The sequence below is a fragment of the Henckelia pumila genome, chromosome 2 (genome assembly GCF_033568475.1).
Source record: "Henckelia pumila isolate YLH828 chromosome 2, ASM3356847v2, whole genome shotgun sequence".
Taxonomy (NCBI): domain Eukaryota; kingdom Viridiplantae; phylum Streptophyta; class Magnoliopsida; order Lamiales; family Gesneriaceae; genus Henckelia; species Henckelia pumila.
This window is the reverse complement of record NC_133121.1, coordinates 122680322-122752410: the sequence shown is the minus strand read 5'-3', so window position 1 is coordinate 122752410 and position 72089 is coordinate 122680322. Positions and strand designations below refer to the sequence as shown.

The following is a 72089-nucleotide window of genomic DNA, read 5'->3' as shown; positions in this document are numbered from 1 at the left end:
CTTGATGTCCGCTCTAAGCCCATCGACAAACTGTCTCATCTTCTCCTGCGCACTATCAGCAATCAGGGGCACAAAATGACACCCCCTCTCGAACTGCTTGATGTACTCAACCACTGTCTTGTCCCCCCTGTCGGAGACTCATAAACTCCCGGATCATGAGACTGCGCACATCCTCCGTGAAATACTTGGCGTAGAAGATACGCCTAAACTCCGCCCAAGTCAATGTAGGAAGATGTACTCCCCTGGCAGCACCCTCCCACCAAAGAGCTGCATCTCCCCTCATCATATAAGTCGCACAGTTCACCCTGTCGGTGTCAGTAATCCCCATGTATGCAAAGATGGACTCCAAAGAACGAATCCACCCCTCAGCCACCAATGGATCGGTGGTACCAGTGAACTCCTTCGGCCCCTTCTTCTGGAACCGCTCAGCAACGTCCTCCTCGTGGGACAGTCTAGGACGTGCAGCCTGCTGCTCCAACAGAGCAGTAATCCCTGCCATCATATTAGCATTGGCCTGCTCCAATGCTGCAAGAGGGTTCTGCGGAGGTGGAGGTGGAGGTGGAGATTCCCCACGTCTGTTCATAGGTCTCGAAGGCATTCTGCACCACCACATATTTCTTTACGTAAATCGCCATGCATAACTAATATTTTTTTGACTTTAAGACTGTCGTAACTTTAAATTCTCATTTTCATAAATCATTAAAAATATAACTCCTGTGTCCCATGCATAAATCATAATTTTAAACACTTAAAACTTACAGACTGGCAGTGCGGCTTCTGAGCTCCGAGAAGCAGACTAGTCACCCTCCAAGGACCATGACTCTGATACCAAATGTAACATCTAGGACTTCTACTGGATTTTTTTTTTTTTTTTTAACTTTCTAACGATAAAATATAAAATAATAAATATAAATATATATATATGCCCATACATATATATATATAATACTTAAAAATAACTTTACTTAATTTAAAATAAAAATACACAAAAAATACAATAAAGATACACGCATGCAATTAAATACTTAAAATTAATTACTAAATAATAATTCATAAGAATTTCATAATAAAATTTTTAAATAATATTTCTTTCACAAAAATTCATGAAAACTTAGAAAATAAATACTTAAATCTAAAAATACATGCATATACTGAAAATCTATAATAATCAATCATATGCGGAAATAAATGTTCTAGTCTTAACATAAAATTCATCTTAGAGCAATGGTCACGGGTTCTAGCCGTCTGGAAACTCATACGCCCTCGCCGCCAGTCGAAAACACATTATCCTTATTGACATTTTGCTCACCTGCACCATTTAAATCTAGTGAGCCTAGAGGCTCAGCACGTTCTATCCTTACATAACAAAATGAAACCACACACAAGCACACATCATATAAAATATGTGGATGATAATTATACGTGCATGATCTTAAAATTATATGCATATAAACATAAATAAATAATCATACTGCTAAATCATCATGCTATAACATAATTCATCATACTTTATAAATCTCAAAAAAATAACTTATCATGATTTCTTAGTTCTCAACAGGTCGTATCCATGTCGGTGGCATCATACTAAGCGATTGATCAATCTATAAACCAACGTACGTGGCGGTGGGATTTCCACCTCTGTGCTGCCACTTCACCAGCCCTCTCAGCTGGATCCATAAGCTCATCATACATAAACATCATTAGGAAGGTCACCGGGCCCAGGTATCCCGGCCTCCAACCACATCACTTTCCACCTTCACTTCAAATTCCATAAAAATATATTTTTTTCTTAACATGCAATTAAGCTTATCATAAAAATTCTTAATGATGCATGAACATAAAAATTCTCATTATTTCTTTATTTCATGAAAATTTGTCCGTAAATATATATTTAATTTATTTTCTTAAAAACTCATACTTATATATCTAATAAAAATGCATGCATGAATTAAATATATATTTACGGACATTTATTTTTCCAAGGACTTGTTCGAGCTGCTGACCACTAGACTTAAACTCAAAAATTCCTAGACTGTCTCAAAACCCAAAAACCCAACCATTAAGCTTCATGGCCCCCCAGAACCATGAGAAACTAATGGGCTCACTTAAAAACATAATTTAAGTCCATTAACTAATTAACTTAAAATTAAATTAATAAAATTATTATTTAACCATTAATTATAAACTAGACCGATAAAATTATTAAACCCGACTCAACTTGGCCCAATAATTTTCATGGATCACACGACCCATGAAAAATTAGTGGGCTCACTTCAATAATTATTAAAGCCCATAAATTAGTTCAATTAATTAATTAACAAGCCCAACTCATTTATTAACTACTTAGATTCTTAATTAATTAAAATAAAATACCCAAGCCTAAATAATAAAAATCTAGACCCGGACTAAAGTTATTTGACCCATCATTTTAGACCCGACCCGGACCCAAAACCCGGGCTCGGCCCGCCTAAACCCAAAAACCCACACTGTACGTGGCTTTTCAAGCCCATGTACCTCACGCTGCCCCATCCTTTCTTGCTTCCTTTGCCCAGCTCCGGCCACCCCTGGCCGGAGCTCCGCCGGCAGGACCTCCCCAGGGTCCTGCCGGACCGACCAGACCAGCCCCTGGTCCAGCCAGCCCCCTAACCGAGCAACCTGATCCCATCTACCCCATGAACCTGCGCAACCCGCCACCTGCACCCACTCACGACCAGCCTTGGTTCCAGCCCTTACCAAGACCGAGCCACCCTACAGACCAGCCCCTAAGGACCCTAACTCGAACCCCCTAGCCCTTGGTTAGTCCCTGGTCCGACCATGAACCAGCAAGAATAACCCGAACCCCTACCCAAGCCGATGCGAGAATCTGCCGCGTCCCGGAAAAAGCCACGTCCAGCTTGAATGCAGCCCTTTTCCATGGCCGAGACACCACCCCAAGACACTCCTAAGGACCCTAGAACGACCCTAACACATGGATCAGCAACTTAGATCTGTCCAAAATAAAAAAAACAACCGAAAATCTGGATATATGCAGAAAAACGTGAAACACATGCATGATCTTGTAAGATTTTTCATTCACGCCACATTATACATGCATTAACTGATCAATCATGTAAAAATCAGTGTACTACGATTTAAACGGTGAGCAAAAAGGGATTCGAAACGTGCCTCGATGATTTCTTGATCCAAAAAGTGATAACAACACGTATCGGCGTACCGGGACGATCGAGAATAATTAATATATTAATTATATATTATTAATAAATTTTATTATATATATATATGATATTAGTAAATTTTCTTATACAAGAATAAAAAATTATTCTTCTGATAAAATGCTTAAAATATTTTAAATAAAATTTTTTAAATGAAATATTATATATAAAAATTTTATTAAAATATTTTTTTTCTAAATTTATCAAAATAAGTAGCAAAATACATATAGATTAATATTAATAGTTTATATGTTTACCTTACTTAAAAAAATTTGATACATAAAAAAATATATAAAATAAAATAGTAATAATTTTAATTTTAATATTTATAAAATTTAGATTTAATAAAATAAATGATGTATTTAACACACATATTATTATTGTTATTGATATTATTATTATTATTATTATTATTATTATTATTATTATTATTATTATTATTACCCGCCCCAATATGCTGCGATGATTTTTTAAAATCCCCTAACCCAAATCGATACCCAAAATATTCTCTCCTGAACCCGTCCCGTTTTGAGTTTTCTTCGCGGAAAAAATTGTCATCCCTAGTTATATTTAGATACAATTCACGAAAAAAACATTAATAAGCAATCACAAAACGTGTTTAATGTACCATTCATTGATTTGATCGGAATGTATAATACATATTCAATCCCTACCAATTTATCTGGCTATCCAAATATTTCCACAAAACGCACAAGCACTCACACTAAAATCAACCACGTATAAACTCTAAGCCCGATCTTCAATTTTCAAGAGAAACAGAAACTCATTAGTTTATCAATCAAGAAAGAGAAACCCTAAACCCACAGTAATTCCCTAGAGGCTTCTTACCAAGATAAAAAGAAACTTATCAATGAAAAACTGAAACCCCAAGGCCACATTATTAACAGAAATAGCACAAGTAGCTTCAAAGCGATAAACACGGCTTCAAACATTTACCAATCAGGAATGAAAACTTTAAAGGTTAAATGATCAAGCAAATACTACCACCAATACAACTTAAATATATCAATCAATCAAGCTCAAATAAATCGCAAGTGCGAGAGTCAATTAAGTAACAATATAGTGTATTAACTGAGATATCCAATTGAGTATACATTCGTATGTGTTACATTTTATCTACCATACACATGTATATTCTGTCATACGTCGCATAATAACATATCACGTTGAGTCGTATCTTCTTCGAGATAGTCATTTCTAGTAGGGTCGCTCAACCATAGTTGTGAATGTCGGGACTCGGGACACCATGAGTCATAGTACTAGCCGACGGGTCGAGAGGGTTGTAATGGTTCCAAGAAAATTGTAGATCCACGTCCAGATTGAGTATGCTAGTTATCAAGAGGGGTAGTTCCGCTTGATACTATGCACTCAAGCGCTCGTCTGCATCATGAAGTCATATCTAGGGATGACAATGGGCAGGGCGGGGATGGAGATTTCTTCCCCATCCATGTCTCCGAAATCAAACTTCGTCACCATTCCCGCCCGGCCGCCCCAATCTCCAAAATTTTTATCGGGGATTCACTATCCCATCCCCACGGGTACTAAATCCCCATCCGCTTCAACATGCCCGAGAATAATATATATATTAATTATATATTATTAATAAATTTTATTATAATATATATATATATATATATGATATTAGTAAATTTTCTTATATAAGAATAAAAAAATTATTATTATGAAAAAATACTTAAAATATTTTAAATAAATTTTTTTAAATGAAATATTATATATAAAAAATTCATTAAGATATATATTTTTTCTAAATTTATCAAAATAAGTAGAAAAATACACATAGATTAATATTAATAGTTTATATGTCTACCTTACATGAAAAAAAAATTTGATACATAAAAAATATATAAAATAAAAAATAGTAATAATTTTAATTTTAATATTTATAAATTTTAGATTTAATAAAATAAATGAAGTATTTAACACACTTATTATTATTATTATTATTATTATTATTATTATTATTATTATTATTATTATTATTACCCGCCCCAATATGCTACGAGGATTTTTTAAAATCCCCTAACCCAAATCGATACCCAAATATTCTCTTCTGAACCCGTCCCGTTTCGAGTTTTCTTCGCGGGAAAAATTGTATTCTCTGGTTATATCTAAATACAAGTCACGGAAAAGACATTAATAAACAATGGCAAAACGTGTTTAATGTACAATTCATTGATTTGATCGGAATGTATAATACAAATTCGATCCATCCCAATCTATCGGGCTATCCAAATATTTCCACAAAACGCACAAGTACTCACACCAAAATCAACCACGTATAAACTCTAAGTCCGATCTTCAATTTTCAAGAGAAACAGAAACTCATTAGTTTATCAATTAAGAAAGAGAAACCCTAAACCCACAGTAATTCCCTAGAGGCTTATTACCAAGATAAAGAGAAACTTATCAATGAAGAACCAAAACCCCAAAGCCACATTATTAACAGAAGAAATAGAACAAGTAGCTTCAAAGCAATAAACATGGTTTCATACATTTACCAATCAGGAATGAAAACCCTAAAGGCTAAATGATCAAGCAAATACTACCACGTATAATCAACTTAAATATATCAATCAATCAAGCTCGAATAAATCGCAAGTGCATGAGTCAATTAAGTAACAATATAGTGTACTAACTGAGATATCCAGATGAGTATACATTCGTACGTGTTACATTTTATCTACCATATGCATGTATATTTTGCCATACGTCGCATGATCACGTATCACGTTGAGTCGTATCTTCTTCGAGATAGTCATTTCTAGTAGGGTCGCTCAACCCTAGTTGTGGATGTCGGGACTCGGGACATCATGAGTCAAAGCACTAGCCGACGGGTCGAGAGGGTTGTAATGCTTCCAAGAACACTGTAGATCCACGTCCGGATTGAGTATGCTAGTTATCCAGAGGGGTAGATCCGTTTGATACTATGCACTCAAGCGCTCGTCTGAGCATGAGTTTCCTCGTTGATCCTGTTACTCAGTCCACGTCATATGCATGCACATATAAATTTATATACTCATATTTATGTAGTGGGCGTTAGCGCTCATGAAACGACTACTATTACTACTAATGATTTTTTTTATATTTAATCGAACTATATATAAATATATAATAATAAAAATAAAATAATACATAAATGTCCGTACATATATGGGCATAAACTTAAAATAATTTACAATAAGATATTCTACATAAAATTTATAATTTTTTATGCAAATAAAATATCATTAAAATAAATATAAATCCATACATAAAAATATCATAACTCAAACTCCCATAAAAATTTCAACACAATATCCATAACTTAATAAAATAAATAAAACATGTGCGAAAAATATATTTGTAATACCCTAAAAATCCATAAATCTATTCATGATTTATTAAATGAATTATAAATGGATTTTAAGTTACTTTATTTTATTATTTATTATTTAAATATTATTGTTATTTAAAAAGCTTTTATGTGTTGTATAAATGATTTAAAAATTGATATTTCATGTGCTTAAATATACATTTATGAATTGTGTAAATGATTTTTAATGATTTTATGCACTTTTAATCATAAAGTGAAAAATTGTGATTTAAATTATTTGATGTTAGGTATATACGTAATATTTTTTTTTTATGTCTTGCTAAACAATTTAAATGTTTTCACAATTGAATTGATTTTGGACTGAAAAAACGATACTAGCCTTGTCACGAGGTCGGAGAAAATAATCATACGAGTCTTTTGAGTATAATATTGTTATGATTTTATTTTAATCATCGGGACAAGAAAATCTTATTAGTCCAGCTTGAGGCGTGTTGGACAGACTACATTTGATGTAGCATTTCCAACCAACGCTCTCTTATCTCTTTCCTTCCTACCAAATCTCAATTATTTAGTTTGGATTGTGTCTCTTTTCTCTCTCCTTTCAAACGATTTTCCCCATTTTATTTCTTCCTTTTCTTCATCTCCAAAACTCTCCAACTCGCCACTCTATGAGAAGCTGCCATATTATGCTAATAACTTATTAATCCGGTGTTCAAACTTCAATCCGTTTGAAGGGGTATCTTTCTTAGGTTCGTAGCTTTGATTTAAATCATGAATCAATATTTTTTAGGGTCGTTTCTGCCTAGATCGAAGCCTATGTTTTTGCACATATTTTACATTCCATTTCTTCTTAGATTTTGCCTTTGATTCTCGATGTCTTCTCACCATGTAAAGTTTTATTTTGAGCTTAGGAACAGCTGAACCAATTCTTGGATTTCATATTCCTTCGGTTGCCTTTCGAGCATGTCTCGATTCCATTTTATTATGGCTATATATCAAGTTAATCTTGTTCTTCAAAGATCAAAGGCAAGTACAAAATTTAAAGGTTTTGAAACCACCATTCAAAATATATTTATTTTGATATGAAAATATGTGTGTTGAGATATGTATGTATGATTTTCAAGAGTTCAAGAGCATGAAGTATTGATTTTTTTAAGGGTTTGAAGAGCATGTTAAGTGATGATATGAAATCGTAAAACATAAGTCGTTCTTGTAAAGTTCTTGAGTTTGATTCACGAGATACATGTTTTTTAAAAGTTTTGATTTATTCCTAAGGTTCTAAGATATGTTTAATTCAAAATATATAGCAAGATTAGTATAAGATATCATGATTTTGAAATATTATGTTAGTTTGAGTTAAAGTTTTGAAATGTTGCATGTGATGGATTGTCCCGGATATGTGACACTCGTTACAATTTTGAAGAGAAAAAATTGTTTACTAATCAAAATGATATGTGGTCAATTTTATTTGAAAGCTAACTCAAATATCTACAATCTTCATGTTTTGAGTTTTGTTCAAATCATTTTTTAAGTTTGGCCAAAATCATCCCGAAGTGCATCGATTGTTTTGAATTTTCTTCACTGTCCAATCTCGGGAGAATGAGCATAACTTTAACTAAAAAATCCAATTTAAGTAAAAGCAGCGACATTTTAAAGCCAAGATCAAGGGCTACAACTTTTATGTTTATCACTTTTCCAAATTCTGGGTGCAAAAAGTCAAAACATCAGCGCCAATGCGCTGCAACTGTAATGCTCCAGCGCTAGGTCTGTATCTAGGCATATAATTAGTTGTATTTATTTATGGGACAACATGTAATTATGAGTTATTGAATATTGGGTTTTTGTCAGATTTGTAAGTCAAATAGTAAAGCTCTAAAAGCTATATTTACTTTTTCAATAAGAATTTAATTTTTTGTAATTATTTACCCAATATCATATATTTATGAATTCTTGAAGAGTGGGATTTGTCAGATATGTAAGGCAAATTGTTAGTGCATTTAATATAAGTCAAATAATATGCTTTATACGATGATATAGAAATGATATTTCTTTTTTTGGAACAATTTTTTGGCGGGAATTTCATATTTAGCAAAAACTGTGCTTTTATATATTAATAGATATTTCTTTTCAACCACAATCTTATTAACATTAACATTCATTATTTATAGATCTCACATTCTAATCAATGATAATTTGATTGCATATATTGTCCTAATTTATAAACAGTAGTCGCGTCTGCACACGCGTTGCGAGTGATTAAAATATAAATATTATTTATTGTGTATATATATATATATATTGTATTTTTATTTCAAATCAATTTAAATTTAAAAATAAAATCAAGGCACACAAATATAGAAAATCATGGACAAATGAAATTTAAAATATAGATTAAGATTGAGATTGAGATTGAGATTGAGATAGAGATTGACATAGAGATTGATATTGAGATTGAAATTGAAATTGAAATTGAGATGTAGATTTTGTTCTTTTCTAAGGGTATTTTAGATATTTTCTCTTGGGTTTCACCAAATTAATTTTAATTTGGTTGATAAGTGGTGCTCTTCTTTAATAAGATAGTAAGATAATAAAAAAAATTATTTAATACTAAATAAATATATATTTTAAAATATTTAAATTACAATTAATTTTTGAAATAATAATATTAATTGTTTACCTTTAATTTATTAATTTTAAAAAAATAAAATTATTTTAATGTATTATTTAATTCAAATATAAAAAAATTTAAATTACAATTAATATATAATAAATATTCAAAATCAATTGAAAAAAAAACTAGTACACATTTCATAAAATAATATTATTAAAACTTGTGCACATTTTATAAAATAATATTATATATATATATATAAAAAAAAGAAAACCAGAGCCCACGCCAAATAAAAAAATAGAGAGATGAACGTCCAGAAGTATGAACATCCACTTCTCTCTCTTCATTATTATTATTGGTTAGTCACAATGGTTAATAATGGAGAGAGGTTGTTAAATGAGCATTATTAACGTTCATTTAACAGCATTGCAGATGCCCTAAATTAAAGGTGTTTGGCCAAGCATATAAGTTGTTTTAGGAGTTTACAAGACATATTTTATTTTTAAAAAAAGTTGTAAAAGTGTTTGGATGAACTTATTTTAAACAATTTAAAAATATTGATGTGTTTCGTATTATAAGATCTTTTTATTGTCGAAATTACCAAAATGGGTAAAATAATATGAAAGTAATTTAAATAGTAATATACATATTTATCATAAATTTAAAAAAATAAACTATTTTTAATTTTAGTTTAGAAAAAAAATTGAGAAATTATATACAAAAATGAAAGAGGACGTGACGAAAATTTAATAAAATATATATGGATAATATGAAGAAATAAAATATCAAAATAAGATCTTTTTTAAAAAAAATCAAGGGTGACCTTACTTTTTAAAAACAACTTATGAGTTTATTTTGACAGCTTATAAGATGTTCGATAAAAAATTTGTCAAACAAATTTTAAGAGTTTATGGCCCCGTTTGGTATCAAAAGTCAGGCCAAAAAAACATATTTTTTAAAAAATATATATGTTTTTTGGCTATTAAGGTGTTTGGATGACCAAATAAGTTCTTAAAAAGCATTTTTTAAAGTCAAACAAAGAGTTTTTCAGAACCCAAAAATTATAGCTTAAAAAAACACTTATTTTAAAAAATCACTACAAAATCCAAACGGGCTCTATAAGCTCTTAAACAGCTTATAAGCTGTTTTAAAGAACTTATAAGCTCTCCCAAACACCTTATTTTTTTTAAAAAAATGCACGGGTGTATTTTCTTATTTGTCTTTTTATTTTTAAATATAAAAAAATATCATTAAGTTAATTAATTTTTTTTTCTCAGGTCGAATTTTTTATAAACTTAAATTTGGGTCAACCAAAATTGACGCAAAAAAATTATTTTGGGTCGACCGATCCAAAAGAATTTTTCTTGGTCGACCGAAATTATGGGTCGACTAAGAATAATTCTACTCCTTGGTCAACCCAAAACATAATTATTGGTAGACCCAAACCAAAAACTTGATAGACCATAAAGTTGGTAGACCCAAAATATAGTTTGGGTCAATCACCCAGGCTTGGGTCGACCCACTTGACAATTCCAAGCTTGGGTTTAGGGTGAAAGAAAATATCATTTTTTTGGTGTGCCGAAGTTATTGTATCGAAAAAAATATCGACTTTATCGAATTTTTCGATACGGCAGTAATACCAATATTTTCGATACGATAAGAGTATGAAATTTAAAATTTTAGATATATACGGGTATACCAATATACCAAAATATTATATAATATTTTTAAACAATAAATTTATAAATTATTAAAAATATGAGATTTTACTGTATATATCGATATCGTACCAAAATCTCGGTATACCGTAACGATTGTGTTATATGATTATACATATTGTAACATAGAAATACAATAATTTAATGATTATGTTATATGATTATATATGTTTTATTATACAAACTCACTAATTTAACGATTATGTTATATGACTATACATGTTTTAACATGAGAATCCACTGATTTCATGACTATATTATATGATTATGCATAATTTAAGATATGCATCAACTAATTTAACGATTATGTTATATGATAATACATGATGGTTTGATGTTGCCCAGGATGTTTTAGTGGGTGACTAACACGTGGCCCACAAATTGTGTCCCGTCTGCTGTTGACGTTATATGAATCAACTGATTTCACGATTATGTTATATGATGATACATATGAATCAACTGATTTCACGATTATGTAATATGATGATACGTATTTTAACATACTAATCCACTAATTTAACGATTATGTTATATAATGACACATGTTTTGATATAAGAATCCATTGATTTCACGATTATATTATATGATTATATATGTTTTAACATAAGAATCAACTGATTTGACGATTATGTTATATGAATATACATGTTTTGACATACGAATCTACTATATTTCACATTTATGTTATATGTTTATACATATTATAACATATGAATTAACTGATTGCACAATTATATTATATGATGATACATATTTTAACATATTAATCCACTAAATTCAATAATTATGTTATATAATGAAACATATTTTGACAAAAGAATCTACTAATTTCACGATTATGTTATATGATTATACATGTTTTTAAAAGAATCAATTGATTTCACGATTACGTTATGTGATTGTATATATTTTAAAATACAAATAAAATAATTTCACGATTATGTTATATGATGATACATATTTTAACATACGAATCCACTTATTATGAGAATAAGATAATTTTAATCAACAAAAAACAACAAGAGCTCTTAATGGTCTTTCATGGTGCTCATAAAATCTTCTAAACAATCTGTAATAGTCAGACCCACTATGAAATCCGAGTTCATAGCCCTTGATAAGTGTGCTAAAGAGGCTGGATGGTTGCGTATTTTCTTATGATATATTCCAGGTTGAGTGAAACCTATACCGGCTATATTCACACATTGTTATAGCCAATATGTGATCGAAATGACACAAAACAATATGTATAATAGTAAGTCTAGATATATACGTCGTAGACACAATACCACTAGACAACTACTCTCAATTGGAGTTATATCTATTGACTATGTAAAGTCAAAAGATAATATATTATAACGGATACGTTAACCGAAGGGTTAAACATAGAGTTGGTTGCAAAATCATCAAAAAGAATGATACTGAAGCATGTTTTTGTACGAAGAAAATCCAACCTACGTTGATTGGAGATTCCAAGAACTAGGTTCAGTGGGACAACCTAATCGCACTGGTTTGGTAGATCACTGTAGGGGTTATTCCCAGTCTATTCCTATTGCAAAGTGAATGTTGAGGATAAGTATGTGACTTTTAATGATTGTGATGGAATTCAACATAGAATCACCTAGGTGAGAGATAAGTTGGGCTGCTTTGAAGGAATTGCAAGTCTCGATTCTAAACCCTCTTGCAGAACCAATAGTGTGTTCATGGCCAAAACACACACATTCATGAGAACTGAATAGTATCAAGGAGATTCATGTGTGAAGTATATCTTAGCTTACACAAACTGTCAAGCCCTAGGCCCAGGCCTTGGCCTGCGCGACTACACACAATGGGTCCTCATAGCAACTACTTCGTATTGGTTCTCGCTTTATAAAAATGATTAACCCAAGTTGACGTAGAAGTTCATTGTAGTCCATTTTAAACTCATTTTAAACTTTTTTGTTTTTTTCACGTGGGACAAAGGTCTCAAAATCATCCCTTCTTCATAACGCGACATCCTCGTCGCGGCATGACCGATCGACCAACACCAGGAATTTAGAGATGGCTCATATAGGTTCAAAAGGTGGATCCCGTCATGTAGCACTTTGCTCCGTATGTTCAAGAAGCGGCTCTCATGCATGTAGCACTTTGCCCTGCATATAAATTATTTCCCAGGGTCATTCGGCTGGTGACCGTCTTTGATAGCATTCTATCACGTCTCGGGCCCAAGCTTGGGCCTGATCGAGTGCACACAATGGGCCCCTATAGTAAATACTTTGTATTCTTCCCCATTTTACAATCCATTATATCCCATTTTAAACTCATTTTAAACCTTTCGTTTTTTCCATGTGGGACATGGGTCTCACAAAAACGTCATAATAGTTCAAAGACATCGTGTCTATTGGTCGGCTAGTAAAAACAAATATATTTCACAATGGAAGGTTCAAAGGATAACACTCACCTAACCTATGCAGGATTCAACTGTAGAGCTTTATCACCAACATTTGTATCAATTTTCATTCATATGGGTTTTAAAAATTAAAATTTTGAATGAAAAATATAGTGTCTCTTGGCTCATCACATAATTGAGTTAATCCGAGACTTTTGGTGATTCACATTCTTGAGTTAATTCCAAGATTAATTGAGTAAATTAATCATGCATGACTCTTGGTGTGTCTTTTGGAACCTATAAATAGTGTGTTCATTTCTTCAATCCAAATACACAAAAAGATATTTAAGATCACATTCAAGTATTCTCTTGCATTTCATATTGTTAGCTTCTCATTTGACATTCGTTAAGTTTTTGGTGATAATATGAGGTACAATTCGAGTTCTCCGGAGTAGTGAATTTGTGTTTAGTTTGCTACTGTATGTGTTGATCCTCAAGCATCTTGTGGAGGCGACGAGTCTGTTTTAAGAAAACTGTACTTAGTTATATGTCTCGGTTTGCTTTACAATTTTTTATCATCTCTCATTCGCTTTATTGTTTACTCTCGTTGCATTGTTTCTATTATATTCACATTTTTCGAGTTTAACATCTTGAATAACACTTGAGAAGCAACTCAGTTTTTGGAGGTCAGATCTCAGGAGGAGGTAGCCCAGGCCAGATAACAAGAGTCAACCCTTCTCATGGATCTTCTAACATATATTTACTGTAATACAAAGCAGGATCGAATGAATCTTCATCACTAGGTCCCCTCCATGGACTCCCCATCGATGAATCACCATCCATTGAGTCGGTATCCATTGAATCTTCTTTGTTCATACCACTAGGTCCTTCCCCTGGATCTATTTCATTGCCTTTCGTGGAATGAGCATAGTAGCGACTCCCACTTCCAGTCTCATACTGGGAGTAGAGTTGGGGCTGGGGGAATGGTGTAAGAAGAATTGAGCTGAGAAAAGAATGGATTTTCGGAGTTACCACGTGCTGAAATTGAGTTCATGTTTGCATTTTCCTTGGGTTTGGTCAAAGGGTATACTGCTTCGGTTGGAGATGAAGTCATATCTAGGGATGGCAATGAGGCAGGGCGAGGACGGGGATTTTTTCCCCATCCATGTCTCCGAAATCAAACTTTGTCACCATCCCCGCCTCGATCTCCAAAATTTATTATCGGGGATTCACTATTCCCCAAGGCTGGAAAAAATCTCCAAAATCCCGACCCGATCCGAAAATGTCCCGAACCAAAATTTTGGGATTTGTCCCGTCCCAATAAAAATCGGGAAAGGGATCGGGTAATATATTTGTTCCCGATGGGAATCCCATCCCGACCCGATTATATTTTTATATTATTTTTATATATTAATAATATTATTTTAAGACTTAAGTAGGAAATTAAGTTTATCGTTTCCAGTTCCCGTATTCACTCTTCGCCGCATAGATGGGAGATTTCACACATTCCTCGGCTCGTAATCAAAGAAATCAAAATATCACTTCGAAGTTTGAAGTTCGATCGAGGTTTATATTTGCTTGTGCCTTGTGGTAGTGGCTTAGTGGGTTGCGATGGGATATAAACTAGAAAGTGCATGGGTAGATGAAGAGGTCTCGTTTTTTGGTTTGGGAAGAGCCGGTGCGATGGAAAGTATAAGGGCGAGAGGTGGTTCCACTGAGTATTCAGCGGCGAAGAGATTGCAAAAAGGTAATCAGATTTTATTTCGTGGGTTAGTTAGACATCTTTTTAATTTGAAGATGGTGTCCTCTTCGTTAATTTTGTTATGACTTGCTTATCTTATTTCCAGAATTGTTTGTGTTTACATAAAAGATTGTTTGATATGTGAAGAAGACATGTTTAATTAGACAAATTTGATTTCGTTCTAGATGATTGCCATCGTGCTCTTGAAGTTATTTTTTGTTTCTATATGCATTATTTCTAGGTGATGTGGAGAAGCTGGAAAGTATGGAAATCCACTACTTTGATGGTCATGACTTGTGGTCATTCGATGGCTAAAGTGTTTTGGGATATCATGAAGCATGAAGGATGGCAGAGGTTGTTTAGAGGCAATCTGGTTAATGTGATTCGGGTTGCACCAAGCAAAGATATAGGGTAGTTAAATATGTTCCATGTTTGTGTTTTAGTTTGAACTTTAAATTTAGTGTGACATTGTTTTATATTTGGGCAGGTGTGCATTAAAGAAATAGTGACATTCAAAATGTTATGTTGTTTGTGTTTACAATTGTTAATGGTGATATATTCTATGGATGTTAATTATTACTCAGAATCTGCATATGGATTGGCTTGCTGAAGGAAACTGGACTTGTTGAGTTTTGTGATTTGATGTTCATTCATATGCTAAAATTAGTGAAAGAAAGCACTTTCATTCATCTGTTTTAAAATGTGTTGTGAAATGCACAGATTTGTTGAATATTAATGGTAGAGATATTACACAGGGTACCAAATTAACTTCGAAATCTTTGGAATCTTTAAAAATATATATTTTGGGATTACCCTCTCCCGACCCGACGGGATCCAAAATGCTCGGGATCCAAAACCTTCGGGTCCCGACATTTTTCGGGTACGGGGTCGGGAGAAAAAATATCCCAATTTTTATCGGAACGAAAATCGGATAAGGGGGTTACGGGACGGATCCCGACCCGATCCTACCCCTACTATTCCCATCCACATCCACATCCCCACGGGGACTAAATCCCCATCCGGTTCAACATGCCCGATAATAATAAATATATTAATTATATATTATTAATAAATTTTATTATATATATATATGATATTAGTAAATTTTCTTATACAAGAATAAAAAATTATTCTTCTGATAAAATGCTTAAAATATTTTAAATAAAAATTTTTAAATGAAATATTATATATAAAAATTTTATTAAAATATTTTTTTCCCTAAATTTATCAAAATAAGTAGCAAAATACATATAGATTAATATTAATAGTTTATATGTTTACCTTACTTAAAAAAATTTGATACATAAAAAAATATATAAAATAAAATAGTAATAATTTTAATTTTAATATTTATAAAATTTAGATTTAATAAAATAAATGATGTATTTAACACACATATTATTATTGTTATTGATATTATTATTATTATTATTATTATTATTATTATTATTATTATTATTATTATTATTACCCACCCCAATATGCTGCGATGATTTTTTAAAATCCCCTAACCCAAATCGATACCCAAAATATTCTCTCCTGAACCCGTCCCGTTTTGAGTTTTCTTCGCGGAGAAAATTGTCGTCCCTAGTTATATTTAGATACAAGTCACGGAAAAAACATTAATAAGCAATCACAAAACGTGTTTAATGTACCATTCATTGATTTGATCGGAATGTATAATACATATTCAATCCCTACCAATTTATCTGGCTATCCAAATATTTCCACAAAACGCACAAGCACTCACACCAAAATCAACCACATATAAACTCTAAGCCCGATCTTCAATTTTCAAGAGAAACAGAAACTCATTAGTTTATCAATCAAGAAAGAGAAACCCTAAACCCACAGTAATTCCCTAGAGGCTTCTTACCAAGATAAAAAGAAACTTATCAATGAATAAACTGAAACCCCAAGGCCACATTATTAACAGAAATAGCACAAGTAGCTTCAAAGCGATAAACACGGCTTCAAACATTTACCAATCAGGAATGAAAACTTTAAAGGTTAAATGATCAAGCAAATACTACCACCAATACAACTTAAATATATCAATAAATCAAGCTCAAATAAATAGCAAGTGCGAGAGTCAATTAAGTAACAATATAGTGTATTAACTGAGATATCTAATTGAGTATACATTCGCATGTGTTACATTTTATCTACCATACACATGTATATTCTGTCATACGTCGCATTATAACATATCACGTTGAGTCGTATCTTCTTCGAGATAGTCATTTCTAGTAGGGTCGCTCAACCATAGTTGTGAATGTCGGGACTCGGGACACCATGAGTCATAGTACTAGCCGACGGGTCGAGAGGGTTGTAATGCTTCCAAGAAAATTGTAGATCCACGTCCAGATTGAGTATGCTAGTTATCCAGAGGGGTAGTTCCGCTTGATACTATGCACTCAAGCGCTCATCTGCATCATGAATTCATATCTAGGGATGACAATGGGCAGAGCGGGGATGGAGATTTCTTCCCCATCCATGTCTCCGAAATCAAACTTCGTCACCATTCCCGCCAGGCCGCCCCAATCTCCAAAATTTTTATCGGGGATTCACTATCCCCATCCCCACGGGTACTAAATCCCCATCCGCTTCAACATGCCCGAGAATAATATATTTATTAATTATATATTATTAATAAATTTTATTATAATATATATATGATATTAGTAAATTTTCTTATATAAGAATAAAAAAATTATTATTATGAAAAAATACTTAAAATATTTTAAATAAAATATTTTAAATGAAATATTATATATAAAAATTCATTAAGATATATTTTTTTTCTAAATTTATCAAAATAAGTAGCAAAATACACATAGATTAATATTAATAGTTTATATGTCTACCTTACATGAAAAAAAAATTTGATACATAAAAAATATATAAAATAAAAAATAGTAATAATTTTAATTTTAATATTTATAAATTTTAGATTTAATAAAATAAATGAAGTATTTAACACACTTATTATTATTATTATTATTATTATTATTATTATTATTATTATTATTATTATTATTATTACTCGCCCCAATATGCTACGAGGATTTTTTAAAATCCCCTAACCCAAATCGATACCCAAATATTCTCTTCTGAACCCGTCCCGTTTCGAGTTTTCTTCGCGGGAAAAATTGTCATATCTGGTTATATCTAAATACAAGTCACGGAAAAGACATTAATAAACAATGGCAAAACGTGTTTAATGTACAATTCATTGATTTGATCGGAATGTATAATACAAATTCGATCCATCCCAATCTATCGGGCTATCCAAATATTTCCACAAAACGCACAAGTACTCACACCAAAATCAACCACGTATAAACTTTAAGTCCGATCTTCAATTTTCAAGAGAAACAGAAACTCATTAGTTTATCAATTAAGAAAGAGAAACCCTAAACCCACGGTAATTCCCTAGAGGCTTATTACCAAGATAAAGAGAAACTTATCAATGAAGAACCAAAACCCCAAAGCCACATTATTAACAGAAGAAATAGCACAAGTAGCTTCAAAGCAATAAACATGGCTTCATACATTTACCAATCAGGAATGAAAACCCTAAAGGCTAAATGATCAAGCAAATACTACCACGTATAATCAACTTAAATATATCAATCAATCAAGCTCGAATAAATCGCAAGTGCATGAGTCAATTAAGTAACAATATAGTGTACTAACTGAGATATCCAGATGAGTATACATTCGTACGTGTTACATTTTATCTACCATATGCATGTATATTTTGTCATACGTCGCATGATCACGTATCACGTTGAGTCGTATCTTCTTCGAGATAGTCATTTCTAGTAGGGTCGCTCAACCCTAGTTGTGGATGTCAGGACTCGGGACATCATGAGTCAAAGCACTAGCCGACGGGTCGAGAGGGTTGTAATGCTTCCAAGAACACTGTAGATCCACGTCCGGATTGAGTATGCTAGTTATCCAGAGGGGTAGATCCGTTTGATACTATGCACTCAAGCGCTCGTCTGAGCATGAGTTTCCTCGTTGATCCTGTTACTCAGTCCACGTCATATGCATGCACATATAAATTTGTATACTCATATTTATGTACTGGGCGTTAGCGCTCATGAAACGACTACTATTACTACTAATGATTTTTTTTATATTTAATCGAACTATATATAAATATATAATAATAAAAATAAAATAATACATAAATGTCCGTACATATATGGGCATAAACTTAAAATAATTTACAATAAGATATTCTACATAAAATTTATAATTTTTTATGCAAATAAAATATCATTAAAATAAATATAAATCCATACATAAAAATATCATAACTCAAACTCCCATAAAAATTTCAACACAATATCCATAACTTAATAAAATAAATAAAACATGTGCGAAAAATATATTTGTAATATCCTAAAAATCCATAAATCTATTCATGATTTATTAAATGAATTATAAATGGATTTTAAGTTACTTTATTTTATTATTTATTATTTAAATATTATTGTTATTTAAAAAGCTTTTATGTGTTGTATAAATGATTTAAAAATTGATATTTCATGTGCTTAAATATACATTTATGAATTGTGTAAATGATTTTTAATGATTTTATGCACTTTTAATCATAAAGTGAAAAATTGTGATTTAAATTATTTGATGTTAGGTATATACGTAATATTTTTTTTTTATGTCTTGCTAAACAATTTAAATGTTTTCACAATTGAATTGATTTTGGACTGAAAAAACGATACTAGCCTTGGCACGAGGTCGGAGAAAATAATCATACGAGTCTTTTGAGTATAATATTGTTATGATTTTATTTTAATCATCGGGACAAGAAAATCTTATTAGTCCAGCTTGAGGCGTGTTGGACAGACTACATTTGATGTAGCATTTCCAACCAACGCTCTCTTATCTCTTTCCTTCCTACCAAATCTCAATTATTTAGTTTGGATTGTGTCTCTTTTCTCTCTCCTTTCAAACGATTTTCCCCATTTTATTTCTTCCTTTTCTTCATCTCCAAAACTCTCCAACTCGCCACTCTATGAGAAGCTGCCATATTATGCTAATAACTTATTAATCCGGTGTTCAAACTTCAATCCGTTTGAAGGGGTATCTTTCTTAGGTCCGTAGCTTTGATTTAAATCATGAATCACTATTTTTTAGGGTCGTTTCTGCCTAGATCGAAGCCTATGTTTTTGCACATATTTTACATTCCATTTCTTCTTAGATTTTGCCTTTGATTCTCGATGTCTTCTCACCATGTAAAGTTTTATTTTGAGCTTAGGAACAGCTGAACCAATTCTTGGATTTCATATTCCTTCGGTTGCCTTTCGAGCATGTCTCGATTCCATTTTATTATGGCTATATATCAAGTTAATCTTGTTCTTCAAAGATCAAAGGCAAGTACAAAATTTAAAGGTTTTGAAACCACCATTCAAAATATATTTATTTTGATATGAAAATATGTGTGTTGAGATATGTATGTATGATTTTCAAGAGTTCAAGAGCATGAAGTATTGATTTTTTTAAGGGTTTGAAGAGCATGTTAAGTGATGATATGAAATCGTAAAACATAAGTCGTTCTTGTAAAGTTCTTGAGTTTGATTCACGAGATACATGTTTTTTAAAAGTTTTGATTTATTCCTAAGGTTCTAAGATATGTTTAATTCAAAATATATAGCAAGATTAGTATAAGATATCATGATTTTGAAATATTATGTTAGTTTGAGTTAAAGTTTTGAAATGTTGCATGTGATGGATTGTCCCGGATATGTGACACTCGTTACAATTTTGATGAGAAAAATTTGTTTACTAATCAAAATGATATGTGGTCAATTTTATTTGAAAGCTAACTCAAATATCTACAATCTTCATGTTTTGAGTTTTGTTCAAATCATTTTTTAAGTTTGGCCAAAATCATCCCGAAGTGCATCGATTGTTTTGAATTTTCTTCACTGTCCAATCTCGGGAGAATGAGCATAACTTTAACTAAAAAATCCAATTTAAGTAAAAGCAGCGACATTTTAAAGCCAAGATCAAGGGCTACAACTTTTATGTTTATCACTTTTCCAAATTCTGGGTGCAAAAAGTCAAAACATCAGCGCCAATGCGCTGCAACTGTAATGCTCCAGCTGCCGAAAACTCATACGCCTTCACCGCCAGTCGAGGCTATATTTTCTACGTTAAAATTTTTCTCACATGCACCATTTAAGTCTAGTGAACCTAGAGGCTCAACACGTTCTATCTTATAATAACAACATGATAAAAATTCATGCAACGCGTAATGTATACTATTTACATATACTATATAACATATACATGCATGTCCTTAAAATCCATAACTCATGGTTGTAACATAAACATGTTATACATAATCATGTCATAACATTCACCATACATAATACACAAGGCATGTAATAACTTAAAATTTTCATGAGGTTGCATTCATGCTGTATGATCGTAACATGTGTGATTGATCAATCAAATAACCAACGTACGTGGCAGTGAGATCTTCACCTCTTATGCCACTTCACCAGGCTGACCTCGGATCCATAGGCGCATAATCATACATATGGAAAGACAATCGGGCCCCAATATCCAGACCTACAATCCTATAGCATATGGAAAAGGGCTCTGGACCTAAGTATCTCATCCTCAATCCCGTAGATTGTCACACACTCACTTTAACTTCCTTAAAAATATTTTTCATGTCCATCATCATATATATAACATACTTCATCATGCACATACATAAAAAAATTTCATGCTATATTTTCATAAAAATATGCCCGTAAATATATATTTAATTATTTTTCAAAAAAATAATACTTATGCATACTTAAAAAATATACATGCGGGAATTAAATATATATTTACGGACATTGCATTTTTCATGGACTGGTTCAGGTTGCTGACTCCTTAGACTTAGACCCATAAAATTCTAGACTGACCAATAACTCAATTTAAGCCCAAATAATTTATTTAAGCCCTTTAGTAATGTTTCTGGCCCATTAATGAATCCAAGCCCATCAAATTGTTTAAGCCCAAATAATTGAGCTCAATGGCCCAACTAATTAATTAAATTAAACTTAGGCACATGTAAACACTTAAAATAATAATTAACTAAAAATAAAAATGTAGTAGCACGGTTTCATTTTACAAGATTAAATAAGTAAAAATGGTTAAACATGAATTAGAGGCTTAATTTGGATATAATTGGACAATTTTGAAATTTTGGCCAAAAGAAAGTTCGGAGTGTCCGAACTTAAGATCAAAGGGTCCAAACCCTTTGGAGGCAAGAATGCAGGATCGGAGGCTACGGAGAATTTGGAGCGTCCGAACCAGGGTCGGAGCGTTCGATCTGTATTAGGCCATGTAAGTGTTGAGGTGTCAAGACTGAGTAGACACGCAACAGTTCGTAGCCTCCAAAGTGGGGATCGGAGTGTCCGAACTATGCATGCAACGACGTGTTGCACATGCATGGATCGGAGCATCCGATCTTCCAGATCAGAGCGTCCGATCTTTGCCTATAAATAGGCCATGTGAGGCTCTCATTTTTTCACACCAACTCAAAGTCTCTCTCTCAGCACTTAGTGTATTCTAGGCATTTTGGGGTGTTTCTAGTCTTCCTAAACTTGGTCCGAGATTTGGCGAGGCGCTCTGGGGTTGCGACAGGGAAGTGCCCAAGTTATGAAGCATTCGTTATCAGCGGGCTGACGACAGACGCAAGTATAACTATAGCTCTTTATAGTAAATAGAGAGTATGCTATAGACTAGTTAAGACTTTTAGAATAAGATTATAATGCATGAGTATTTTGCATTGTAGTGCGGACGATAGGCTTGAATTTAGAGATGGTCTAGCTTGCCTTAGTATTCGAGGTATGGAAGTTGATGTAACAAAAAATGATATTACCCGATTAGAGAAAATCGAGGTAACTTGTGGAAATCTGGATAGCTGGATTAATACTCAAACTGTTCCAAATTATTCGTGGGTTGAACCTGCATCACAAATCAAAGTGAGTGGCACCGGGGGTTGTCCGGCGAAGACACTCCGACGCTCAAGTCAGTATTTGCCCAATAAAAGTTATAGAGAACTAGAGCATGTGACTATAGAGAGTGTACCTTAATAATAAGAAGACTTGAGATATTTATACATAGACGGAGAATTTCATGGGCTTGAGCCTCTTATGGGCTTTTAGATATTTGTGGGCCTTGATAAAGTATCCAAATAAATAATATGAAACCCAAATAGATTGAGTCATTGGGCTTGGACCTGGAGAAAATTAAATTGGGTCATAAACCATCAGAAGTATTATTCGAGATATCCAGATTAAGTATACATATATAATATGTTTGTATGTATTATGCGATTGCATGTTTTATATGATTTATATCAGAATATCATGACATGATTGTATGTTGCATACATGAGCATATTGATCCATACCTTTGAGATATTCTGTAGTAAAGTGCTCACCCTACAAGTTGTAGATGATTGGATACGTAAGTATTGTGTCAGGTTACCGTTATAGTTGGACACTTGTACTAGTATCAGGTCACCATTATCCACTGGGTTAGGACTTAGGAGCCACCTCCTGATGCGACGATGCATCGTGCTATATACCTTGGGCCCGATCTATGAGCTTGTTTCTTGAACTGAGTATCTTGGTACTCAGTTCACTTGCATTCATGCACATATAATACCGTATATTCATACTTTCGTACTGAACGTTTTATGCTCACGTACCTGTTGCGTAATTTTGTGCCCGCAAGTGCACGATGTCAAGTTTTAATAAAGACTAAGTAGAATGTCGATCCCACGAGGGGTAATGGTGAAAATTATTCAGTCCTTGTAATTAGAATAATCTAAACTTTATCTAGAAAATTAAATAATTTTTTTTATTTTAAAACTGAAATAAATAATAAATTTTAGCAAAACAAAGAACAACTTCAGATATTAATTCAATGAGAGAAAATGGTCTAGAGGTTTTGATTTCACCTGGTTTCGACAACAACTCCTAATTAATTTAATGTCATGAATTCTATTCAATTAATAGACAAGAACACTCAATTGTATATTTCTCTTTCCTGAGCCACAGATAATATGTATCAACTAAGATTCAATTCTAATATCTCAATTAAAAATATAGTCTCTTAGTGATATGTGTAAAACAATGTTCTTATTAAGACTCCATTAAAGTTATATAATGTCTTGAGCTATATAAACAATTAACGATGTAATTTCTATTGGTACTATTCAAAATCCCCTATCTCGAGTGTCAGATTTCAAATAAATATAACAATTCAATTATTGATCAAATAATTTAAAAGACAATCAAATCTAGAAAAATAATTAATCTAGTAGAATTCAATCAAATAAAATTAAAAACTCATAGAAGAGTCTACACCAGGTTTTATCGTCCTTCTAGACTAAACAATTTAGTTCATACTCAAAATATTGTGAAAACAATTCATGTTCAAAAATCTAGACATTAATTCAATAATAATAAGCTCAAAAGTAATAAAACAAATCCGAATATTCGACGTCGTGTCCGGTCGATCGATCTTCGTATTTGATTATTGATGCTTCTTCGAAATCATGTTCAAGCTCTTTAGAATTTTTCTGAAGTTGTGCGGCTGCTTCTTCCAAATTGTGAATAAAATCCCTTATATATGTTTAGCAAAAAAAAAAATCATCACGATAATCCTACAATCTAGAGTTTTCAGATTTCCAAATTTTATTTTTCCCCCTAATTTATGGTAAGTAGCGCAGATGCGCTTGTCATGTCCCGCAGCTGCGCAAAAACATCTTTCTTTCACAATCTCACTCAGCACAGACGCGCTATCCTCTCTCACGCAGCTGCTCCTATGGTTACTTCTTCATCTTGCAGCTGCTTCAAATGTCGCGCATATGTGCTCTCTTCATCCTGCAGCTGCGCTTAAACATTCTTCAATCTTCTGCCTTTTCGTGCAGTTGTGCTTCTTCCCGTGCAGCTGCTCATTCGATTTCGAGCAGGTGCACTTCTTCAATCTTGCATGTTCTTGAACTAAGCGCAGATGCTCCTTTTTTCACGCATATTCGCCTCCTATTTTTCAATTTTTTTTTGGAATTATGCGCATATGCTCCATTTTTCCCGCAGATACGCTATGAAATTTTCCAACTGCGCGATATTTTTCAAAAAACCATATCTTACAATCTAACAGTCGGATTGAGCTGAAATTTTGACAGAAGCTTTAAAACATCCTAAAATTTATTATGAATGGTGGAGATTGGATTTAAATTTATCAAAAATTCCCAATAATTTTCTGAAGTTTGATGTTCGTAATTCGGCATTCCGCTTCTTCTTGCTGCTTTTCTTCCAATCCTTGCATTTCACAAAAAACAACAACAAATATTTATAAAATCCACTCGATACATCATAAAAGTCAAGTCAAATAATATATAAATTAAATGCATAAAATGCACTTATCAGTCCCCGTACTTTGTTGTTTCTGGACACCTTATTCCATGGGACATGTCTGAGTTTGGATGAGGCAAGGAATTCTATGAGGGCATAGGCTACGAAGGGCCAGCAGACAAGTCCAGACTTACTGTTTTGTTTTTCGTGTATATGAGATAATACATTTGATTTCGATATGGTTTTATAACAATATTTTTATATGTAGAATTTTAGTCGTTGTTAATATTTCTGTTGTTATGTCTGATTATTATTTTATTAAGTTAAATGCATGCTTAGCTTCTGACTAGTAGTTGATCACAAAAGCGGGTCACTAAATTTATTGTATCAGAGCATGCATAGTAATCTTGGTACTAGATTCGTGATTTGGGATTAATATTTCAATCATCTTGTAGATGGCAGATCATGGTGAAGAAACTAGCCACGGTAGTGTGGGTGGACGTTGGGTGATCGAAATGATCGTGAGCATCGTCGAGGCCATCGCCACCATCGTCATGATGATCGTAGACATTTCAGCATGCATTGGTTTATGTAGATAAGCCCTAAGCCATTGGTTGGAGGGGAATCCACGGGGGATGCTGAGAACTGGCTTGAATCTGGGGAACCCATACCGTTAAAACGTGGTTACTGACAACTTTATCCTGTAATAGAAGTCATCGAAAGTAAGACAGACATGACTTTTTCTTAGCCTTATAAAATATAAAAACTAGGGTTCTGTTGCCTTGCCAGATTCTCTTGTATTTTCAGTCTCTGAACCATTTTTCCCAGGGGTGTTCATATTTCGGATAAAATCGAAAAAACCAAAAATTCAAACCGAAAAGTCAAAGATCGAACCAAACCGAAAATCGAATTTTTTAATTCGGATATAAATATCAAAACCGAAGTTTATTTGGTTCGGTTTTGGATTATATATGTCAAAACCGAACCGACCGAAAAAATCGAAATTGAATTAAATTAATAATTTTATTTATATTTTTTATTTATATTATATATATTATGAGATGATATTTAGTGAATTAATAATCATTTTGAATAATTTTTAGTTGATTGTTATTTATTTAATTCATTGTTGTTGTTTATGTAATTTTTAGTTGATTCTTGTTTATGTAAGTTATTTAAACTTTATTTTTAAAGTTTTTACTAAGAAATCATGTAAAAAAACATATAATATTTTACAATGTATTTATATTATTAATTTAAACGTATCAAAATTTGTTTTGTTTTTTTGAAAATGTTATAAGATTGTGGTTGGATATTTATCTTTGTATTGTTTGATGTTTTTTTTTATTTTTTATTTTTTCACTATATGACTATAATTTTAAGTTGTGTATTGGGGTATTTAAATTACATGTTGGATGAAATTTATGTTTTTTTAATTGTGTTATGTATTATTAATGATAAAACCGATCAAACCGAACCGTATAAACCAGTCTGTTATAGTATAAAAACCGAACCGAACCGAAGTAAAACGGTTTGACTTCGGATTGTATTTTTCATAAATCGAAAACCGAAAAAACCGAACCGAAATTAAACGAATTCAAACCGAACCGACCGATGAACACCCCTAATTTTCCCTGAATGTCTGGCCTCTGTGTTTTTACCCGGGCTCTAGTGATCACCCATGTAGTGACCCAACCCGGATCTTGTGGGCCCATAACCCACAGGCCACAGGATTCGGGTTGGGTCACTTAGACGAAGTTCATTTGTGACTCGCTCATTTCCTCTCTTCTCTCTCAATTCCTAAGCCTTCTGACTCAGATCTAGGGAGATCTAGGCGTCCTACGGGAAATCCGGAAGTGGCTTAGTGATCTAGACGTCGTCGCGGAGCTGTGACCTAGTTTTGAGACTATCTACAGCAAAGGGCTAACGACGGACGCAAGTATAGCTTTGGCATCCTAAAAATATTTAGAAGTATGCATTAGCTTAGTTAAGACTTTTAGAGATTTATTGTTGATGCATGGATATTTGCATTGTAGTAGCAGTAGACTGGACTAGTAGGCTTGAAGTCTAGACCAGCAGTGTTAGAGGTACGTAAGTACTGACCGAGATAGCCGACATGATATATTTGCATGTATGTTGCATGAGTATGTGCTATATGTCTTATCATGTTTTAGCATGTTTTACCGCCTTAGCACATGCTCGATTTTACGTGTGACTGCATCATGAGAGATGTGAGTCATTGACAGTCTCCATAGGGAACAATAATCTCATTTTGGACTCGAGTCAGGTATGACAGTTTCCATATGAGACTTGTATCCTGTTTTGGATTCGGGTCAGGATGGGGTTGGCTCAGCCTTGATATGGAATATACGAGTATCCCGCGGAGTCGCTCTATAGCCAGTACTGTATATTTCCGGCGTCATGAGCAAGTGTTTTTACTTGAGTTTTAAATCATATTGCTTGCGCATATTTGTATTTATATCATTGCTTCGTATTGAGCGTTCTAGCTCACGCCTCTGTGTTTGGGTATTGTGGTGTACCTTGTGGCGGGGCAGGTTTGAGGTTGGATGGTTCAGGCGGCTCTCAGCAGGATTGAGCTTGGGAGAGTGCGAGGTTGTAGAGGGTAGAGATTTGTTTACCCTGAACCTTCGATTTGGTTGTATAATAATATTTATACACGATTGTTATCGTCGGTTGTATTCTGACGATGAGATTTGTTGTATTTTAATTATCCGCTCTTTACGCTTTAAGTTTTAATTGCATGCGCTTTTATCGTAACTCTGATTAGATAGTGGATTCGGGTTGGATCACTACAACCCAAATCCTCAAAATCACCCGGGTCTTCAAAAGCACGCGGGTTAGAACCCAAATTATTTTACCACGATGTCAATGCCCATAATAATATTGCTTCGGTTGTTGTCTGAAATAGATCACACACTATAGGGAAACAGAGTGAGAGAAAGATACAAGAGTCTAATGTTGATGGTCGGGGCAAGAGTCTCGCTGGGCAATTAAATCTGTTCTCTCGACATTTCGAGTTGGGGTTCTATGGGAACCTGACTTTTTTTGAAAAAAACCACCCAACACTAAATGGCCACACACATTTTTTGAAACAGCCAACAATCGATCAAAGAAAAATCACCCAGGACTATTGGGAAAAAAATGTCACAAATATATTACTGAATTATTTTTATCAGTCTCAATTACACGAAACTTCATTTCTGTATTTTCCATTGTTCCGGACACAAAATCGAGTTCACAAATTCAAAAAACATTTTTTTTCTTGTCTCTTTTACTAATTTCACGCCTAAATTAATTAGGTCTTCTAAAACGTCTAAACTAAACTCCATTAAAAGAACGAATGTAATAAGAATAAGTCCACGGGACATAGACGAGTTGGTAAGATTTGAGGTGACGTGAGAAGAGATTCTTCAGCGTTGCGGGTTCCATCCTCGTGTGGAGCATTGAAATATTGTGGGGTATGCTCTGGAGGTTGATCATATTGCTTCCTCCTTTAGTCCCTGTCACTCGCGCAGATCCCCCGATTTAACCTCCGTATGAAGCTATGAGCCAATGAGTCTCTAATGGGGAATGAGTATAAATAAAAATAAAATAAAAAATTTATTACCACAAATAACAAAACAGAAGACTTTTCAAAGCCTCGGACACGAAAAAAGATGCAGGCCAAATGACACGTATCCAGTATCTGGCGGCGTATATAATAATAATAATTACAATTATTAACTAAATATTCATCCGAATATTCAGATTCGTAGAGGCGAGACAATACTAACACGGCGCCTCGTTCGGCAACTGGCACTCCAGAAATGACTGCCACCAATTTTTTTATTATTCCTCAATCCATTAATAATAATAGTCATTTTAATAATAATAATTATAGGAAGGGACGCAGTTTTTCATCCGCCATTGTAAATTCCTCTTTTAGCAGCTCCGGTGAGTTTATTTCAATCTCTGTATTTCCATAGCTTTTCTGTGCGTTCTTATGTTTATGTGTGATTCGTGTCTACGTTGGTTTGGTTTTTGTGAAAGATTTTCAAGATATTCTTTATTTTTTGAGTTGGATGTGTTATTTCATTACTGTGTGTTGAGACATCGAATGTACTGTGCCTTTTATGTTTGATTATTATATACTCTTCTTTGCCTGCGTTTTGTTCTCTTGAGTTTTGGAACAAACCGGGATTTGCTTCTTTTGTTAACATGCCGTTATGAATACGGATTTGTTTTTTTGTTTTTTTTGTCAGTGAAATAGTTGCCAAGATATGTAGGGACAATTACACACACACACAGGCCGAGGTGTACTTGGTGTCGTTTCAACTTGTAAAAAACGGGGAGGAGAAAAAAAAAAGAATTATGTTCAATCCTGAGGCTGGGGAAATCAATAATCACAGAAAATTCTTTGGTACAAATGTATTTGGTGTGGTTCTAGCGGCACCCAATAACTTAAAAGTGTTGTGGACCAGTAGCTTGTTGGCGAGGGACAAATGGATTTAATAATTTGGACTCAGCTGTTCCAGGATGAGAAGCTGCTTCTTAAGCTTGTATCCTGGATTTTAGGAGCTACAAATATTGCCACTACAATTCATGTTTTGCTTCTCAATGATCTAGTGCACTTCTCGCATCGTTGATCTTTCTGTTCTATCTTCAGATTAGTATCCTATTATCTGTCATTCACAAAATTTTCAATGTTACGTAGCTTTCCCCACTTTTCCTTGAATACATTTTGTTCCAATACCAAAATATAATGGGCCTATGCCACATCAAGTCCATAGGCCTTGGAAGTATCTAGAAACGGTGAGGATAGAGTAGATTTGGTGCTCTGTTATTTTCCTTGAGTGTTTTTGCCAGCTTATGCTGGGGTCGGATTACTAATACAGAGGGTGAGAGGGTGCGTCCAAAAGAAAAACAAGAGGTATTATGCATATTTATCTTCTCCACTGATATGTGCTTTCTGTTAAATGTTGCAGATATGGATACTTCACCAGGACAAGGCTTGTACCCTTTAAACCGATGCAAAACTATTCATTTGGTTTGCATTTACCCCTCTCCTATTTTGTTTTAAATCTTGACACACTTCAATTGTATAATTTTAATTTGCATGTAATTTAGGTGAGACATGCTCAAGGATTCCACAATGTGGCTGGAGAAAAGGACCACAGCGCTTACATGTCTCCAGAGCTCTTTGATGCACAGCTCACGCCTCTTGGCTGGAAACAGGTGATCATAGCTTCCATCATCACCATAGATCTATGTTTTTGGTTAACCAACAAACGCTATGTCAAGAAAAAAAAAGGGATTGTCGACTGCTATATATGTTAAATGTAGTCAATATAGATCTTATGGTTAGCTTTTAGTTAGATTACAAACACTTCCATCTGTGCAGTGTTTCTAGAAATTTTCATTGATAGTCTATAAGTAACCTACTCTACCATATTCATAAGAAGAAAAGTAAAAGAATGACTTATCAACTGTTACAGGTTGATAATCTGCGAAAGCATGTTCACACATCAGGCCTTTCTGATAAAATCGAATTAGTTGTTGTGTCGCCATTGTTAAGGTGCGTACTTTGAGTTTCTGATCCTTCTTCTAATTTTTGTGCTGCAATGTATCTGAAATAGTATTCTCCTTTCTTTGGCCTCATTTCTTAATTGTCTATTACACCAGTTAAACTTATTTGAACCTGTGCTCTATATTCTAAAAATATTTTGTCCAGTTCATTTTTGTTTGAGAATGAAGGGAACTTGCATTTAATTTGTCAAACAATGAGATGAAAATTGAAAAAAATATTTTCATTTATGTAAGTATATTCCTAGTTTCCCTAGATTGGTGGTACTGTAACTATATAGTATGTCACTGACACTGAAACTGAAAAAGGTACCATAACTTGTAATGCACATGCACCTCATGTGCATCAGTTTGTATGTGTCTACAGAGAAGTTTAAATTATTTTTGGCAATTCTGGTACTCAAAATTTGAACTTATGGTGATCAGAATTCAGAGTGATGGTTACAACAAGTAGTTTCATTCCAGGACTATACAAACGGCTGTTGGAGTTTTTGGAGGGGAAGGCTATGTTAATGGAATTGATGTACCTCCACTGATGGTAGAAAATGCTGGAAACAGTAACCGTCCAGCAATTTCAAGTTTAAAATCGCCTCCATTTGTTGCAATGGAACTTTGTCGTGAACATATGGTACAAGATGTCTACTATAACATTGTAATGCATCAATTAAATATATTTTGAGTCTCGAGTATTTATTCTCAAGTAATAGTTCGAATAGCTCGCAAACATACTCATATCTTTCGAGCAGAACTCGAACTCTAGCTCTAATTCAAGCAAAAAAAATACAATTGTTTGAGTTTTGAATCGAGCACAAGCTCGAATATAGCTCATTCGAGTCAAATTCGAGCCTTCAAGATTTCTTCATATTCAACTCGATTTAGTTCTTTAACATCCCCAAGTTCTGGCAATCATGAAGGTTACTTACCCGTTTCAACACAATTGAAACTTTTGAGTTATCTAAGACGTTCGACAATTCCTGAAGCATGTACATGTTGATTACAATTGTTTCTTAACATATCTCAGGGAGTTCACTGGTGCGATAAGAGAAGAAGCATAAGAGATTACAAACCACTGTTTCCTTCAATTGATTTTTCACTGGCAAGTGGACCAATGTTCACTTTTTATTTGGTCTTCATACTGCCAATTTTTGTTGCTAGTCAATTCATTTATTCTTTCACCTTTGTGGTGCAGATAGAAAGTGATGATGATGTGCTGTGGAAAGTCGATGTTAGGGAGGCCAATGAAGAACTGGCAGCCAGGGGACTGAAATTTTTTAACTGGTAGCACTATTGTTTATATGTGAATTCCATTTTTCATTTGATGTGGTCAAAAATATTGTCTTCAACTGTTGAGAATGATGCAAATAAATATATGATATAACTATGTGCTTGGTGTTTTTAAATGGGTTGCAGGTTGTGGACACGGAAAGAGAAAGAGATAGCTGTGGTGACTCATAGTGGATTCTTGATTCATACTCTCAATGAGTTTGGCAATGATTGTGATATAACTGTGAAGAGTGAAATATGCAGACCGTAAGCGTTGATTTGTTCTTGGTTTATAGTCAGACACAATAACCAAGAAACAGCCCTGTTTTGCCAGTTGTGTGTTCCTTGTTGCATGTGTTTTATCCATTGACTGTCACATATCATGCGTTTAGGCCTGAGGTGTAATGCAACAGGCTTGCACAAGCAAACCCCTCTGTATAATTGATTTCAACAGCACCAAAGTCGAATTTGTTATTACTTTATAAAAATGATTAAACGTAGTTGCTAGAATATTTTATTAAGTAAGACCATTCACACATTTTCTGCAATCCAATGTGAGCCGGTGTAATCCATAGGGCACAATGGCACTTTGTCTCCGCATTTAGAAGCTAGCCAAGGTTAATCCCTTTAGTGAAGCGTGTGCCTTGGCCATTAATCACAAAATCATTCGCTTTAAAGGCTTGATGTACCATATATGCAAGTTAAATGTAGGTCCACTGAATTCAGGATTCACTAAACCGATGAATATTAGTTTTATTAACACTCAATATATTAGATAGACTCGAAGTATGTGACAATTGTTTTGTAGTACATGTCATTCTAAGAAAACAAGTGCTTTGTTTGCATCGAAATTCTACAATACCCATACGACTTAACATCTCTTCCCCCATTAATATTTCTGTTCCAGAGCTGTTATATTACTTGCACGTGGAAATTATCCTGAAAATTGCCTTCTCATAGTGCAGCCATGAGCCATGTATATTTGACTTTGTTCACGAATGAGTAACACTTGCAAGTTCTGTGTACAGATTCACCAATTGCGAACTTCGATCAGTGGTCATTGTTGACAGAAGGTACACGATCTTATCAAGTTCTGGAATCCTCCTGCATTGTCACATTCTCATCGTTCACTCATCTTCTTTTGCTGTCCATTCTGCAGAATGATCGGTTCACATTCTTCAACGACTGATTATCCTGGAAAAATTCCTCGTGGACCCGACGCCCCCAGTGATGATGCTGATGAGATATAGACTGATGCTCTTAACTTGTCATACCTTCTAGAGTTCTAGTAATTTGAATTTAGAAGAATGCAGCTGTAGAATGAGTGGGTGAAATCGTCTTGTCGATCATTGTTCTGGTTTCTATCAGGGTTGTATTTTTGTCGACAGATTAGCAAGCCATACATATAATGCGGGGGACGATCATTTCTTTTAAGAAATTTTGACTCGGCCTAAACAACGTTTGATTACTCTTCATTTTAGTGCATACTATGGTTAAACTTGATTGGTCTTGGTGCCCTGATGTTTTTTATGCCCAAGATTTTTTATTGTATGTACGTCTCGTGAAAAGATATTTGCCTATAATGTGTGACACATTCTTCCTCTTCTTCTCCCCCTTCATTTTTTCCTTTTTTTTTTCTTAAAAAAAAGTGTTATATGTATGACGAAATCTTGTGAATCTAATGTTGATTATATGAAATTGATTTAATTAAAATTCTTTAAATAAGAAATTAAACTTGAAAGACTGAATTTATTATATAAAATTTTTTTATATTTCAACATAATTATTAAATGATTAAATCTATTGTCAAATACTAGGTTTTGGAAGTTTAAAAAAGGCAATATTTACATCTTTTTCCAAAAAAAGGAAATATTTCTCCAAACCGTTGGACATTTCCATTTTATTATGTTATATATATATAATTAAATTTTAATAAATATCATTGGAAATTAACTGGCAAGTGCCACAGCACCCATGGATGACCTGTCCTTCGAATTCTCGCCACCCGAACGCTGCCACGACCTCCGCCGTCTTCCTCCTCATGCCTCAGAAGATCGAGTGATCATTAGGTGTTTTGGGATTTATTTGCCGGATTACAGTGCATGACGATGGGTTATTTCACAGATCAAATCACTGGAGTGCAGTGCAGTCAATGATGATGATCGGGAGTTTCGGAGATTTAGGTACTGGATCACCACAATGAAAGAGGAGTGGGGATTGGAAAAAATGGGCCGTCCCCGAAATTTCAGGAAATTACTGAACAAATTATGTGGATGTGTATTTGGGCAAACTACAGGTAGAGATTTTTCTCGCTTTACTTAACTTGTACGTTCATATACACTAGACTCTTTCGACTTTCGGATCTTTATTTTTCCTTTTCCCATATATTCATGTACATAACATAATTATTGCTTCTCTTCGGAGGTGAGAAAGTGATTTTAGAGCAAACTTATACGTGGAAGTTAATAATATTACATCTTTTATTTAATCGTAACTAGAAGGAAGTTTCAGATTGGTTGGGAGATTTTTTTTTTTTAAAGTAATTGGATCGACGGAAGTTTTCTTTTTTTATTGAATTTTCATCTCTTTAAATTGATGATGAACTTCAAATCCTTGGGGAAAAGCCTAAAATGCAAATATAACGTTAATGATTTCTTTTGGACTCTGGTAAAGAAAGGCAGAGAAGGGAAAATTTTGATGGCAGAAGCAATGAGCATTTTAATGAATATGTGATACAAATAAGAAAAAAATATTTGCTGAAAATAATATTCTTGAACGATACATATAGAAATTATTGTTAGTTTTAGCTCACAATTGTGTGACTTGTTGGATTGATCCTTAATTTCCCACTTTCACAGCTTAGTCTTTTGGTGTTTTAAAATTTTCATGTAATTAAAAGCGGCCATGCCATTATAATCTACCTAGAATTAGAAACCTTATCATGTATTCCAATTTGATGTCTTCGAAATCCACTCACATTACAGCCTTTCTTTTCAAGATATAACTAAAATGTGGCAAATTGCATCAATACATTATCATGAGAACTACGTTATGGGATATCACTTTTCATACCCATTATTTAGAGAGTGCAAATCCTTGGCTATTCTTTAAAGCTATATCCAAATTTCTCCAAAAATTAGTTGGCAAGATTGAGAAGGAAGGATATTACTAAAGTTAAAGTAATAAAAGTGTCGACATAGAGTGCTTTCTTTCTTGTTAAGGGAAAGCGAAGTCATGTGTATATATGGAGCCTGTTGATGTTAATATCACTTTCAGCTTAATCTTTCTATCTCCTCGGTATATTGTTCAGGCAAGGAATATGTGGACCAGCATATACGAGATTTGATAATGTTTTTCTGAAACCTAGGCATTGTTGTATTTCAGTCGTAATTCTGTTCTGCAGGTGTTGCGCAAAATAGTGGAATTGGAGCCATGTCACCTCCTTTAGGGGTTCATTTGTCTATTCAAGATCGTCATGTATATACAACCACTCTACAATTTTTACACCGATCATTGCTTATATTTTAACTGGAAAATGCTTTTGCAAATCTTATAATGATGGTACTGCTTTTGTGGCTTCCTCTAAGATAAATTGAAGCATTGGATATTCAAAGCAGATGAAATTGGCATACTTCTCATATGCAGTAATGTCTTTAAATCTGTGATCCCAGGAAGTACAAAGATGTCATTAAGAGGTTTAATAATCCATTGCAGAAGATATCCTTTGAAAATCTAAGCTGCTGTCCATTTATCGAGCGCCTGGTCTGAAATAGTCCTTTGCAGCTACAATCTGAACGCAGCATAACATATTTTGTCATTGGTTTGCAGGTGGTAGTGGACAATGGCATACTTCAGGTCACATTATCTAACCCAGAAGGAATTGTTACTGGAGTATGCTACAACGGTATTGACAATTTGCTAGAGGTTCTGAATGATGAGTCTAACAGAGGGTAATGGACTCAATGGCTTCCCTTGAACAACTTTTCAAAGAAAAATCACCATCCTTCGCTAATAATGAAAAATTTCATCCTTACAAATTCAACTTCTAAGATAAGATTAGAAGACTGAAATATTGATTCGATCCAACGTTGAAGGTTTTAAATTACCTGATTTTCAAGTCATTTTTAAATGAATTTGCAGGTACTGGGATGTTGTGTGGAATGCTCTAGATGGAAGTGGCAAAGCAGGAGTCTTTGAAGTGTAGGATCTCTTTTCTCTTTTCACGTGATGTGGTAAAGCAGTCGAACTTCTATGGTCCGGGAAAATCGAAGAATTTTTAGAAATTTTTGGTGTAATGTAGGATCAAGGCAACAAATTTTACAGTTATAAAGGAGAGTGAGGAACAAGTGGAGATTTCTTTTTCAAGACCATGGGATCCCTCTCTCGAAGGCAGGCTTGTTCCCTTAAATATAGACAAAAGGTTTGCTTCTTGACTATTTCTTGTTGAAATTAACATGAACAAAACCTTTTCAGTATTCATATCGGTGGTGTTGTAGGTTTATTTTGCTGCGAGGCTGCTCTGGATTCTACACTTATGCAATATATGAACACATTGGCTCAAAGGAATGGCCTGCTTTCAGCCTTGGTGAAACCAGGATTGCTTTTAAACTTCGGAAAGACAAGTGCGTAGCTTTTTTTGATTTCTCATTATGCCTAATTATACCCTAACCGTAACAAACAGCATTTTTTTTTCCTCATAGACGCATATTCAATGTATGAAATCAGGCAAATTTTTTCAGCTATGACTTCTTTATCGTATAGAAATCTTAATCACATGAGAAACAAATGGTTGTCTTCCAAATTTTTTCAATATCGCATTCCACTCAGTTAATGGCGTCAACTGGAAATCAAAGACTTGCCCATTTTCTCCTGTTGTCTTTATCAGGTTATTATGTGTTCATATGAATCATCATAAAAAAATGTGTAGGTTTCACTACATGGCACTGGCAGACAACAGACAGAGAAACATGCCACTACCCGATGATCGATTACCTGGAAGAGGCCAAGCCCTTGTCTATCCAGAGGCAGTCCTTCTTGTTAACCCTGTGGATCCTGAGCTAAAAGGAGAAGTGGGTTAAATTCACATTCCCTCTCTTTTTTCACGGCGCAAAAATTCGATCCTTGGTTAAAGTAGTAAGACCCGTGTTGGGTGAAACTGCTAGAAGAAGTTAAAATTTTTCATTCGATTCCTTTACTTGGATTTAAAGAACCTGGATCTGGTTAGTCTCAATCTAGTTCACATTGAACTAATCCATTGTTTTTCAAAAAGGTTGATGACAAGTACCAGTACTCCTGTGATAACAAAGACCTAAATGTCCATGGCTGGATATCGGTAGACCCTCCTGTGGGATTCTGGCAGATCACCCCAAGTGACGAGTTCCGTTCCGGCGGGCCTCTCAAACAGAATCTTACCTCCCATGTGGGACCCACTACGCTCGCTGTAAGTTTCAACCATATGATATATGCATAAAATTTTCTGGTGATATTCTCAAAAAACAAATATATAAATAAAATTTTTGGTGATTTTTTTTCTTTTCATGGATGGCTTTGTGATTATGTCCTTTTTCAGGTGTTTCTTAGTGCTCACTATGCTGGGGATGATCTGGTTCCGAAATTTGGTCAGGGCGAGCCGTGGAAGAAGGTTTTTGGCCCTGTTTTCGTCTATGTTAACTCTGTGATGGATGGAGAGAACCCTTTAAGCCTATGGGATGATGCAAAACAACAGGTTTGGTGTTACATACACTATCTCACATTCTATTCCAACATATTTTTATGTTGAAAACAAGTTAGTATATAGAACAAACATTTGGCTGAATCTTTTTCAGTTGTCAGTTGAGGTCCAAAGCTGGCCATACACTTTTCCAGCATCCGAGGACTTCCAATCATCTGACCATCGTGGTAATGTCAGAGGAAAATTATGGGTTTTAGACAGGTGATGTACCATTCATTACTTCTTGTCATTGGGATTGTTTCTTATACCAGGAGAATTTTGACAATTTGTGCATCTGTCTGTAGGTATGCTAGCGACGATAATATTCCAGCAAATGGTGCATATATTGGGTTGGCTGCTCCAGGAGAGGTGGGATCCTGGCAAAGAGAATGCAAGGTGGAGATTAGGTTTTGCTATCTTGTTCCTGAACCTCCTGCTGCTACAGTGTTCCCCAACCATATAACCAAACTTTCTAATTCTATTTCTGTTTCTGTTTAATGCCATTGATTTCTTTGTAAAATGTCTTTCCCACCCTATACTTTTATTTATCTGTTTTGCTCACTGGAAAATTGAAAAATAAATTACCACCTCTGAGTCTGTTAATGGATTCATTGTCAAATAAAAAAAAGGACCTCCACTCCTCCTCTACTGATTTCACCAATTAACTGTCAACAGGACTATCAATTTTGGACAAGAGCAGATGAGAATGGCTATTTAATACTGATTTCACCAATTAACTGTCAACAGGACTATCAATTTTGGACAAGAGCAGATGAGAATGGCTATTTTTCCATCAACAATATTCGCACTGGTGACTACAATCTCTATGCATGGGTCCCTGGTTTTATTGGAGATTATCGAAATGGAAGTTCCATTACCATTACCCCAGGTATTAGTTATTTAGTTCTGTTTCATATCATGTCATGTTTAAGGCTTTAATTATTTAAATAAATCATGAAATTTTTTAAGTCTTTGAAATTTATTTATCGATTTAAAATTTACACAGAATTTAATTAGAATTGAAAAGGTTAATAAGACAGAAATATCAATCCTGAAAAATGTGAAACGGGATAAAACTGTAAAACAATGGCTTTGGAGTATTATATTACCACTTCTTAACATATATGTTTTCGGTTTTCCTTGACTATCACTTGTTCATAAACAGAGCGCCTAATTCCTTCTCTCGAGAAATTTTTCTTCACTTTTCCCAAGATAAATTTATTTACACTTAAACAGTAAGTTAAACGTTTAAAACGGATACATATACAGGTTACGATCTTGACATGGGTGATATTGTTTATGAGCCTCCTAGAGATGGCCTGACGTTGTGGGAAATAGGCATTCCCGATCGTTCTGCTGCAGAGTTTTATGTTCCTGATCCTGACCCAAAATACATCAACAAACTTTATGCTAATCATCCAGACAGGTTATTTACTCTGCATCAAACAGACTACTTTGCTTTTCTTCGCTTGGTTCCTTTATTTTGTGCGCGGAAAGAATTGTGGATGTCAAAATGCATCATTCAATCAGACGAGTAAATGGATGCTACAGGTTTAGGCAGTATGGACTGTGGGATAGGTACTCCGAGTTATATCCCAGTCAAGACTTGGTGTACACAATTGGAAAAAGTGATTATGGAAAAGATTGGTTTTTTGCACATGTTAACAGGTCTGTTTTTACTTTCTATTTATTATTGTAGCACATTGTGACAACCGATTCTCTTATACGAGGAGTTGTATTTTCTGGTGTTTAAGTAAATTAGCAAGCTCACATTCTACATTTTTATATCTAAGAGCTATATTTCAGTTCTTTTCTTGCCCCTGTACCCCTCGTCACCTTCCTAAGTTCAAGTGCTTCAATACACCTTAGAAATACTTCATTTTTCTTGAGTGAAGGAAGAAAGAAGACAACACCTATCAAGGAACTACTTGGCAGATCAAGTTCACTCTTGAATCTGTTGTCGATAATGGAACATATAAACTTCGCGTGGCGCTGGCATCAGCTTCTCTCGCTGAACTCCAGGTACAACTGGTCTTGAATTTTCAGTCGATTGATTGGATCATGTAAAAAGAAGATTTTATCTTTCCTTTTTCTTGTTGTTTAGGTTCGAATCAACAATCCCGACACAAACCGTCCTTTATTTTCAAGCGGTCTGATTGGAAGGGACAATGCCATCGCGAGGCACGGGATTCATGGGCTCTACCGGCTGTACAATGTAGATATAAAGGGTGCCTCGCTTGTTGAAGGGGAGAATACCATATACTTGACCCAACCAAGGAGTGCGAGTCCCTTCCAGGGGCTTATGTATGATTACATTAGGCTTGAAGCTCCATCCTCCGACTATTGATTTGCATAGTAGTTTATTCATTGCCTCCAAACCATATAGCTTTGCAAATACTTGCGCTTCATCAAGTTTGATAATGTGACGTTAATATTATAAGTAAATGCAATAAAAATTTATTACACGAACTTATTCCAAATTTCCCATGTCGTGCCAAGAGATTTGCAAGAATTGGTTGGAGTCTCATTATTATCTCACATATGGTGGCACTTAAAACCTACAAATTATATTGTTTTTGCTTGAATATTCCTGCACATCGTAGGCAAATAAGCGACACCCCTGATCGTGGAGGAAATAACACAACACAAATTTACAGTTCAACATAAACACGAATTGCAGAGATTGTTAAAAATCAACACAGAGGACTCCTAGTATTGCTATTGAAGTGAAGAAAAAAGTAATAGAAGATCACAGAAGACACATTAATACATACATATTGTACATTTTATTGCCTTATTTTACATCTAAACAACACATCTGAATATAACATTGGCTTTTAGTCTTCAAACAAATGAAAGAAAGTAAAGGATCAGCTCCCCTAATGAATGGAAGCAAATTCTACAAGTCATGTTGATCAATTTTAGACCTCCAAGATGCAGAATCAGTTACACCAATCACAATTGATCAGTAACAGATCACTCTTCTCCAATTACTTCTCTCAACTCCTTTCAGAGTAGTGTCCCACCATACCATATGAGATGTGGTAAAAAGATAGACTGGTTGTCTTCTGATAATTGCTGGGTCAAGAAGATCAAACACCATGTCAATAGCTATGCTTCGTTTTTAAACTTTTACCACTTTGACACAGCAGGTAGGCCACCCTTTCGAATTTGTGGGCTTAACAACAGTAAATTGTACTCTGGAATAATCAACATCAATCAAACATTATTGCTGCATTCAAGGACAATTTCAACTTTTTAATTCTTTATGATGTAGTTGTCACAAAATGTGCACAAACCCTGGTGCATCAGCCCTAGGCCCTTCGAGAGATCGATACATGTAGAGTGTCTCCACGTACTCACTCGTCTCGTCCTTATCCTCATCCCTACTAATCATTTCCACTACTAGGCGGGGTAATTGCTGAGCAATTTGCTCACAAGCTTTGTGCGTAACTTTACAAGATGACATCCACAAGAATCTCATGTTGTAATAATGATGCAAACCAGCATTTAAAGCTAAATCTCCAAACGGACTATCCCTAATTTCAAGTTTCCGCAACATAGAGCACCCTTCCAGCACATATCTGAGACCCAGGTCGCTGTTCCCGGCAAAAGCAACAGATAATGTTCGCAATAATTTCCCATACTGTCCAATATAACTGAATGCTTTGTCAGTCAACAGACCAGATACAGCAAGCCGGGTGAGTTTTTTGCAATTCTTGACAATGGCTCCAAAACCTTCATCCATTGCCTCACCAGTAATGGGGTCGGGTCTATGTATTCCAATTATGCACAGACGGAATACTTCAAGATCGGGACAGTTATTTGACATGGCAATTACGGCTGCATTGGTCATTCGCTGGCAAAAATATAAGATAGACTGCAATTTCCTACAACCTACCGAAATTGCCAGGAGACCAACTTCAGACACGGGGCCATCTAAATCCTCCGCTGCATCAGTTGGGAAAACCCGAAGTTCTAAGAGGTCTTTGCACGTTGCAGCAACAGCCTGAAGCCCTTCATCAGTAACTGAATCAAGCACCTGCAGGAACACAAATAAATATTTGAAACAAACCGAAACTAATCTCGGATGTGCAGTTGGCATGCCAGGGAAAAAGCCACATACCCAGAGTGACTTAAGTTTGACGCATCGACATACAACCGACTTAAATTGTTCTGCATTGATGTTTGCATAGCTAAAATTTAAAGTAACTAGGTTAGCACAAACAGGAATCAGGGCGGCGATATAATCAGGAACAATTTCCTTGAAACCGGATAAACAGACAAGTGATTTACAAGCAGCAAAGGCAGATGCATAATCTGGTTCTTGTTCACCATGGGCAACAATCTCTGAGGGGCAAAAGGAGCCTGTTCCAAGATGGGTCAGCTGCGGAGCCCGAACCATCAAGCGATAAAGCTGTCCTATCGTAATATATTCATTTAAGCTGAGTTTCTTCAATGAAGGTGATCTGATTACTAGACGCTCCAATGCCTCAAAGTTAATGGGAGATGCAACGCAGTCAAAAGTCAAGGACTCAAGACTAGTTGAGTGGTCAGGAAAACATGAAATCCAATCTTCTTCATCATCCGAAACATCACAATCAATAAGATCAAGAACCCTAATGTTCCTGGGAGGGACAAAATAAAAGCCGTCACTTTTCTCACCCAAGAAAGAAACCCCATAAGAGTGTCCTAAAACAGACTTGACTTAAATTGAAACTCACAAAATTAGAGCAAAAATCACACATCTTCAGTAAACAACCAACATACTGAATCTAACATACTGAATCTTTTTAACAAGCCAGAATATAAACGACACATTAATTTCTAAGAAAAAAAAATGGTGACGATCTCCCATCGGATCTAAATGATGAACCCACTGACCTGCACTCAGTGGCAACAAACGCAAGCCCACTAGTTCCAAAACCTTCACAACAAACCAAGACGACGTCTTTCAGAGTAGGAAAATAATGAGCCAAAAACGCAAGATCATTATCCGTGACGCACATGCGCTTCAAGTACACCTTCTCAAGCCCACGGTAAACATCGACCATCGAAACCAGCCAAGGAGCAAAATTCGCACCCCAGTTCCGCGGTAACAAACTGAAGTCAGAGAATCTGGGCTTCCCTTTAACACTCACCGACTTAACCTGCCTGAAACGATGAGTGACTCTTTGTGGTGAAACCGAGTAGCAGTTGCCGATGAACAGCTCGGATCTGGTCAGAGCCTCCGCACGGTACCAAGATTTGCAGACGAGGGACGCGGCGTTGCGATCATGCCTGGAGGTCAAGAAGCAGAGTACGGTTTCCAGTACGATTTCAAGAACTTGATCTGGGCTAGGCGTCATTTGAATGGACAGATCCGGTGCCGTCTGCTCTTGATCTTCCGACATTTCACATAGATTACTGTGGCCCCAGCTTCCACTCATCACTCAGTGAGTGACTGAGCAGGCGGCGGCGTCCTCTTCCAATTCAGATGAATCAGTATGATCGAAGATAACCCGAGCTTCCATCATCAAACGCCCATTACAGATATACTTTACAATATAATGTATTTTAAACAAGTTTATTTATATATAATGACCTGGGATTATACTTGCTAATCCCACCCACTTGAAATTATTACTTAAAACAAAAGTAGGGACTTGGGGTTGGCTCATATTGCCGAACAGCAAGGTTCGATTTTTCAGTTTACGGTTTTGAAATTTCTTTTCAATTTATCATGTTTATCGATAGTTTTTATTCATAAAGTTTGTATGTTTCCGTGTGAAATATCTGTTTTTTTTTATACAACTAAGAGCTACATGATATAAGTTTGAAACAAAAAAAATTAGATCACTTGTTACATGGGCTCTAATGGTATTCTGACTTTGGAAATTGAATATCTCTTTGGAGTCTAACATTTTCGTTTCAATTTAACATATGAAAAGATCGACAAACATAGTCGCTTATTATTTAGCTCAATAAACTTTTAACTTGTCTTCATAGACTGATTTGGTGATAATTTGCCTTTTTGGCTTCAAAATATTGTAAATCATTATACTTATACAGTAATGTTATGGTTGATTTTCTCTTTAAAAAAAAATCATGATCTCTTGCGACGACTACACGAAATTAACTCTAATTTATGTTTTATAAAAATAGCAAGGATAATAATGATGTTAAAATGAAAATATGGCGATTTCTTTAAAAATTACATGAAATTAGTATTTCACACTTGCTGTGAAACGTATGTGTTATCACATTTATAAAATGTTTACTACCAACATGTTATACAAACAATGTGTATGCGTGATCACTAATATTTTATTATGTATAGTATGGTTTTTAAACATTTTACCAAGTGTCATAATTTTAAATATTTTATTATTTGATTTATTATTTTAATCGTTGAATTTACTTGTATTTACGCATGTTGTATGAAAGTTTCGGAATTTATGTTTTTTAAGAAATTTAATATATGCTGTCCAAAAAAAGAAAGAAAGAAAGAAATTTCATATATTAGATATTCCATAATATAACAATACCGGTGACGGAGAACCAAGACTACCCAAAATATGAAACATTGCAATAAATAAAAAGTGCAAGCATAATATGTTATATGGAGAATTACAACTTTGAATCTAAATTGTTAAACATGAAAAATACAATTTTATTTTAGTGGAATTCAGTTTTCGATAAGCCCCCTTTTTTCTTGAAAAAAAACGAAAAAAAAAAAAAAAAGAAAGAAGGAGAGAGAGACATGACTCCATGATTTGACCTAAAAATGTAGATGAAAGTTTAATTTAATTTTTTTTATAAAAAAATACTCAAAACCAAGTTAACACCATATTAAGATTTTTGATTAATTTATTAATTGAACGTGGCCTTTTAATACTTAATGACAACGATATTAATATTGCAATTTGTTATTATATTTGGTTAACATATTAGATTAATTATATATTTTATATGTTTATTTTTTTAATTTTTTAATAATATCTGTTTTACAATTTTTTTCGATTTTGTCAGCATATTATCAATTATATATTTTATATTAAGAATTATTTGTTTAACCTAAATAATAATAATAATAAAATACATTAAATTGAAAACATTAACATAGATGGACATGAATATTTCACAATTCAACTCATATATTTATACTAAAATAAATAAATAAAATAATGTATAATAATAATATAATACAATTTGCTCATAATATAACTATTATAATAGATATAGACTAGTAATTATATTTTCCCGGCATATATCATGTATGTATTGACTACGTATAACGTAGTTGCTAGCTAGCTACTACTAGTTACTAATTACTAATTGCTTCATTTTGTAAAAGTCAACGCTAGTCCATCCTCTGTGACCCACTTCTTTTTGCACGATTGGATAATCTCTCGAATTCGTACTCCAACATGATCGACGAAAGAAAACACGTAGAATTAACCCAATTATTATACGTGTAAACTTCTTCGCCACAGACTTGAAATTCACCAAAAAAAAAACCTCTCCATTTCCCATCTCTACTCAACACAACACAACACAACACAACACAGCACAAAACTTATCTTTCTGTAAATAATGAAGGGTACTACTCTTCTTCTTCTTCTTCTTCTTCACATGAAATTCATCTTATATCTATCAATGGCCATCGTCACCTCTGCATCTGCAGCTAAAGATAGCCTTCATCCAGTCATCTTGATTCCCGGCAGCGGCGGCAACCAACTGGAAGCAAGATTGACCGCAGAGTACAACCCCTCTGGCTTGTTTTGCAACAGATGCTTTCCTCTGAAGAAGGACTGCGACGGATGGTTCAGGATTTGGTTCGATCCCAGTGTTCTTTTGAAGCCTTTCGCCAAGTGCTACAACAAAAGAATGATGATATATTATGACCCGGAAATGGATGATTATCATAATGCTCCTGGCGTGGAGACTAGAGTCTCTGGTTTTGGCTCCACTCAGTCCCTTCTTTATCTCGATCCTCAAATCAAGTATGCTCTTTTGATCTTCACCTTCTAAATTAATTAGCTTGTTTTATAAATTAATATTAAATTTCCATTCTGACGCAGAAGAGAGCATCAAATTATCAAGAATTCTTCTAGAAGCTCGACTAAATGTTAGCTTCACACTCTGTACTCATAGCATGTTTCAAGCTAGCTGATATATGCGTAGAAAGTCATGAAAACTGCATAATATATATATTAGTTGAACGATGTATATTGTAAACCAAAGTTGAGACATTAATGTATAGGTCGCATTGTTGCAAAACGAATGAAAATTGTGATTGCTGGCTATATATGTTTTGGACTGTAGTCTGCTTGCATTAGTTCTAACTTCTAAGGTCATCGAATACAGATGTATAAAACACATTTTGAGACGATTTTTTACAATGGTTTTGAATCAAGCTTGATTGCAGGGTAGAAGGAGAGACCTTTTCCAACTTTTCATGTGAAATATTCACACGAATGCTTTGTGTTTCAGGCGCGCTACGTCATACATGGAGCCTCTCGTTGCGTCTTTAGAACAAGCAGGCTATGCGAGTGGGGAAAATCTGTTTGGTGCACCTTACGATTTTCGTTATGCATTAGCTGCAGAAGGGCATCCCTCAAAAGTTGGTTCGAAATTCTTAGAAGACCTTAGAAATCTTGTGGAATCGAGTAGCCGGTCCAATGGAGGGAAGCCGGTGATTCTTTTATCACATAGCTTAGGAGGACTCTTTGTTCTCCACTTTCTTAACCGGAACTCGGATTCTTGGTGCCAAAAGTACGTCAAACACTTCATTGCACTTTCAGCACCGTGGGGTGGCACCATCAACGAAATGCGCACTTTTGCCTCTGGAAATACATTTGGGGTGCCTTTGGTTGATCCACTGGTAGTAAGGGAACATCAGAGAAGTTCTGCTACTAACTTGTGGCTCATGCCCTCTCCTAAGGTGTTTAACGTGACTAAACTGCGCGTGATCACGCCAAACTCTTCCTACACCGTGCTTGATATCCCCCATTTTCTTCGAGACATTGGCTTTCCTGAAGGAGTTAAACCTTATGAAACGCGGGTTCTGCCTCTGGTTGAGAATTTAACCTCCCCCTTGGTGCCGGTCACGTGCATCACCGGCAGCGAGGTGAAGACTCCGGAGACGTTGATTTATAGGGATCATGGCTTTGACAAGCGTCCAGAGATCGAGTATGGAGATGGCGATGGGACGGTTAACATGGTTAGCTTGTTGGCGTTGCAATCGGCGTGGAACAGCTCGAATAAGCAGATCCTTAAGGTGATCAAGATTCCTGGGGTTACTCACACATCTATACTCAATGATGAGTCTTCACTTGATGAGATAATTGGAGAAATTTCTTCCATCAATTCTCATATTTCTGTTTCTGTTGTTTCAAGAACTGTTTCATAGTGATTCTATAGTACACATTATTCATTCATCAGGCTCTTTTTCGCATCAGAGGGGAAAAATAGAAACATTGGCTTAAACATTTACTTGCAAAATATTAAGGGTTTCCGAGTCAAACATTGTTGTAATAAATGTCCGGTGTCATCATTCGGCCTTTAGAGGATTATCTTCATACACTACCATGTTTATCGGGATTTTGTTCCAATTTTTTTTTGAAACAAGTTGTACTCAAAGACAATGTAATTGATGGTCAATAGTGAATGAAATATTTCTTCAAAAAAAAAAAAAAAATTATGTCAAGATTATCGATATTTTTAATCACCAAACAATTTTCGATGTTATATCAATGTTTTTTGATGTCATGTCAATTCGTCAGGGTTATAAGAAAAACACAAAATAGGTTTAGTAATAAATTGACATAATTGTTTTTCCTTTTTCTTTTTAAATGTACATTATTATTTAGAAATAAGAAATGTGATAAAGACATCTGCCAAGAAGAGGAAGAGAAATAAATAAGAAATTCAAGGATGGTAAATAAGAATTAATGAGACATTCTTTATAATAAAAAATGAAGTGAAAGCATTGCGACATCCCAACGACTTGTCAACTGGGCCATAAGACCTACCAGGCAAAGCGCTAATCATTTCACCCTCTCGCAATACATTTGGAATGGTGGTTGTGCTGCTGCCCAAGAGGAGGTGGCGGACGCTGTTGGTGCTGCGGCGGCTGCTAATCTGCGCCATAGGCACTATTGCCCTCATGGCACTCCTCTCAGCACACGTTGCCAGATTGCCTGCTCACACTTCACACAAGCTTCCAAAGGTGAATCCCTCGATTCCCTTTTGAGTACTCTCTTAGACTTGATTGTAACTTTTGCTTTTACCGGTATTTATGTCCGTAATGCAAGCGCTTGGAATTATCTGTCGTCATTATTATTGTTATTTTTTTTTTGGGGATCATGTCTTTCTAGATGTTTCCTTGTGTTTTATTTGGAGGTGCATTTGTTGGTTTTCTCAAAATCGTTTGGCATTTGAGATTTTGGTAGGGAATTGAATTTGGTTTCTGTTGTTTTTTTTGTTTTTTATTTTTTTAAAAAATGATAAAATTGGAATGGTGATTTGTTGTGGCCTGATCTAGGGTAAGTTTTAATTTTTGTAGCAGCATGAGAATGGGTTGCAAAACTTGAGGAGCGAGCGAAGCTGGATGCAGGAGCTTGCTCCACCGCAGTTGAAAAATCCCACCATTTCCCGTGAGGTTTGTCTTTTTCTTGAATATTCTTTATTGTTATTGTCTTTTTATGTGTCTTTTGTGTTGTCGACATATAATACGTCTGTAGAAAAGGTACAGTGGATGTTTCCACAACTGTATCCCATTGTTGTTCTTGTAATGAATGTGAGTATGTGAGTGCAATTTGGATGTCAGAATCGTGGTGTGCAGGTGGGCATTCGTTCATGAAAACTAGTTCTATCTGTCATGTTTTCACTCATTTAGATTTGACAGTGGGAAGCTGCTAGTGGAAGCTTGGTTTCAGGCAAGTTGTGGAAGCGGCCACCTAATAGAGACTATGTACCTTGTACTGAACCAAGTTCATTCTACACAAGTAATGTGCTCTACAGACGATCAATTGCCCATTCAGATTTCTATTGGTTACTCATGTTCTATAGTTTTACTCAATCTTCAGGTCCCCAAGGATCTCGAGGTTACCTCTTGGTGCATGCAAATGGCGGCCTTAATCAAATGAGAGCAGGGGTTTGTCTCTCTTGCACGCTCTTTATCTATCCATATATCTATATATATCCCCAGCTTATATGGACTAATTTACTATTCTTTTCTAGTTATTACTTCATCTATCTATATATCTATATATATCCCCAGCTTATATGGACTACTTTACTATTCTTTTCTATTTATTACCAACTTTTATCTTTAGTCATCGAATTTTTTTCTTTATTTTTTCTCCATTAAATATTTGCATAGAAAATAAAAAAAGAATGATAAGTAGGGTGAAATCATTGTAACAATATTATGTACCCCAATTCTTACATTCCAATCTCCTCCTTTTTAAGTAAAGAAATTACGCTGGGAAAATGTAGGACGGTTGCAACTGTTAATTTTCACACTTGATACTTCAATTTCTATGCAACACATTAAAAATGGAAAGGATGCACAAAAGCATTTGGGCTATTTATGAGAATTTATAGTATTTGGGTAAAGTGCAATACTTTAATTTGTGAGTAACCTGTGTGCCAGTATGGAATTTGATTCATCCTTGCAGATATGTGATATGGTTGCTGTTGCGCGACTGATAAATGCTACTCTCGTGATTCCTGAATTAGACAAGCAATCACTTTGGCAAGATTCTAGGTATCCGACTGACTTTAGAACTTCAGTCCTTTGTGTGTACTTGTCTGAAGAAGCTCGTTTTGGGTGATTCATTCTGTTTGATTAAAATTGCAGCAACTTCTCCGATGTCTTCGATGAAGATTATTTCATCGATTCTTTGGTTGATGATGTGAAAATTGTTAGAAAGCTCCCCAGGGAATTGGCTAGTGCATCTAGAGTAGTGAAGCATTTCAGAAGCTGGTCTGGCATAGATTACTATGTGAACGAGATATCAACCCTGTGGGAAGAACATCAGGTATATTCTTGGAACAAAATTTTGATTCATTTCTATGATGAATACTAAAGTTATCATGAAAAATTTTCAAGGTTATTAGAGCTGCTAAGTCTGATTCTCGATTGGCAAACAACAATCTCCCTCCAGACATTCAGAAGTTGAGATGTCGTGCTTGTTATCAATCCCTCCGTTTTGCACCTCTCATTGAAACCATGGGAAAGGTAATAAATTTATCCATACTACAACAGCAACAATCATACATGCCTTTATCCCTTTAAGTGGGGTCGGCTAGCAAGAACAAATCCAAACTATGAAGTGGAACCTTTTATTCACTGTGTCCTATCGGTAGTTTGTCACAGTAGATATTTTTTTCTGTAGTTGTTGGTGAATCGCATGAGGTCCTATGGTCGTTATATTGCATTGCACCTACGGTTTGAAAAGGACATGCTTGCCTTCAGTGGCTGCACCCACGGGCTGTCCCCTGAAGAAGTTGAGGAACTCAAGACAATGAGGTAGATAATAGGTATCTTGTAGAGATGACATATCGTCCATATGCCAATATTTGTCGCCCATATTGTCTCTTTTCTGTATTCTTTGTAGAGAAAATACCACGTGGTGGAAAGTAAAAGATATTGATCCTGTAGACCAAAGGGCCAAAGGTTATTGTCCTCTAACCCCTAAAGAAGTTGGCATGTTCCTTGCTTCTCTTGGATACCCATCGAACACTCCCATCTATATTGCGGCAGGAGAAATATATGGGGGTGATTCACACATGGCTTCCCTACGGAGTCACTATCCCATATTAATGAACAAGGTTTGAGTCTTTTAAGTTGGAGATATTTGCTGAAATATTGAAATTTAGATATATGGCTTGTGCCACCAAAGCTAATTCTATCCCAACTGTCTGTGTAGAACTTCATGGAAATCATGTCAAATAAAAATTTTCAGATTCCTCCTAATTTATTGGTTATTTAGACTTTTGAGTTGTGGTCCCACATTTAAAAAAAGTATTTACTCCAAAGTGGTGCCGTCTTATAAAAAGCCTCCCTCTGGCCTGAGAGTGCTAGCACATCAGGATTCAGGTATACCCAGACCATCCAACACCAAAAAGGTTTTCATGCACCTGTCTTGAGGAAGAAATATTATTTTATAGTTTTGGATGTTCATTCCTTCAGCACAATTTTGTGTTCTGTGTTCATTTCCCAGGAGAAGCTAGCGACAACTGAGGAACTTGAACCATTTATCCATCATGCAACTCAAATGGCAGCACTGGACTATATCGTGTCTGTTGAAAGTGATATTTTCATTCCAACATACTCTGGTAACATGGCAAGGGCAGTTGAAGGTCATCGTCGTTTTTTGGGACATAGGAAAACCATTTTGCCCGACAGGTAATTTTTTTTAAGTGTTTTATATTTCTAACAATTGATTTACTTCAGATTTGTGAATCACATATTTTCTCCTGTTTCCTATTTCATTAGGAAAGCCCTAGTACGTTTTTTTGATAAGATTGAGGGAGGGACAATGAAAGAAGGCAAAAATCTCTCAAATCGAATTATTGAAATTCACAAAAGAAGGTAAGCTAACATGTAAATTTCTCTTTCAAAGAATTTCAATTTGACTGTCCTTGCGTAGACAAATATTTTTATTTCACATCCCAAGTGAATATGGTCCTGATAAAGGAGTGAATCATTTGTGCCCGTCTTTGAAATCTTTTGGAAGGTTTGTTTTTTGGTAAATGTGTATTGGCTACAATGGTTTTTGCAGGATTAACAGTTTCATTTGAACTAGTTCATATCATAATCCTTTTCTGATCTTTTGACCAGTTGATTATCCTCATTTAGATTTACTTTTGTGACGCAAGTCTGATAATCTATTTGTTCAAACTTGATGATCCTTTTTAAAGCCATTTAAGAATTTGCTTCAAGTTACACATGCATCTCTGTTCATTCTTTTTTCTTCTCATGGGGCAAATCCACAATCGATTTCATTCAAACGATTCTAGCAAGTTGCTTTTCCTCTTATTTTTTCTTGCTCCTTTTCATTGTGGAAGCTTCGCGGTCCATGATTGATCTAATCGTAACTCGATTCCAACAGGTAAAAAGATTAATAACTTGGTCATCTACACATCCTGTTAGCAAGTTGTTTTATGTGTCTGAGCCCTATGTTCAGATATTAATTCATTTGTTTGTTCTTTTCTTTCTTGATCTCCATCATCTTTCCATTTCCTATTTGTTTCTCATGCAGAAGGGTGTCATCTTACTTGCTGGATGAATCATTTGTACTTTAGTTTGTACTTTGTATACAAAAATTCCAGTGCACCCACCACTCAGATTTTTGTTGCTTGATAGTTTGATAAAATCGAGACTCGATATTTGAGTTGTAATCATTTGTTGGTTGTCAGGCAAGGATCCCCAAGAAAGAGAAAAGGGCCCATCCCCGGGACGAAAGGAACAGACAGGTTTCGTTCAGAAGAGGCGTTCTATGTGAACCCTTTGCCAGATTGTTTATGTCACAAGGAATTGCCATACATTAACAGTTCTCAACATATCTGGTAGATGGTTGTGTTAGAAGAAAACACTTTTCTCAGTTTGGTGAACGATCCACAGGCCGTTCTCATCATGCTTGCCATTTTTGTATTCAAGCTTGATGAATTGGGGCCATGTATAGAACCCTTTCTAAGGCACGCATGATTCGTATAGTGTTTGTAGATTTTCATCGGAGTAGTAGTTAGTTGGAGGTGGTGTTGAAATCAGAGGAAACGCAGGATATGGAGTGAAAGAGAGGTAGATAATGTGTTTAAATATAGTGATGAAGTTCATTTTTTAGGGAGTTCTCTCATTAAGATTAATGTGTCCTTTGTAGCCATTGATTTATCAGGAAAGAATAAATGGGAAATCCAGAATTCATTTCCGCATTTTTTGTGTATTGATTAAGAATTGAAATATTTTTTTTTGAGAATTAAGAATTGAATTATTGACTGTAATAGGAGCGTGTGCAAGTACACCAACTCGCTTTGAGTTAAATTGGGTTCAAGTAATGAAAATCATGTTTAAATTTGTGACAATGTTTTAATAAAAATCTACGAGTGAGCTTGGTTGAATCAGAATGATATTTGTCGATTATCATCGAATTGAAGCTAATGGTAAATCTTGATATATTTTTTATTTATTTTTGTACTGATACGGTGATACCATATGTATCTGTAATCGTGTTGCCGGAACTCGGACTAAAATTCGAATAATTTTCCGAGTCCGAGTATTGAATTTAATATGTCCCACTTTATTGAAGTGAGACCATTTGATGCTGTCCGAGAAGTATATTCATCGGTCCAATTCTTTTTCATATCATATGAAAAAATATCAAGTCTTTGGCGTAGCACGCACATAGTGCTCATATGCTGGTATCGACTTACATAACCCAACGGCCGGGCCTCTTAGAAAAATTTATTCACTTTTAATCCATGATCGCCGATCGATCTCCATAGCGTTTGGAATATTTGGTTTCGTCATGGTCTTTTTGGCTTAATTCCGTGTGTATATTTTTTGGAGAAAAAAAGGGAAATAGAGGTTATAATTTATTTAGGCTGCGGTATTATGAAATTGGGTGACGAAAACAGTGGGTGGTAAACAAGAAATGAGTGACACAAGCAAAGCAAAGGGGTATCGTGGGAGTAAGAGAGGACTTTCAGTGTCTTTTCGAGAAAATATGCTAACAAATGTCCAAATTTCCTCAACGTTTTTGGGGCTTAGACGCTTGTTTTTAGGTGTTCGTGAACATTTCATGGGTGTATAAAAACAGATACTCTGGATATATATCTTAATTTTATATATTATTTATGTTCTATTCTATTGAAGTTAAGAGTATCATTTACTAACTAATTTACGATCAATTTAATGAATTCTTATTTAATTTTATAGAAATATTACTCTTAAATTCTTGTATGGATTTAAACTTTCCTCAAATTTATCATCAATAATATCACATCACTGATTACATTTACGGTGGTTTATAAATCACCGTACCATCAATGTCATCCAATTAATTTCTTAAATTTTCAAATATTTTTTTTGATCCAATTTTTTTTTTTTTTTTAAAAAAACATGCACCGTTACAATAGTATTTTATTCACCTTCAAAAATCTTTTTAAATTTATAAAAGTGTTTATTTATTTTTATCTATGTATTAAAATTTTAGATATTATTCCTAATAAAATATACAAAAATTAATGATAATTAATGTTTCAACTGTCACATGTAACGAAGCATTACTATATTTATTTATAATTATTAAAATATTTTTTTTGAAAATATAATTATTAAAATCTTGATAATAGAGACAAATCGTGCTTTGTTATTTTTTTGTTTTTTGTTTTTATTTCTCTAGCTTCGTCATTTTGATTTTTATAGACTCAAATTTCAAAACTCTGATTAATTTTTATAATTTTATTTTATCATTTTAAATAAACCCTCATTAATATTTATAATAATTATGATATTATCTATATTTAAATATAAATCAAATTAATTAAAATAAACTATACAATACAATCACATAACGATACACTAGTATATACAAAGTTTGCAGATTTCTCTCATGAATTTCCTAATTGCTAGCTGTACAATTTTGAACTTTTGTCTAAAATAATGAATTAAAAAGTAAAAAAAAATATGTGTCTCGTATTTTGTTAAATAATGATAACTTCGCATTTGCCAGCATAATTTTAATTCTCGGAGGATTTCTTCTGACCTATTGAACTCGGAAATTCGTTTAGCTGAGCTTATCTTAAATAAATGTAATAAATTGTAATTTTAATAATAAGTCGTCCATACCATCGAAGTATTATTAATTCAAAAGCTCATTAATTCTCAATCGATCAAATTATAATATATTAGAGAGAATGACGACATAGCATAGGCATGATAAGCTAGCATGCATACATATTAACATATATATATATATACAATTATATATATATATATATATGATACATACATATTTATCGGAAAAATTGCTTTTTTGATCCTGTATGTTTGTCATTTTGCGATTTCAGTCTTTTATATTTTCAGATTTCAGTTTTAGTCCACTAACTTTATTTTTTTGGCAATTTTATTCATTTTTTCGACGTGGCGCTGATGTGGCATCAATTCAGTGATGACGTGGAGCTGATGTGTACAGTGCCACGTAAGCATTTTTGAATAAAAAGAATCGAAATTGCCAAAAATCAAAACATACAGAATTAAAACTGAAATGTGCAAACATAGAGGACCAAAATCGCAAAATAACAAACATATAGAACTAAATTTGCAAGTTTCCCCATATTTATCTCTAGCGATGTATTATTTTGTGTATCCGATTCCAAAAGTGTGCGGTCCAATTAAATACTATTATGATTATATATTATACGACACTGTTTGACATAGATAATAAGAGATTGATTGAGCACACATTCTTGTTTTATGACCCAAACTTTACAAAAAAAATAATATATAATTAATATAAATACACTATTATCTTATCTAAAATATCGATTTATCATCTTTATATATTATACCTATTGCATGTTCAATCTCATGCATAGCTGAACGATGCCTATCGGTAATATTAAAAGGAAGAATATATTAGCTTTAGATGAGGGGATTGGATAATTCTGACTATTTTGTGGTTGGCAAGGTGTTTTGGACTCTATTAATTACTGACCCTGAAGGGGGTTGGCCAATTAATATCCTCCATTATTATACATATATGGCATTTGAGATTTTGTAGCTGAAGAAATCTGCTAGGGGAGGCCAAAAATTATTGATAAGTATAGAGCTACTTTTTTTTTTTTTTTTTTGAAACAAAACTACTTTATAAATTATTATAACGTGAAAAACCAATATGTATTATTCAAAATTTTATGGAATAAATTTTTTTTAAAATGTGATTTGAAAATGAACAGCTTAAATGACACTATTTTTTGAAGAAACAAAAAACATGCACCAAAAGATATTTAAAAATGGACAATGTACAATGCAGAATGACCTACATGGAGGCGATGCCACGTGTGAAAATAATCAAATAGCAACTTGACAACCCAAGAAGGAAGTTTGAGTTACACTGATTTCCATGAAAAATTATAATTTGGCGGAATTCAATTATATATAAAGAGCAAAACCCGTAACCCTCAAGTGGTGTTTTAATTAATGACATGCGAAGCTTTGCCCCATTTCTCTACGTGTCCGAATTCTCTTTCTTTGCCCTAACAAACTACACATACCCATATATAATAATATTAATACAAATTTTTTTTAATTATAATTTATTTTTGTTTTTCAAAGTAATCAGCAGAAGAAATGCACCGCCATGGAATATGACTAGAAATCTCTCTTTCTCTCGTCATCTTGTGTAAATGGCCTGACAATGCCAAAACATGTTGTTTTAAAGCTTTCTCCCTTATCGCTTCTTTCTTTCCTCAGTTCTTTTCAAGTTTATATTACCTCCTCAAATTCAGTGATTTCATATATATACATATTTTTTTAAAAAATAAATATAAATATATAGTAGTACTATAGATTATAGAAATTAAGAAGCCTTTAATTTCCCAGAAATAGATCGAATAATGGGGAGAGTGAAGCTTCAGATCAAGAAAATCGAGAACACGACGAACAGACAAGTCACTTTCTCCAAGAGAAGAAATGGGCTGATCAAGAAAGCTTACGAGCTTTCTGTTCTTTGTGATGTCGACGTGGCTCTCATCATGTTTTCTCCTTCCGGAAGAGTTAGCATTTTCTCAGGAAATCGAAGGTGAATGAATGAATATTCATAATCATATTAATTTCTTTACTCTCTTTATAATATATAGTATAATTTCTAAATATTAATGTTAGAGAACATTAATTTGTATCCTTTTGAACTGAAAGTTGTGGATTTTGTCACTTTTGTGATTTATAGTAGATTTTTTTGACATTTAAAAGAAAATAAAGGGTTTTAGTATAATATTTTATTTTATTTTTATTATTTTTTTTTGTCTTTTTGAAGCATCGAAGAGATCATATCACGATATGTGAATCTCCCCGAGCATGAGCGAGGAAGGTAATTTGCTGTTTTTTTTTTGTTTTTTTTTTTTTGGGAACAATTTGATTTCAATTGATGTGGACACTTATAATTATTCTTTTTTGTTCTTTTTCTTCCCTGATTCGATTTGGTCGCATGTTTAATTGTCTTCATGCAACGATGCGACAGGCTACAGAACCAAGAGGTAACTATTCCCAATTACTGCAATTCGAACATAAACAGTACTAGGACTGGATTCACGACTCGATATTAATATTGAAATTGTTAAATTCAATTTTTTTTTAAAAACAATTTATGGTTAAAATTTTAGAGCTATATATATATACGATGTATTAATGAAAATTTATTAAAACTAAGAACAAATATATATTTGCAGCATCTTCAAAGGGCTCTTGGCAAGTTGAAATCTGATGCAGATCGAAATTTTCAAGCAGCCAGCAGGTAGCTAGCGCAAATTTATTATATATTATTTTTCCAATTTAGTTAGATCCATTAAATCTATTTTATGTATTTGTTTAATTTTCTTTTCATGCAGCAGCCCTGCTAGCGTGATTGATTCTCAAGTTGAGGTATACTGAATACACATATTGAGGAATTTGAAGTTTTGTTGTATATGCGGATATATATGTTAGCGTACCTGCATCTTAGTTAGCCAAACATTTCTGGATAATATTGCTATATGTATAATGAGGGTTACAAATTGAGTTACAAATTGCATTTGAAATTACAAAATTATCCCTACACTTGATTTTGAAAAAATCTTTCAAAAATGCATTTAAGATAGTTTTGTAATTTTAAATGCATTTTGTAACTCAATGTGTAAGCCTCATTGTACACGTAGCATGATTCAACATTCCTTAGAGTTATATATATGAACGTAAGGTAATGAATATGGACAACGATCGTATTCCATGCATATTTCTATATTATGTGTGAAAATAATCGAAAATATATGACACTTGAACCGCTATAATTTGGAGTTGCATGAACATGAAAACCTAAAATAAACTAGTTAACGGGTCGGGGCATGCAACTCATAAGTGTTTTTTCAAGGAATTGTCCATATATATAAGGGAAAACTGCAACTTTCGTCTTTTATGTTTGTCACTTTGTGATTTTGATCCTTTATGTTTTTGTATTTCAGTTTTAGTTCTGTATGTTTCGATTTTTGGCAATTTTAGTTCGAAAATGCTTACGTGACACTATACACGTCAGCTCCACATCAGCATTGCATTGATTCCACATCAGCGCCACATCGAAAAAAAGACTAAAAATGCCAAAAAAAAATAAAGATAACGGACTAAAACTGAAATCTGAAAATATAGAGGACCAAAATCGCAAAGTGACAAAGATACGGGACCGACTAAAAAAGAAAATTTCCCATATATATAAGTTTCTTGGCTCTGATTTCGACATCAACTGCTGTTTTGTTTATCGATTTTGCAAATGATTAGAGAGTTGAGCTGATGCAGGAAATTCAGCAAGAAATTCTGAAATGTAGGTGCCAACTTGAGGATATGGAGAAAAGATTAAGGTACATATCATATACCATACACTTCTTGCATCAATTAGTTGTTCGATTGCGAAACGCGTGTAAATGCATGCTTCACATGCAGGATTTATGAAGGAGATACTTCTGATATCACCACGTTGTGTGAGGCGGAGTATAGAGAACAAATTCTTGAAGAAAATTTGAAGCATGTCCGAGTTCGGAAGGCAAGCTTTCATGACCATTATGCATGACTTAGTTTTTCTTACATGAGTCGATCGATCGAGCTAATATTAATGCAATATACTTTCATGTACAGCAAGTTCTGCAGGACCAGTATATCCCTTGTAGTGCACAAACGTCGTCGCAGGTCTCCTTATTTCTAGAAGTAAAAAATGACTCAGAATTATTTAACACGAAATGACATGCATGAACCAACTGATTTTGTATACTTAATTTTGCTATTGCCCCTCAGGTGAATTTCCCACATGAAACGTTGAACATAAATGCTTTGGCCGCAAGAAATCCGAGTGGATTGGATTGGCTTCCACAAAGAGATCCTCAAGTTCAAATCCTCAACTTTTTGGATTCGAATGGCTTGCTTCCCATAAGGTTCGTATCTGTTACTACATACATTATGTATAATATATTATCCGACCTAATGGATCGGAGCCATGTATATAAGTTGAAGATCAGGCTCCTTCCGCACATAATAGACTACTGCTTTGTATTTGTGGTCTAGTACTAATACTAATTAACAAAGAATTGGAACGATCTAGCACTAGCTAGCTAGCAGGACAAGCACATTTGACTCAACCTCGATTTATTCGCAGCGATCAGTCTCAACACATGGACAACATGCTGCCATCATCCTTAACTCTTGTTCACGCCCCAAGCGTGCACGTCCATAATCATTTGAACCCGAGTAGGAGAATCGGCGAAGATGATACACAACAGCCCGAATTCGGGCTCGATGTCAATCTTTCACCATGGACAGAACTATATCCTGCTGGTGTGTTCTTAACACCCTTACTTTATTTCTCAGTAACTAAAGATTAAATTGTGGCAAACATATACATAGGAAACTAACATGGAGGCTCTGGGTTACTGCGATTTTGCGCAGGAAATGATCCTTTTCCAAGTGCGCAACCCCGAGAGCGAGCCATTCTTGAATTGTATCTGTCTCAGCTTACGCCGGTGAATCAGGATCCTGTTTGATGTTTCTACATTTTTTCTGTGATGCTAAGATTATTTAGTTCGATGATAAAGATCTTTGGGGCATTATATTCTTAATTATACTCCATGTTTTTAGCGCTCGTACGTACATTAAAATTAGTGTTATATGCGGTCGTCCTTGGGCTATATTATATTCTAAGCTAGTTAGTTGCACCTGCAATATTTTTTGAATGGACGTTAGATTCTCGTTGAATTAAACAAAAATTATTGTTTGCAATTTTTGTAGGATCTCAACACTAATTAAAGAAACTTTATAAAAAAAAAAACACTGAACTAGAAATACAAAATATAGTTCTAGCTACATATCATTTCTTTATGGGGGAGGCTTAATTCGTAAGGTACGTATTTCATTTTTGTGTTTGTGTGTGTGTGTGAACAATGACAACAACAACGTCGTATTACAGTATTGTTTCTTCTCTCTATTTCAACATTTATAATTTTCAAAATTTTGCGTCATTTTAGAAATATGACACTGTTTTTCGAGTATAAAACTGTTTGATTTAATTAAATATTTAGATATATGCGATACGAAAACAAGTAGTATATACGCGTACGTATGCTTTTACTGGCTTCCCCTCCCTTCACTAAATAATTATATTTGACTTAATTTAGCAATCTTTTTTTTTTGGGTACTTTTTGGCATGCAAAACCAACCTTGTATATATGTTTATAATTAGATTAGTATTGATATTATAATAAAAGCAATCAAATAAGTGTTAGGATTGTCGGTAAGCCGATCTCAGGATATTGGATATTGTGAGAGGCGGATTGAACGATTTATATATAGAGTAAAAATATAATATTTTGATATAAAAAAAATCATAAATCAAGTTGATCAGAAGAAGATATGTTTCACAAAAGTAACATGTCTTATAACATATTTTGCGTAAATATTAAATGATCATCACAAGACTGTTTATGATATAATTAATGAGTTTAACAACAATTTTAGAAATCAAGTATATATTACCATACATATGATCACTAAGTGAGGGTGACTTAGATGACGTAGTTCAAAATCATTTGATTGGTTGTATAAATTTAATACACATATGTGGATGCAATTAATGATGGATCTGAAATCTAGTACTTAAATCCCTTTCTCAAATAATTAAAATCCTTCCTTCCAAATTAAATCATTAATATCCAAATATAACTTAAATGATTAGTATGACTAATTCGTTCGTGCAATATTTGACCATTTAATGTAAAGCAAGAACTAGTGCTTAGTTTGAGTTCGAATTAATGGACCCATATAGGGGTACTGCAAACGAGTCGATCCGAGTTAAGTATCGTACTATTAATTCGAGCTCGAGCTAGCTTGACTTATTTACTCGAGTTCGAGCTTGAGCTCGATCGAGTAACTAATTTCATACTATGTCACGCCCTGAAATCGAGGTTGGTCGACATTGGCTTTGTTTAATAATTTAACATTGAAACAACAAGCCTCATAGTACAAGTCTTGCCAAAAACCAGTCTATTTCATAAACCATAACTGTTTTTACAGAGAAAAAAACACAAGTGCAACAATACGGAAGCGAAACTGAAATTTAAAGTAAAAATATTTCTTCAACTTGAACTGATCCATCCTCACCAACCTCAGAACTTATTCTGTTCTTCGTCATCTAACTCATATTCATTCTTATCTGGAGCAAAGTAAGGGGGTGAGTGTTTTGGGAAACACTCAGCAAGTGGGGGCCGATCGAGCACGATGAACACCAAAATATATTTACATGTACTCATGTATATTTTATAATCTCGAAACAAAATAAGCATGCCGAATTCGAACAAATACGAAGCAAATATTGCACTGTTAATTATCTCATTTTTCGTGGTTCTACTGATCAGTCCCCTATATGTTACTCGTCTAAGGGGCGAGGCCAAAGGAACGGTTATTATAACCCACTGCATCAGGGCCATATCAAATCAAATCAAATCGTCGGAAATTCCTTAACCATTTCTAAATCGACTCTTAACAGTGCATCTCAAATATTTCCAAATAATTCTAACATGCTTCAAATAATATCACGAATAGCCAACACATAATATATATATCAAAGTGAAACGAATATTATCATGTCGATCGAATTTTTAAAAGTATAAGTATTTATGTTATAAAACTTAACTCACACGCAAAAATAAATATAAGTGAAAAACTTATATCACACAAAAGAAAGGTAGAAGCCCACTTACACGAAAAATTTTGTTGAATCGATAACTGATATAAAATTCTTATAAAAGCTTCATCTACTCTTTGCCAAGCCCAACTCTTTGATGCCACAAGAACTTAACTCTTAGAAGAAATATGCATGTCTTCCATATAATTTATCTCTCTTAATTTCTTTTTATGAATATTATGGATGGAAATGAGAATGTGACTAGTGTAGTATATTTATACTAAACTTTCAAGCAACTCAAAGGGTCACATTAAATGTAAGGAATTGAATTTGGTTTAGTGGGTAGTAAATTGAGAGGGAAAACATGGGTTAGTGGGTAGGAATTTGATAAGTCATGGTGGTTTATGACAAATAGTAAGTATGGTATAATGGTTGATTTAAAAACTAGTCAATAATTTTTAACACATGACAAATAAATTATCTATATTGACATGGTTGAGAATTTTAAAAGACAATCAATTGAGGCATTAAGCCTAATTAATAATCAAACAATAATTATATAAAATAATTAGATATAATGTCACTCTTAAAATTTTAAACATTAATAATTTCACCTCAACATGACAATTAAGATAAATCATTATTTTGAAAATAATACTAGTCAATAAAAATAATAAGTTTCTTTAAATATAAAATTCATTTAAAAATTCTAACTATATGTTAAGACGATAACTGAAATTTAGAATAAAACTAAAATTAAAAATCTTAATTTTATTTCGCTAGTAGATAAACTAAATTTACAAAGATATTTTTATTACAAAGATATTTTTATTTATTATATCGTAGATTTGGTCACGGATATCACATTCTACCCTCTTTAAAAAAAAGTTTCGTCCTCGAAACTTGAATTTTGTATTTTGACTGTTATAAACAAGCAAAATTTTAATATAAAAAATATCATATAATATTATAAAATATCTTTAGGTCTTTCTTGGGATTGATTGTGGAAAATTATCTCAACATAAAAAAAATCAAATGATCTAAAAAAATATTATCGGAGAGCCGAGAAGGGAATTAAAAATTTATATTCTAGAGAAAAGTTTTAACGGAAAAAAAATGTTTTCTATATCTAATGAAAAAAAAACATTTTTAAAAGCATAATAACTAGGAACATAAATAGTATTTTTCTGAAATCAGCTTAACAAAATTTCTTAACAAAAGTTTAGGAATCAAAATTAAGCATGTAATAAAAATTCAATAACTTGATAGATTTAATTTGAGGAAGTGAAGACATTTTTATTTTAAAAATAGAAATGAGGATTGATGATCCAAATAGACCTAATACATGACTCATCAAAATATACGAGAGAGAATATTTTTTTTTCTCTAATTATTTGTAGGGATGTATGATCCTTATGGAAAAAAAATTTATTCTTATTAACTAGATTTTTTTTCCCAAGTATTTAACACTAATAAAAATCTTCGAGTCAAACTATAACCCAATCACATCCATATATATATAACCCAATATTGTCAAGCAAACTTAAACTTCGACAATCATGACTTAAAATTTTTATCTATAATGTGACAAACATTAGCTCCCAAATAATTCTTTATAAATCCAAAATCAGAATTAACTTAAATATTTTTATCGACTAGGTAACCTAAAGAATAGTCCCAAAATGATTCGAACATAAATTTAAGTAATAATTCTCATTTCTACTAACCTTAAAAATAATATTAGTTTCCAAGTGGTTCTTTTCTATTCTCAATCTTACTTACTTGTCTCCAAGAGATTTGTTCTCATTCTAAATCTTACTTACTAGAACCCAAATGATTCATTCTTATTTTTCATCTTAATTTCCCATCAAGATCATGAACCTGGTTTGGCTCTGATACCACTTCTGTCACGCCCTGAAACCGGGGTTGGTCGACATCGGCGTTGTTTAACAATTTAACATTGAAACAACAAGCCTCATAGTACAAGTCTTGCCAAAAACCAGTCTATTTCATAAACCATAACTGTTTTTACAGAGAAAAAAAACACAAGTGCAACAATGCGGAAGCGAAACTGAAATTTAAAGTAAAAATATTTCTTCAACTTGAACTGATCCATCCTCACCAACCTCAGAACTTATTATGTTCTTCGTCATCTAACTCATCTTCATTCTTATCTGGAGCAAAGTAAGGGGGTAAGTATTTTGGGAAATACTCAGCAAGTAGGGGCCGATCGAGCACGATAAACACCAAAATATATTTACATGTACTCATGTATATTTTATAATCTCGAAACAAAATAAGCATGCTGAATTCGAACAAATACGAAGCAAATATTGCATTGTTAATTATCTCATTTTCCGTGGTTCTACTGATCAGTCCCCTATATGTTATTCCTCTAAGGGGCGAGGCCAAAAGAACGGTTATTATAACCCACCGCATCAGGCCATATCAAATCAAATCAAATCAAATCAAATCGTCGGAAATTCCTTAACCATTTCTAAATCGACTCTTAACAGTGCATCTCAAATATTTCCAAATAATTCTAACATGCTTCAAATAATATCACGAATAGCCAACAAATAATATATATATCAAAGTGAAACGAATATTGTAGTGACCCTTACCCGGATCACCTACTAAACAGAACTTATGCATGCAATTAACTTAATTAAACAGATATCAGAATAAACTGCGAAAACATTACAAATACTACAATCCCAAAGCAAGGAATCTGTAAAAACCCAAATAGATTATACAACCATATTGAAAAACTGTATCAATCCGATAACAACAGAAATAAAAATCTAAGCGAAGCTCCAGCTGACCAACCGCTGCCTAGCCCCTCCTGGAACCACCCGCCTCGTCCAATCGCAAACCTGCCCCATGGAATAAGGTGTCCAGAAATACAAAGTACGAGACGTGAGCATAAAACGCTCAGTACGAGAGTATGAGCATACTTGCATGCAAAGTGAACTCCCTATAACTCGAGGTCAAAGATCAGATAACAGAGACAGACCGGGCCCTGGTATGTAGCAAGTTGTGCCGTCGCTGCAGGAGGTGGCTCCCATACCAATATACTAGTGGATATGCCGGACCCAAATCGATGGAAGTCCATCCACTAACAGGATATGGTACAACCCTACTAATATACATCTCGAAGGAGATAGCTCAATATGCAGATGAATGCAGCATAAATCAATGACATATAAATCATGCAGTCACATACATGTATACTCAGTCAGGATATCTCGAACAGTGCTATCGTACCTAACACCGAAGTCTGAACTAAGCTGGAAGAAGACAACCCCTAGCTGCCTTAGGTCCAAGTCCCGACCCGACCTGGTCTTGATAAGTGTATTTTATACACTTAATTTATATATGATTTTAATTATTAATTATTGGTTTCGAGCAGATTTATGCTGTGTTTTGTTGTTTTTGTGTTCGTAGGAAATTATGAAGAAATTAATTGAAAAGTAAAAATTAGTGGAAGAAGAATAAAAAGTTGGAGAAAAGAGAAAAGAAAATAATAAAAGAAAGAAGAAAGGAACGTACAGAGATTGAGAAATAGTGTTGGGCTTTCTTTAATGGGCCAATCTTTAGCGCTTGTTGTTAGCGTCTATTCAAGAGCAATCGCGCTAAGTTACTGAAGACTTGAGAATTGAGATTTCGAGACAGGCGCGCCCGCGCCTTCACTTGAGCGCCCGCCCCGTCGCTGTGTTTTGGAAATTCTATTAAATCGGGAAATTTTTATGGGCTTGATTTTGTGGGCTTTTGTGCACGCTATAAAAGGATTTTTGAAGACTTGAGAAAGGGAGGAGAGCCGCCACACACATCCACTACAGATCAGAGATTGATCGTGATAGTGAAGATTTCTGAGGATTTTCTGGAGCTTTAACTTGAAGAACAAAGATGGAGATCGATAGACCGGACACGGCGTCGACAACGGATTTGTTTCTTTTATCTTTTATTTATTTTATTCTGAATATGTTTGGATTTTTGAACATGTTTTATTTTATTCAGAATTTTATTATGAACTAATTTTTTAGAGTCTACAGATCAGATGGAACCTGGTGTAGACACTTTCAATAATTTTTTATTTTACTGAATTGAATTTCTTCTAGATTAATTGTTTTTTCTAGAATTGATTGTCTTTTCAATTATCTGATCAATAATTGATTGGTTAATTTATTTGAAATCATTGCTCGGGAGAGGGGATTTTGAATAGGACAGTAGAAACTACACTGTTAATTATTTATACAGCTCGGGAGAGTGTATGATTTTAACAGAGCTTTTAAAAAGAACATTGTTTTGTGATAGATCACTGCAATAAATTCTTAATAGGAATATTAGAATTGAATTGTAGTTGATAAACATTATTTGTTGCTCGGGAGAGGGAAATAATAAACTTAAGTGTTCTTGGCTATTAATTGACTGAAATTCATGAAGATTAATTATTTAGGATTGACTGTTGTTGAAATCAGGTGAAATCTATACCTCTAGACCATTTTTCTCTGATTGATTATTCCTGAAAGTTGTGTGCGTGCTATCTAAAATCATCTGATTATTTATTTTATTGCAAAATTCTCAAAGTTTGATTTTCTAGATAAAGTTTAGACTATTCTAATTACAAGTACTAAATATTTTCATTTTACTCCCTGAGGGATCGCTATCTGATTTAATTACTATATTAAAACTTGACACGCGTACGCTTGCGAGGAAATTTCACAACAAGTTTTTGGCGTCGTTGCCGGGGAGTAAATTTTGATTATTTTTTAGTCTTGTTATCAATTAGTCTAGATTTTAATTTAAAGTTTTTTTATTTTTGAAGTTACTAATTAAATTCTTCTTAATTTTTATTGCAGTCTATGCGACGATCTCAAAGTTTTAATTCTCTACTTTTTGATCCGGAGATCGAGCGCACTGCACGTGCTCTGAGAAGAGAGAGAAGAGAAGAAATTAATAACATGGCTTAAGAGAATGTGAATCAAGCTCCCTTGGTGCCAATTAGAGATCACTTCAGGCCGACGATCCAGGCTCATTACTCTGGAATAGCTCGAGGAACAATCAATGCCAATAATTTTGAGCTAAAGCCGGCCTTGATCAATATGGTTCAATCGAACCAATTTAATGGGAGTGTCACAGCTGATCCCCACTTGCATCTCAGGACTTTTTTAGAAATTACTGATACGGTAAAATTTAACGGTGTTCCTGAGGATATTATTCATTTACGCTTGTTTCCGTTTTCTCTCAGGGATCAAGCCAGAAGTTGGTTGCAATCACTGCCGCTTGGAAGCATCACTACTTGGGAGGGGATGGCAGAAAAATTTCTTGCTAAATATTTTCCACCTGCCAAGTCCACCCAGTTGAAGATCGAGATCAGCACTTTCAGGCAGATGGATTCTGAACAACTCTACGAGGCGTGGAAAAGGTACAAACTACTTAGACGTTGTCCTAACCACAATTTTGCAGATTGGGAACAGATCGAGTGGTTTTACAACGGACTGAATGCGCCTACGAGAATGAACGTGGATTCTGCTTCTGGAGGAACTATTTTTGCAAAGGACCCCGCTCAAGCTTATGATATGCTGGAACAGATGACGATAAACAGTTTTCAATGGCCATCTGAGCGTATGGGAGTCAATAAGCCAGCTGGAGTGTATGCAGTGGATCCTCTCACATCTATCACGGCCCAATTATCTGCACTAACTACACAGATAGCTTCTTTGAATAAGATCACTGTTGCAGATTCAACTCGAGTTGAAGGATCATCTGCCATAGAGGAAGTCAATTATATCAATCCTAATGGCTACCGAGGTTATGGAGCTTACAGAGGTAATCCTATCCCTAATACTTTTCATCCTAATTTGCGGAATAATGAAAATTTTTCATATGCTAACAATACAAATAAGGGTGATGGTAAGTTGTCTTTGGAGGATGTGGTTAGTACCTTTGTGCAAGAATCAGGTAAGAGGATGGCGAGAACTGAGTCTCGCCTTGACAGTTTGGAGACGCACATGGCCAACATGGGCGCGGTGTTGCAATCCATGGAGACTAGCATTGGACAGTTGGCGAACGCACTAAAGGATAACAACCGCGGCCAGTTCCCTAGCAACACTGAGGTAAATCCCAAAGAGCAGTGCAATTTCATAGAGTTGCGGAGTGGAAAAGAAGTTGAAGTCCAAGAACCTGCGGTTGAAGAGAAGGAAGTCGAGAAGAAGGAGCCTGAACTAGAGCCGAAACCGATGTACAAGCCTCCACTTCCCTACTCGCAAAGGTTCAAGAAGAAGGCGTTAGATGAGCAGTTCTCCAAGTTCTTGGAGATTTTCAAGAAAATTCACATCAACATCCCCTTTGTTGATGCATTGGAACAAATTCCAAACTATGCAAAGTTCATTAAAGAGGTGATGTCCAAGAAGAGGAGGCTGCTAGAGAACGAGGTGGTCAATCTGACGGAAGAGTGCAGTGCGGTCCTACAAAAGAAGATGCCACAGAAACTTAAGGATCCAGGGAGTTTTACTATTCCTTGTTCTATTGGTTCTTCTTATTTTAATAATGCACTTTGTGATTTAGGGGCCAGTATTAATTTAATGCCGTTATCTATTTACAGGGCCTTGGAGTTGGGAGACATGAAATCGACTAAGATTTTATTGCAATTGGCAGATCGGAGCATTACATATCCCCTAGGAATTGTTGAAGATGTTCTAGTCAAGGTGGATAAATTTATCTTCCCAGCGGATTTTGTGATCTTGGATATTGAAGAGGATCATAGTGCTCCGCTGATTTTTAGACGCCCGTTTTTGGCTACTGCTGATGCCAAAATAGATGTCAAGAAGGGTGAATTATCGATGGGTGTGGAAGGCGAGAGAGTGGTCTTCAACTTATTTATGAAAGCACCTACTCCACCCATCGAAGATTTATGCTTAATTGAACCGGTTGTGAAGTTGGAGAGCTGTCCAAGAGCTGAGTTTGCGGTCGATTCATCGAAGGAGAGAGTGCCGAAATTACCAAAGAATTCCACGAAAAAGAGAGAAAAATTTAAAAGGCGGTTCGTGGAATTTATTTGGCGCGTGAAAGAGAAAGGGAAGAATTAACACCGGTGAAAGTCGAGTTGACGACTTTAAACCAAGCGCTACTTGGGAGGCAACCCAAGCATTTTGTTTTTTTATTTTATTTGTTGTTATTTTCAGTTTATTTAATTTTTGTTATTTAAATTTTTTTAGTATTTTATTTTCAATTTTTGAGCTTAATTCTTCTTAATTTTCAAAATTTTTCAGGCTCTAGAAATCTCAAAGTCGAGCAGACGGCGCGCCCGCCCCATTTATCTGAGCGCCCGCGCCTTCCCTGTACGAAATTGGAGTTGTTTTGCGAGCTCACGGCGCGCCCGCTCCACTCCTCTCGAGCGCCCGCGCTTCCGTTGCACCACACTTATTCAAGAACAGCGCACTACCTAGTGCTATCGCGCAGCTCAAAGGCGCTACATGAAGCGCTATCGCGCAACCACAATCCCCAACAACCTTACAACAAGCGCTATCGCGCTTCCTCACCCCTCAACTGCGCTACACATAGCGCTAACGCGCTCCAAACCTCTCCATTAGCGCACCCTAAGCGCTATCGCGCCTCCCCATCCCATGATCGGCGCTTCCCCAAGCGCTCACGCGCAACCCCATCCCACCATCTGCGCATCCTAAGCGCTATCGCGCGTTCCCCTTCCTCTTTCAGCGCTCCACCATGTGCAACCAAATCCCAGCCGCGCAGCTCCCTCACCTAGCCATCATGCACTTCCCAACAGCGCCCCATGCTCGAGCAGTCCAGTTTTCCATGCAGCAACGCCTCCATACGCAGCTTGTACTTCTACTCCTCCATGCGCCAACAATTGTTTACCAGCAGCACCATCTATGCGCTAACCAGCTCCACAACAGCAGAAACTCCTTGAGCCAACGATCTCCACAACAATCTCTCAGCTGATGCATTTTAATGAACAATCACGCATCTCCATTAAATCTGATGGCTCCACTATGCGCACTAGTTTTTTTCCTCATACATTCTAGCTCTATATATTATCTTGCATGCTTTGGATTTCAATTTTTGTGTTTCATTGTGTGCATGTAATTTTTTCAGGTTAATTTGGATGTTCATAGTGTGCTTCTCCACCTCTCAAATGGTCTTGCGGTTGCGAGTTATTTTACTGGAAATTTTTATGACATCAAGTACTGATGCTCGGTGTCGAAGGTATGAGTCCCTTGTTCTTTTATTGTTTTTAATCATTATGGACAATGATTATATTAAGTTTGGGTGAATCAATGTATGATTTAGTTGTTTAGTTGGTTGATAGTTTATAAGTTGGACTTTATTGTGTGCTTTATAGATAAATTTTTTGTTGAGTTTAGTTGTTGTGTTAGTTGAGTTGAGTTTAAAGAAGTCAAGAAAGAAATGGATGCATGGCTCATAAAAAATTTTTGTGCTATAACTGAAATCCATGATTGTCTGCCTATTTGAAAAATATTTTTGAAAAAATGGAACCAAGTGAATAAACAATTTCCTATATACTCTGTGATTAATACTTGAATCTGATTTTTGAGACATACAGACATAGATATGATTGAGGCATTGTTTGAAATTTTGGGCCTAATTTTCATTGAATTTATCCTTAGTTGCCGATTTGAGCCTACACGTATATTAGTACATTGAGGTACGAGAAAATATGAATTTTTTGTGAAAATCATCGTTACTGCTGATGATTATTTTTTTCTGCATTGATTGATATTTGTATGATTTAATTGTGGATTGAGACTTGTCTAGAACTAGTTTGAACACTCTTCGAGGCGAAATACGGGCAAAACTGTGATTAGGGATGATTTAGGCGATTTTTCTGAATTCGTTTGAGCCTTTCAAGCTACCTGTAATGAATGTTATCCCTAGTACCTTGCTTGAGCTTTATTGAAAATCGAATGACATGCGTGTAAACGTGTGAATAAACCCCCATTCGTAATTATTTCAAGGTCCTACATTGACTACCTGAATAGCTTATACATTAATTCCTACCTTTAAGGGAGTAATTTGAATGCTAAAATGTTTTATGCTCCTAGTTTTTATTTGTGAAAAATGGAATGGTGTGGTGGATGAATTGAAAAGATGAAAAGAGGTAGTAGAAAAAAAAAAGAGTTGTAAAAGTTGTGAAAGAAAGAAAAAAAAAATTTGTGAAAAAAGTTGAAAAATCAATGAAGTGAAAAAATAAAGTGTGAAATTGTGAATGAAAAAGGAGTCGTAATTAGAGTTTGATAAAATTATAAATTACTCCTTATTTTTGAATTCTTATCCTTCGTTTGTAGCCATGAGCCAGGCCTTACATTATGAGCCAATTAAGTCCTATTGACCGAGTCTCAGTTGCCCAATATACTAGTGGAGAAAAGTTGCAAGAATTTAGCCTATGGACTATTGATTGACGCTTTTAATGATTATGAATTTTGATCGAAACACGCACACACTATTATTTTTTGCATTTACCTATTTGTGAGTGTTTTTGATTTATATCCTATATTTGATCCTATGTTATCCTTGAAAAGTCCTCATGATCTATGAATGTTTGAAATGAATTTGGAGAAGGGTGTTTTGAACTTGAGTTGCGGAGATTGTGAGTTTATGCGGTTATTTTGTTATGACTGAAACTTTCAAGTGTTAGTAGGTTGGATGAGATTGGATTTGAAATTTTTGAAATCATTGCAGAGGCCATTGCTTCATAATATTTCTTGACTATTCTTATTGGTTTTTGGAGAATGAGTTTTTGGAAGTTATTGTTTTGAATTGTTTTGCTCGGGACTAGCAAAAGTCTAAGTTTGGGGGTATTTGATAAGTGTATTTTATACACTTAATTTATATATGATTTTAATTATTAATTATTGGTTTCGAGCAGATTTATGCTGTGTTTTGTTGTTTTTGTGTTCGTAGGGAATTATGAAGAAATTAATTGAAAAGTAAAAATTAGTGGAAGAAGAAGAAAAAGTTGGAGAAAAGAGAAAAGAAAAGAATAAAAGAAAGAAGAAAGGAACGTACAGAGATTGAGAAATAGTGTTGGGCTTTCTTTAATGGGCCAATCTTTAGCGCTTGTTGTTAGCGTCTATTCAAGAGCAATCGCGCTAAGTTACTGAAGACTTGAGAATTGAGATTTCGAGACAAAGGCGCGCCCGTGCCTTCACTTGAGCGCCCGCCCCGTCGCTGTGTTTTGGA

At 34.4% G+C, this 72089-nt stretch overlaps 6 protein-coding genes across 8 annotated transcripts; 5 read left to right on the top strand and 1 right to left on the bottom strand.

Moving 5' to 3' along the window:
- Positions 1–29181: 29181 nt before the first annotated feature.
- On the top strand, positions 29182–33729 carry LOC140879711 (phosphoglycerate mutase-like protein 1). Its single transcript, XM_073283565.1, has 10 exons — positions 29182–29357; positions 30389–30450; positions 30531–30638; positions 30899–30978; positions 31452–31614; positions 32008–32082; positions 32176–32264; positions 32397–32516; positions 33278–33322; positions 33409–33729. The coding sequence occupies exons 1-10, from the start codon at positions 29231–29233 to the stop codon at positions 33497–33499; spliced, it is 960 nt and encodes a 319-aa protein (XP_073139666.1). The 5' UTR covers positions 29182–29230; the 3' UTR covers positions 33500–33729.
- A 460-nt stretch (positions 33730–34189) lies between these two features.
- Positions 34190–40424, top strand: LOC140877123 (uncharacterized). 2 transcript variants are annotated; one of them, XM_073280650.1, is made up of 16 exons: positions 34190–34545; positions 35653–35726; positions 36078–36199; positions 36390–36449; positions 36550–36669; positions 36746–36871; positions 37177–37318; positions 37519–37689; positions 37819–37974; positions 38075–38181; positions 38265–38355; positions 38635–38848; positions 39229–39385; positions 39511–39627; positions 39855–39981; positions 40064–40424. In XM_073280650.1, the coding sequence occupies exons 1-16, from the start codon at positions 34449–34451 to the stop codon at positions 40304–40306; spliced, it is 2124 nt and encodes a 707-aa protein (XP_073136751.1). In that variant the 5' UTR covers positions 34190–34448; the 3' UTR covers positions 40307–40424. The 2 variants fall into 2 exon arrangements, with proteins under 2 accessions (XP_073136751.1, XP_073136752.1); XM_073280651.1 differs by having other exon boundaries at positions 34191–34545; positions 38707–38848.
- A 173-nt stretch (positions 40425–40597) lies between these two features.
- On the bottom strand, positions 40598–43639 carry LOC140881585 (transport inhibitor response 1-like protein). Its single transcript, XM_073287006.1, has 3 exons — positions 42844–43639; positions 42086–42587; positions 40598–42001 (listed from the first exon to the last, which is right to left on the bottom strand). The coding sequence occupies exons 1-3, from the start codon at positions 43386–43388 to the stop codon at positions 41240–41242; spliced, it is 1809 nt and encodes a 602-aa protein (XP_073143107.1). The 5' UTR covers positions 43389–43639; the 3' UTR covers positions 40598–41239.
- Positions 43640–45447: 1808 nt separating this feature from the next.
- On the top strand, positions 45448–47516 carry LOC140883742 (lecithin-cholesterol acyltransferase-like 1). Its single transcript, XM_073290323.1, has 2 exons — positions 45448–45944; positions 46435–47516. Exons 1-2 carry the CDS (start codon positions 45535–45537, stop codon positions 47351–47353), a joined length of 1329 nt encoding a protein of 442 aa, XP_073146424.1. The 5' UTR covers positions 45448–45534; the 3' UTR covers positions 47354–47516.
- A 404-nt stretch (positions 47517–47920) lies between these two features.
- On the top strand, positions 47921–52884 carry LOC140880511 (O-fucosyltransferase 7). 2 transcript variants are annotated; one of them, XM_073285022.1, is made up of 12 exons: positions 47921–48172; positions 48512–48604; positions 48851–48950; positions 49032–49099; positions 49626–49714; positions 49808–49988; positions 50060–50188; positions 50346–50479; positions 50568–50781; positions 51174–51358; positions 51449–51544; positions 52372–52884. In XM_073285022.1, the coding sequence occupies exons 1-12, from the start codon at positions 48020–48022 to the stop codon at positions 52523–52525; spliced, it is 1596 nt and encodes a 531-aa protein (XP_073141123.1). In that variant the 5' UTR covers positions 47921–48019; the 3' UTR covers positions 52526–52884. The 2 variants fall into 2 exon arrangements, with proteins under 2 accessions (XP_073141123.1, XP_073141122.1); XM_073285021.1 differs by having other exon boundaries at positions 48509–48604.
- Positions 52885–56568: 3684 nt separating this feature from the next.
- On the top strand, positions 56569–59730 carry LOC140885551 (agamous-like MADS-box protein AGL104). The gene is made up of 11 exons (XM_073292532.1): positions 56569–56753; positions 56988–57041; positions 57192–57207; positions 57400–57464; positions 57559–57592; positions 58496–58557; positions 58640–58739; positions 58832–58882; positions 58988–59124; positions 59346–59524; positions 59636–59730. Exons 1-11 carry the CDS (start codon positions 56569–56571, stop codon positions 59728–59730), a joined length of 978 nt encoding a protein of 325 aa, XP_073148633.1.
- The last annotated feature ends 12359 nt before the right edge of the window (positions 59731–72089 follow it).

What these genes read in the sequence shown, in the direction of transcription:
- LOC140877123 (XM_073280650.1), top strand. Translation starts at nt 34,449, where the DNA reads ATGAAAGAGGAGTGGGGATTGGAAAAAATGGGCCGTCCCCGAAATTTC. An exon ending in TGGGACCCACTACGCTCGCT is followed by an intron (nt 37,690 to 37,818) that starts GTAAGTTTCAAC and finishes GTCCTTTTTCAG; the next exon opens with GTGTTTCTTAGTGCTCACTA. An exon ending in TTTTTTGCACATGTTAACAG is followed by an intron (nt 39,628 to 39,854) that starts GTCTGTTTTTAC and finishes TCTTGAGTGAAG; the next exon opens with GAAGAAAGAAGACAACACCT.
- LOC140879711 (XM_073283565.1), top strand. Translation starts at nt 29,231, where the DNA reads ATGACTGCCACCAATTTTTTTATTATTCCTCAATCCATTAATAATAAT. An exon ending in GTTGTGTCGCCATTGTTAAG is followed by an intron (nt 30,979 to 31,451) that starts GTGCGTACTTTG and finishes GTTTCATTCCAG; the next exon opens with GACTATACAAACGGCTGTTG. An exon ending in GTGGTCATTGTTGACAGAAG is followed by an intron (nt 33,323 to 33,408) that starts GTACACGATCTT and finishes TCCATTCTGCAG; the next exon opens with AATGATCGGTTCACATTCTT.
- LOC140883742 (XM_073290323.1), top strand. Translation starts at nt 45,535, where the DNA reads ATGAAGGGTACTACTCTTCTTCTTCTTCTTCTTCTTCACATGAAATTC. An exon ending in TATCTCGATCCTCAAATCAA is followed by an intron (nt 45,945 to 46,434) that starts GTATGCTCTTTT and finishes TTTGTGTTTCAG; the next exon opens with GCGCGCTACGTCATACATGG.
- LOC140880511 (XM_073285021.1), top strand. Translation starts at nt 48,020, where the DNA reads ATGGTGGTTGTGCTGCTGCCCAAGAGGAGGTGGCGGACGCTGTTGGTG. An exon ending in TCATTGAAACCATGGGAAAG is followed by an intron (nt 50,189 to 50,345) that starts GTAATAAATTTA and finishes TTTTTTCTGTAG; the next exon opens with TTGTTGGTGAATCGCATGAG. An exon ending in AAAACCATTTTGCCCGACAG is followed by an intron (nt 51,359 to 51,448) that starts GTAATTTTTTTT and finishes CTATTTCATTAG; the next exon opens with GAAAGCCCTAGTACGTTTTT.
- LOC140885551 (XM_073292532.1), top strand. Translation starts at nt 56,569, where the DNA reads ATGGGGAGAGTGAAGCTTCAGATCAAGAAAATCGAGAACACGACGAAC. An exon ending in GATATGGAGAAAAGATTAAG is followed by an intron (nt 58,558 to 58,639) that starts GTACATATCATA and finishes CTTCACATGCAG; the next exon opens with GATTTATGAAGGAGATACTT. An exon ending in GACAGAACTATATCCTGCTG is followed by an intron (nt 59,525 to 59,635) that starts GTGTGTTCTTAA and finishes GATTTTGCGCAG; the next exon opens with GAAATGATCCTTTTCCAAGT.
- LOC140881585 (XM_073287006.1), bottom strand. Translation starts at nt 43,388, where the DNA reads ATGAGTGGAAGCTGGGGCCACAGTAATCTATGTGAAATGTCGGAAGAT. An exon ending in TTTGTTGCCACTGAGTGCAG is followed by an intron (nt 42,588 to 42,843) that starts GTCAGTGGGTTC and finishes TGTCCCTCCCAG; the next exon opens with GAACATTAGGGTTCTTGATC. An exon ending in TCAAACTTAAGTCACTCTGG is followed by an intron (nt 42,002 to 42,085) that starts GTATGTGGCTTT and finishes GTGTTCCTGCAG; the next exon opens with GTGCTTGATTCAGTTACTGA.